The 72,089-nt window shown below is 37.8% G+C and overlaps 2 long non-coding RNA genes across 2 annotated transcripts; both read left to right on the top strand.

Annotated features, from left to right (window-relative positions):
- The first annotated feature begins 30,447 nt into the window (after window positions 1-30,447).
- Window positions 30,448-45,450, top strand: LOC119538704. Its single transcript, XR_005217627.1, has 3 exons — window positions 30,448-30,645; window positions 41,739-41,770; window positions 44,978-45,450. It is a non-coding gene; the product is annotated as an uncharacterized LOC119538704 (long non-coding RNA).
- A 394-nt stretch (window positions 45,451-45,844) lies between these two features.
- Window positions 45,845-68,601, top strand: LOC119538705. The gene is made up of 3 exons (XR_005217628.1): window positions 45,845-45,879; window positions 67,682-67,773; window positions 68,556-68,601. It is a non-coding gene; the product is annotated as an uncharacterized LOC119538705 (long non-coding RNA).
- The last annotated feature ends 3,488 nt before the right edge of the window (window positions 68,602-72,089 follow it).

The raw sequence follows: 72,089 nt of genomic DNA, 5'->3' as shown, positions 1-72,089 counted from the left end.
CCAAACCAGCACAATGCTCAATGCAGTTTATTTGCATGCTTGACCAATGTTCAATAGCGAACACATTTAAAGGTGGAGGATATCAGAGTCTCGAAAGTCCACCTGCCTGAAAGCTGAAAGAAAGCAGGCATACCTTTATCCAGGGTCTCAGAGCCAGGGCCCCTTGTGGCGTTCAGTGGGGATTCCAAAGCCAAGGGTGAGAGGTGCTGGTTTGGTAGCAGTGCATCAGTGAGAACAGCAGCAAATCTCATAGCCTAGCATGGGCATTGGAGATGGCAGACAGAGCACTGGATGTCAGCCTGCCTCCTACCTGATGCTCGCTGAAGGGGCATCTGCACTGGATTTTAGGGAAGTGCCCTCCTGGATGGCATCCAGCCAGTCCACATCACATTTTCGCCTGAATATCTGGTTATCACTTGTTACAAAAATGTGTTTTTTCTCAACTTGTTTACAATTAATTGTAGTCAACATATTTACAATGATTTTTTGGGGATTCGAGAACATTAATATCATTTTGATACAAACACCTCCCCAAGACTATGACATTCTATGCCCAGGACACATTTTATATCAGAGTCAATATAGTTTCTAGGTAATGTGTCCCAAGTCAGTCATTCTGGCTTCTGGGGTACTAAGAATTCGACAGGAATGATCTTCATATCTTGCAACAAATCTATGGAAAGTGCCACCATTATCACCATTTTACAAATGAGAAAAATGACGTTCAGAAAGCTTAAAATCTGAGTAAGTGGAGAGGGTTAGAGTCTAGATAAGGTCTATTTGATTTCAAAGCCTGTGCTATTAAATGCCATCTATACTTCTTCATTACAGCTTTCTGATGGAGACAGGATCCTTTCTTCCAAATTCCATGACCCTTTACACTCTTGACAGCCTTCCACTGCCACAGATTTCAGTCTGTTAATGAAGGTGACACTCCAAATGGATTAACTGTCTACCACATTGACAGCAACATCCACCTGGCTTTGAGTATTTCTACAGCCTAGCGGCTTTTGATTCTGAGCCCTACACCTAAGGTTGACCCTCCCTCCCAAATTTATGTAGCCTGAAATTATTATGGAAAACTCTAAACATATACAAAAGTAGGGAGAATCATATAATAAATCCCTATGTACCTATCACCCAGGTTTCACAGTCATCAACTTCTGACCAACTTTGTCCAATCAACATACACAGCATTTTCTCCCTCTCCTCCTGGAGTATTGTGATACAAATCCCAGACATCATATCATTTCATAAAGAAATGTTTCAGAATGTATACATAAAGTATAAGAACTCAAAAGGAAAACTTTAACTACAATGCCATTACATCTGTTAGTATTTTAAATTATTTCCTAATAGCAAACATCTACTACGTATTCAAATTTATTTGACTGTCCCATAGAGTAATTCTACAAATATTCATACAAATCAGTGTTCATATAAGGTCTGAATGGTTGACATGTCCCTTAAGTCACTTTTAACCTATGCTTTCCTCCTTTTTCTTTCTTTCTTTTGCTTAAAACCTAGATTGTAGATGCTAGAGAGTTGCCCATGGCATGAATGTATCCCTGTGGTATCATTTAACATGTTCCTTTGTCCTTTCTACTTTTTGCAAAATAATTCCTGGATCTAGAGTCTAAAGCAGATTCAGAGTTGACCTTTCATCAAGAATGTTTCATAGATCACGTGCACTTCCATCAACAGACACATGATATAGGTTGTTGTCCTTTGTGTAATTTTAGGACTCACTGATGATCATTATCTCTATCTATTGTTTTATCTGGGATTTAAAAATATTCTACAATTTCTTCTTCATTAATTAATTACATTGCTACAATAAATAGAAATCACTATTTACTGATTATTTGGTTACCTATAGGTATAGTTACTAAAAGAAAAGTAGAATAAATATTTGATTCTTTTCCCTAATTTACTAGTTTTAAAAATAATGACTTGGTTCCTAGAATCCTCCAAAGATGATTAATGAGTTTTTCAGTTATAGTATAATCATGATGGATTTAAATGTATCTTATTTGGGCAATCTATTTCTGTTATTCTTATTAATGCTTCAAATTGTCCAAAATCTGGGAAGTGGAAGCCTCTTCAAGTAGGCTCCTGAGTACCTTTGATACAGCTCTAGAAATCCATGATAGTTTTCTTTTTTCTGTATGAGAAGATGAATTTTATCATCTTTTGCAATTATGCTGTATATATGGCATGCTCATTTTTGAAATCTAGGAAACAAAAAAAAAAAATGGAAAAAGAAAATTAAAATGACTCCTAAGTCTATGTCTTAGAGATAAATTATGGTTATTACATTTCATTTCATTATTTTTATATGTATTCACATAATATATTATACAAAAATTTAAAAAAAAATGTTTTACCGTCTCTTACTAACAGATTTACATATGATAGTGGAAAATTGGAAACAACTTATAAGTACAATAATAGAGTATCTTATGAAAATATTTCAGTACATTTATATAAGAGAATATACTGTGGACATAAGATAGAATATTTTAGCAAATAAAATGAAATGTGAATATGCCAATGGTAGTATAGTGAAAAATAAACAGACTCTTGATTAATATTGTCAAATTATGCTCCAGGAAAATAATCAATTCTTACTCATATTTATTTCCTTGAATATGCTTTAGGAAAAAAATGTTATTATTTTTAAACTTAAGTCTGAGTGTGCCAAGGGTTTTAGTTTCCCAGCTGCTAAAACATATACCATACAACAGGTTGGCTTAACAACAGGAATCAATTGGCTCACAGTTTTGAGGTTAGAGAATTCCAAAATCAAAGTGTCAGGAAGGTGATGCTTTCTTCCAGAAGACTGTGGTGCTCTGGGCTGGCTGCTAGTGATCCTTGGCCCTTGGCTTTTTTGTCACACAGCAATGTACATGGCAGCGTCTTCTCCCTTCTCTTTTGGGTTCCATTGATTTCCAGCTTCTGGCTTCTCCCTGTGGCTTCTCCTTCCTTGCCCAATTTCCTTTGCTTATATGGACTTTGGACATATTGGATTAAGACCTACCCTCATTCAGTTTGGGCACACCTTAACTAACAACAACTTCAAAGGTCCTATTTATAAATGGGTCCACACCCACAGAACCAGGGGATGGGACCTGAGCATGCCTTTGTAGGGAACATGATTCAATCCCCAACACTGAGTTTCATTTCAAAGCACCACTTGGGCTTTTGCATATCTCTCTTTGGAAGCCAGTACTACAATCAGCTTCGGTCTTCTATTCCAGGGTATTAGGCCCTTCCTTTCTTGATCATCTAGCACAGACTATCATTTCTTATGTGACACAGTGTATCTTACAGCTCCTGGCTTCAGGTCCAGTGTTGTTTCCCCCATATTATGTGACCATCTTCAAAACCTTTCTTACCTTCACTTAATTTTTAAGCAGTAAAGATTTACCATGCCCGAGTTTCTTATACATACTTCCAGCTGGTCTTAGAAGCACATTTTGCTGCTTCACTTTTTTTTTTTATTGAGATTGTTCACATACCATACAGTTATCCGAAGATCCAAAGTGTACAATCAATTGCCTATGGTACCATCATACAGCTGTGCATCTATCACTACAATTATTTTTCTTCAATTTTTAGAACATTTTCATTACTCCAGAAAAGAAATAAAGACAAAAAAAAAACTCAAATCCTCCCATACCTCCAACCAACCCCCCTCCATTATTGATTCATAGTTTTGGTATACTACATTTGTTACTGTTGATGAAGAATGTTAAAATACTACTAACTGTAGTATACAGTTTGCAATAGGTATATATTTTTTCCTATATGCCCCTCTATTATTAACTTCTAGTTATAGTGTCATACATTTGTTCTAGTTCATGAGAGAGATTTCTAATATTTGTACAGTTAATCATGGACATTGTCCCCCACAAGATTCACTGTTTTATTCATTCCCATATTTTAACCTCCAACTTTCCTTCTGGTGAAATGCATGACTCTGAGGATACCCTTTTCATCACCTTCACACACCATTCAGCACTGTTAGTCATTCTCACAACATGCTACCATCACCCCTGTCCATTTCCAAACATTTAAATTCACCCTAGTTGAACATTCTGCTCATAATAAGCAACCGCTCCTCATTCTTCAGCCTCATTCTATATACTGATAACTTATATTTCATGTCTATGAGTATGCATATTATAATTAGTCCATATCAGTGAGGACCTGCAATATTTGTCCTTATGTGTCTGTGTTATTTCACTCAATATAGTGCCATCAAGTTTTCTTCATCAACCCGTTTTTTAAAGATGGCTTTGTTCACACATCATACATTCCATCCTAAGTAAATAATCATTGGTTCCCTGTATAGTCACATATTCATGTATTCAGCACCATTGCCACTATCTATATAAGGACATCTCCATTCCTTCCACAAAGAAGGAGAAAGAGTCAAAGAAGGTAGAGGGACAAAAGAAAAAGGAAAAAGAAAGAGAGACAGAAAAAAAATATGACAGCCAGAAAGCAACAAAAGGAAAGACAGCATTAAACTAAAGTAGAATAAAGAGACAAACAATATCACCAATGCTAGGAGTCCCATACCCTTCCCCTATGTACCCCACCCCCACCCCCTTATGTGTTTAGCTTTGGTATATTGCTTTTGTTATATTAAAGGAAGCATAATACAATGTTTCTGTTAATTATAGTCTCTAGTTTGCACTGATTGTATTTTTCCCCCAATCCCACCCTATTCTTAATACTTTGCAATGTTGACATTCATTTGTTCTACCTCATGTAAAAACATATTTGTATCTTTTATTACAATCATTGAGCACCTAGGTTTCTCTGAGTTATACAGTCCCAGTCTTTATCTTTAGTCTTTCTTTCTGGTATCCCACATGGTCCTAACCTTTCTCTTTCAATCATGCTCATGGTCATCTCTGTTCAGTATACTTACATTGCTGTGCTACTATTTCCCAAAATTGTTTTCTAAACCTCTCACTTGTGTCTTTTCCTTTCTGTCTGCAGTGCTTCCTTTACTGTTTCCTGTAGAGCAGGTATCTTAGTCACAAACTCTGTCATTGTCTGCTTGTCAGAGAATATTTTAAGCTCTCCCTCATATTTGAAGGACAGTTTTGCCAGATGTAGGATTCTTGGTGGTTTTTCTCTTTCAGTATCTGAAATATATCACACCACTTCCTTCTTGCCTCCATGGTTTCTATTGAGAAATCTGCACAAGGTCTTATGAAGCTTCCTTTGTATGTGATGGATCACTTTTCTCTTGTTGCTTTTAGGATTCTCTCTTTAGCTTTGATGTTTGATAATCTGATTATTAAGTGTCTTGGTGTAGGCCTATTCAGATCTATCCTGTTTGGGGTATGCTGTGCTTCTTGGGTCTGTAATTTTATGCCTTTCATAAGAGAAGGGAAATTTTCATTGATTATTTCCTCTATTATTGCTTCTGCCCCCCCTTTTCCCTTCTCTTCTTCTTCTGGGACATCAATGACACATACATTCCTGCATTTAATTTTTTCCTTAAGTTCCCAGAGACATTGCTCATATTTTTCCATTCTTTCCTCTATCTGTTCTTTTGTGTGTAGGCTTTCAGGTGCCTTGTTCTCCATGTCCTGAGTGTTTTCTTCTGCCTCTTGAGATCTGCTGTTGTATGTTTCCATTGTGTCTTTCATCTCTTGTGTCATGCCTTTCATTTCCATAGATTCTGTCAGTTTTTTCAAACTTTTGATTGCTACCTTATGTACACCCAGTGTTTTCATTATATGCTTCATCTCTTTTGCCATATCTTCCCTAAACTATTTGAATTGATTTAGTATTAGCTGTTTAAATTACTCTATCTCAGTTGATGTGTAAGTTTTTTCCTTTGACTGGGCCATAACTTCATTTTTCTTAGTGTAGGCTGTAGTTTTCTGTAGTCTAGGCATCTGGTTTCCTTGGTTACCCCAATCAGGTTTTTCCAGACCATAATGGGCTCAGGTCTTGGAAGGAGGGAATAGCATCCAGTTTCCCTGAGAGTGTCTTAGAAGATTGGTACACCCTGTGAGGCCTCAAGTCACTGTGCTTTTCAGCCTGGCAGATAGTGCCTGCAAGCCTGTAGCTCCAGACTGTGTAAGGAGATGTGGCATGTGGCTTATTTCCCCCAGGCTGTGGGGTCTGGTTCTGAATGGAAAGTGGGTAGTAGAGCTGGGCCTCACTCTTTCCTCTTAGGGTATATACCCCTCCCCCAGGGATTGGTTATTAGCATTTGAATAGTCTCTCTGTCTGTGCTATCTCCACCCTTGTCTTGGTCAGAGCAAACTGGGGACTGAAAATGGCTGAGGCTTTCTCCACTGAGCTGCAAATGAGACAGAAAGCCCTTTCAGGGTTGGTTCATGGCCACCCTCCAGCTCTACAAGGTCAGTCATCACCAAAATCCTCTATCTGCTTGTTGGGGATTCATAGCTTGTGGGCTGAGGTATGTTTGCTTGTTCAAAGAGTGCTGCTCACTAGCACAGTGAGGCTTTGCAGTTTGGCTGTCATTGGGGAGGGGCTCTTGGCTCGTGTCTACAGTTTTTACTTACAGATTTCATGCTGCAATCTCAGGCATTCCTCCCAATCCAGGTTGGTGTATGATGAGTGGACAGTCATGTTTGTCCCCCTGCAGTTATTCCAGATTATTTACTAGTTGTTCCCAGTTGTTTATTAGTTGTTTCAGGGGGACAAACTAGCTTCCACTCCTCTCTATGCTGCCATCTTCTTGCAGCTGCTTCACTTTGGCTCTTTTTTTTTTTAATGTTGGATGAGATGGGGAGTGGGGCCAAACAGATTCACTGCAAATAAAGACACAGCAACCTGTATCAGACTCAGAATATGTGCCAGAACAATGCTGAGTAATATTGGATATGGTTTTAGATTCTGTTTTAGTGAACAATGAATAAATACAGGCCCTTCTAGCAGTGAAGGGACTATAGGAAGATTTGAGTGATATTAAACTTCAATGCATGGGCATCTGAATCTGAGTTCTCAGGCTCTGTCCACTCTGGAACAAATTAAATGAGGATGATAAATGTAAATTTCATTTTCTACCCTTCTTCTGCTACTCCTAGAGTTCATTCATCAACCAGAAATTAAAGTCTTCAATGTAGGATTTTGTGAAAGCTGAGATGGGAATCATTCCCCCCCCCCACCCACCATGATGCATGAGGAACCAAAAGGGGAGGATGAATAATTGCCAACTGGAAGATGAAAGAGTGCTCATTCAAGAAGACAAGAAACTTATTTCCACATTTTTATATTTCCACTATAAAGATGAGGCTTAAGCACTATCTCCTCCTCTCTGATTGGTGGGTTCAAGGTGTAAGTTAGCTCAGTTGGAGAAGACAAATCATTACAATCTTCTCAGCTCTCTCCAATGAAATCAACTTTTTGAGTAATCCAAGCATGTGCTATTTTTCACAAACTGTTCATCAGGCACAAGAGAATCAAATCTCAGATGTCAGAGTGGTAAGATCACTACCTTTGGGGTCACACAGGCTCAGCTTTTTTCTTATTAGCTAGATTATCCTGGTCAAGATACCTACTATGCTTAAGTTTCATCACCTACAAATTGGAAGTAATAATAGTTCCTATCTCATAATGTTGATTATTAAATGAGGACCTATGAATCTTAGCTATAGCTATTATTGAAAAGGAAAGAGTTAAAGGTATTCAGGACTTCAGGCTGGGTTTGGAGAATTGTTTTTGCCATTATATTTTTGTTTTAAGAATGAGAATAGCCTGGTCACACACTGTTATAGGGTAAGAATGATTTATTATATCAAACCTTTACTAAAAGTTCCAGTGTGACTAAAGTTTGATTCTGTGACACAGAAGGTAGTTAAGTCCCTTGCTGCAACATTATGAAATCTAAGACATAAAGATGAGAAAACTGAGATCCAAAACATAATTGACCCTGTACTCTCAGCACTGTTCTTGCTTTCCAAAGCTCTAACACCCCTCTTCCACTCTTCCCCATGTCCCTGTGTCATGTAATCAAATTGGTACTAGGCTTTAAAAAATTTCAAGTCCTATGGAGGTAGGAATTATTTAAGATATTTGTCTATATACTTTTACAATGCATTTTTTAAGATGCTCAGGTATTGGCTCATTATTTTCCTTTTGATTTTTTCTGCCTCAAATCAATTCTGTTTACTTACTACACAGCATTTGCTCTGGGAGAAGAAAGTGACCAAACCCCAAATGTATTCTATTGATAATGGAGCCAAGATCATTAAGCAAGAAAGAAAAGACTATTGTCATCAAATTGAAGCTGAAAACCAAGGATGTGTTTTCCAATATATTTTTTCATATTGTGTGTGTGTGTGTCTATCTGTCTTACTTCTGGGAGAAAAAGAAAAGAAAAATATTGAAAGGTGAACTATAAATTCCCTACTATTTTTCCTATTAAATTTCAGGCAGATATCAACAAAATATCAGCAAACTAAATCCAACAATATATTCAAATGGTTATATAAGTTATTAAGTGGGACTTATGCCATGAATGCAAGATTGGTTCAATAACTGAAAAAATCAATTACCATAATGAACCATTTCAATAGAAAAAGGACAAAACCCACATGAACATCTCAAAAAAGGTAGTAAAAGTATTTGACAAAATCTAACACTCCTTCATGATAAAAAATACTTAAACTAGAAATAAAAGATAACTTCTATTGATAAATAAAAGACATCTGTGAAAACCCACAGCTAGCATCATATTAATGATGAAAGTGAATGTTTTCCCCTAAGATCAGGAACAAGGCAAGGATATCTATTCTCACCACTTCTATTCAACATTGTACTGGAGGTTCTAACCAGGTCAATTAGGCAAGAAAATGAAAGAAAAGGCATGTGGATTGGAAAGGAAGAAGTAAAACTATTTCTATTTGCAGATGACATGATTTATTATAGAAAATCCAAAGGAATCCACTAAAAACTATTAGAACTAATCAAATTTAGCAAGGTTTTAGGGTATGAGAACAATGCAGAAAATTTAATTGTATTTACAACACTAGCAATGAGCAATCCAAAAATGAAATTAAGAAAACAATTTAATTAACAAAAGCATCAAAAAGAATAAAATGCTTAAGACTAAATTTAAGAAAAGTGCAAAATTTAACTCTGAAAACTACAAAACATTATTGAAAGAAGATCTAAGTAAATGGAAAGACCCATCTTATTTTCATAAATCTGAAGACTTAATATTGTCAAGATGGCAGTATCCTCCAAATAGGTCTATAGATTCAATACAGTTCCTATCAAATCTCTGCTGGTTTTTTTTTTTTTTCCAGAAATTTATAAGCTGATCTTAAAATTCATATGTAATTGCAAGAGACCCAGAATAGTCAAAACAATCTTGGGGAAAAAAATACAAAATTGGGAGACCCATGCTTCCTGATTTCCAAATTTACTATGAGTCTACAGTAATCAAGGCAGTATGGTACTGGCAAATGGATAGGCATATAGATCAATTGAATAGGTCAGAGAGTCTAAAAATAAACCATTACAATTACGGTGAACTGAGTTTCTACAAGGACTCTATTGAAATTCAATGGGGAAGAAGTCTTGAAGAAATGGTTTGGGAACAAATGTATATCCACGTGATAAAGAAAAAAGTTGGACCCACCTCACACCACACATAAAAGTTAACTCAAAATGTGTCAGAGACTTCACTCGAAGAGCTAAAACTACAAACTCTTAGGTGAAAATATAAGAGTGAATCTTCATGACATTGGGTTTGGCAAAGCCTTTGTGGATATGGCACAAAAATCACAAGTGACGAAAAAAATAGGCAAATTGAATTCCATCAAAATAAGAAGCTTTTGTGTTTCAAAGGACACTATGAAAAAATGAATAAAAGTAAAAAAAAGAAAGTGAAAAGAGAGCCCACAGAACTGGAGAAAATATTTGCAAACCATGTATCTGACAATGGTCTAGAATACCTAAAGAACACTTACAACTCAATAATTAAGAAACAGTCCCAGGAATTCAACAGACATTTCTCCATTTGTATATCCAAAAAAGATATACAAATGGACAATAAACGCATGAAAAGAAGTTCAACATCATTAGCTATCAGGGAAATGCAAATAAATGCAAGTAAAACCCACAATATGATATCACGTCACACTCACTAGGATGGTTATATCAAAAAGATATATAGTAACAAGTGTTGGTGGGTATGCAGAGAAATTGGAACCCTCATACACCGGTGGTAGGAACATAAAATGGTGCAGCTGCTTTGAAAACCAGTCTGGCAATTCCTCAAAAGATAAAATATATGACCCAGCAATTCCAATGATAGTTATATACACAAGATAAATGAAACCACATATCCATATAAAAACTTGTTCAATAACAGCATTATCCACAATAGCCAAAGAGTGTAAACAACCTAATGTCCATCCATTGATGAATGTAGCAAATCTATAAAATAGTATATCTTCATCAATAAAAAGGAATGAAGTAGTGAAACATGCTACAACAAGGATGGACCTTGAAAAATATTCAAAGTGAACGAAACCAGTCACAAAAGACCACATGTTGTATAATTTGATTAATATGAAATATCCAAATCTATAGAGGCAAATATGTAAGCAAATATAGAAAGATGGAAAATAGAGTAGTGGCTGCCTAGGACTAGGGGAAAGGAGGAAATAACTGTTTATGGGTAAGGGATTCCTTTTGGGGATGATGAAAATGTTCTAAAACTTACTGAAGTGATGGTTGCATGGTTCTGTGAATATACTAAAACCCCCTGAATTGCACGCTTTAAATGAATGAACTGAATGGTATGTGAATTATAGTCCTATAAGCTGTTAAAAAAAAAAAAGAAAAGAAAAAAAAAAAACTTCAGGCTGGAGTCTGACCATGAACCTCCATGATAAGACAATCAACCATTATCTCTCTTACACATTTTACATTTTTTTCAGTCATCTGAAAACACAGGTGATATTTCCCTCTGTGGAAATCTATTCCTTTCAGACATTTTTTCATCCAATATGGAAACAACACCCCTGATAATCGTAATCTTCAGGTAGGATCAAGGCTAAAGGATATGCTGTATCAAATGCTTTGCTGCAGAAGATGGAGGAGGCAGCAAGACCACACCAGAGGTGTTTTATTCCATGGAAGATTCTTCCTGTTGTGGCCACTAAATCACAGTAAATGAGGCAGGAAATGAAAGTTCAACCTATTTTCTGACATGAAAACTCCAAGGTTACGCTTGCATATGATTACTGGAAATCATTAGACATTCTATTAAAGAAGGCCACTTTCCCCAGGAAAGAATAAAAAAGTAATAAAATAGTCACTGTGTTTATTTCAAAACTGACCCTGGAGTAAAGGGAAACTATTTATTCTATGATTGATAATTTGAGCTCAATAATGGTTTGCGCTCAGACACTTCTTGGTTAGCCTTGGTTAGCCTCAGGATTTGATAAGACTGTGAGGAGGAAAAAGAGTGAGAGGGTGAGAGGGTGCTTGAGTGAGAGACTGGGAGAAGGAGTGAAGAGAGATTTTGTTGTGGAGGTACAAAGGGTATGTGTATGGGAAGCTCAGAGAGGTTGAAGGAGGCAGGCATAAGGCAAAGTTTCCAGACCAACGCTGGAAACGTGATCTAAGGGAAAACTCATAATTATGTGTTGGCTGGTGGCCAAGAAAGGGCTCGCTGTGAGTGTCCCAGCAGCTGCTCAGTGTTCTCCCAGGCAACCAGATTGGCCTGCACCAGTGCCCAAGCATCACGTGGACAGGACCTTCCCTCTGTCCACACCAAGTCCCCACCAGCAGTCAACTATGAGCAACAGCAGGACCTGGTCCATGTCAGCAGACAGCTCTGCCACTATCTCAATGCCCCTTAAGGTTGCTTCTCTACAGTGCCCCAAGGACAAGTATACTCCAAAGAGTATTCTAGGGGAGGGGCTGTGGGGGCAAGGTGGGGATGAAGGGGAAAGCTTTAACACTCATACTTGGAAAAACTGCCATCAGCAATCTTATCTTCTAAGTGGATCCACTGTTACATTAATGAGGCAATATTACACAGACCAGGCACATAAGGTACATTCTTTTAAATGGGATGACTACTTGTAAGCCAAGTCCTTTGAAAGATGCCTTTACTTTGTAGAAACTGTTGATTATAATGTACAGTCAAATCTGGTTCTCGAGTTATGGTTAGGAATAAGTGAAAATGTTAAGGGGGAATCCTATCATTTATTAAAATGTCTCTTGAGTGCAAGGCACCATTAGCCTACATCATGGAAGTAAGTGTTGTTTCCATAAGTAAGTAAACTGTGGGTCTGAAAGAACAAACAACTGGCTCAGAGTCACATTATCTTCAGAATAAAAAAACTGGGCCTGTGGAGCACATTGTGATATTGCCCTTACCTGGTTGATACATTGCCTCTGAAGTGCGAAGAGAGCAGTAGAGACACCACCAGGAAAAAGTGCAAGGTGATGCCTTTGTATAAAACAAGACAATATTGCTCATAGAAGGGGCAAAAACCAACTGACCAAAGGAAGAGAAAGGAACACAGCGATGTTGAGAGAACTTCCAATCAGTCTGCTTGAATGTCATAAACAGAAGCCTTTTGCAGCTCCACTAACACACTGGAATCCCTACCCCCTTGCTAATAATATGATTACATTCTTCTGCTTTGGTCTAATCTCAGCAATACCCCTACAGATAACCTCATTCCAGAGAACACCCAAGGTGAGGTTCTATCACTAGTTTCACTAATAATTAAAGGCATACATCATAGCTGCAAATTGCTAGGGACCCTGGGGTAGGCTGGGAGGAGATATTTTAATGGCCTTAGGTAATTACCAAGCACAGACAGCTGCCATAATAGGAAATGTAGAAGCTGTTTCTCAGGTATAATCCAGTTAGTGAGAGGGCCAACCCTTCTTTCCTATAGACATCTCCCAGCAATTATGACGGCATCACAGGAAGCATTACAAGATCAAATCAGCTTTGTTGAAAAATTCCAAGTTGTAAGACTGAATGAAGCTGAATATGCAGAATAAACTGAAGTTTTAGATTGTCCCAGAGGAAAAATAAGTGACTATATCTTTCTCCACTCACTAATTTATTTAATAAACATATACCAAGATAATAGTTTTTAATGCTATAAGTACTAAAAGGAACTGCTTTCGGAAGACATAAGGGAGTGATCTTACGACCTTAAATGAGACTCAAAAGCATCTTATATAAGATTACACAGATAGGCAATACCTTTAAATAAAAGAATATGAATAGTTAATTTTTTAAAAACCCCTCAGTATCAGCCAAGTGGGAAGCAAGCTTATTTTTAGCTGCCATCATCTCTTCAGGATATGCTAAGAAATGAAATATGAGCACTGCCATTCTATTAGCTTCTGTTCATCAATGAGCTCCCCTGGGTAAATTTCTCATTACTTTAACCAACATGGCTGGGTACTTCTGATGCCATGTCCTATTTCTCTGTGTCCAAACATTTAGTTCAGTTTGTCCACCTGGAGTTCTACTACTGAACAGGAGTAAGCTCAAACTGATTTCCAAATCAAATCAGCTTTCTACTCATTTGGTGTCAAGATCACCAATAGCATGTTTTTCATTCCAATGGACAGCCCCGGTCCTTGAAACACATTTTTCATTTGATTTCCAGGATGGTACACCCCCTTGGTTTGCCTCCTATTTCTCCGGCTTTCAGAATTCTCTGATTCCTCCTCATCAATCTGCCCTGGAAACTTTAGAGTACTCTGGGTATCATTTCTTGAGCTTCCAATGTTTTCCGTCTGCATTCACTCCCCTGGTGATCTCATCTAACCTCATGGTTTGAAATGCCATTTATATGTTGATGACTCACAAATATATTACTCCATCCCTGATCCATTATTTCCTGAACTACATGCTCTGTTATCCTACTGCCTAATCAAGTCTTTACTTGGATGGCCAATAAGAATGTGAAATTTAACATATATGCATATTATATCTCTAGCTCTATCTATCTATTTATATAGCTAGCTATGTATCCATCTATCATCAACCTATTTAATTTGTTCCCCACTGCAGTAAATGTCAACCCCATACTTCCAATAGATCAAGGCATAAACCCTGGAGTTGAAGTTATCCTCCCTTCATCTCTTTCTCTCATACTCCAAATTCAACTCAGCAGCAAATTTTGATGGATATCCCTTTAAAGTATGTCCAGAAACCTATTGCTTTTTATCACTCCCAGCACTACCACTCTAGACTACCTGGGTCTACTGGTTTACCCGGATTAGCTTAACATATATCCTTGTTTTTTGGCTTTGCTCCCCTACATTTTATTTTCAGTAAAGATACTAGAGTAACACTTTTTAAAAGTACATCAGATTAGGTCACTCATCTATTCAAAACCTACAAATGGCCTTTTATTTCACACAAAGTAAAAATCAAAGCCCTTACAGTGGCTTAGAAAGCCTTAAATGATATGTTCCCACCCATCCTACTCTTCCTCTCTCAACTCATGCTCTGTGATTCTCTGTGTGGCTAACTCCACTCTAGCATGTTGGCTCCTCTTGGCTGTTCTTTGATATTTCAGAGCTTTATGCTTGCTATTTCCTCTGCTCAAAATATTCCTTCCCTGGATCCCTCAAATCCTTCAATTCTTTGATTAAAATGTTCCCTTCTCTGTGAGGCCTTTCCTGACCATCCTATTTTAAATTGCAACCTCACCCTCCCAGAATTACCCAACACTATTTCCTCCTTTATTTTCTCATTTTTATTACTAATACTTACAAGTATCTAACATACCATATTTTACTCATTTTGATATATATGACTCCCCACCATGTATAGAACTCTATGACGTCGAGAATTTTTATCTCTTTCATTCAAAGCTGTGCCCCAGTTCTACAGTAGTGTGTGGCAAATCCAGAATAGATCTCTAAAATACATATTTTTTGAATGAATGCATGAATGAATTACAAACATATCATTTCATATTGAGTAGCCTGAAATATTCACTTAATGGTTGAGGATCCAACAACCACAGTACTCAATGATCTTCAAGATCATCCAGTCCAAAGCTTCTCCCTCTACAGATGAGAAGGCTGAGATATAAGGCAGACTTGGGCCTCCTGTCTCTCACTCTGGGTGCTTCCCATGAAAGGGTCTATCTACATGGCCTCTGTCCAGAACTCTTTCATACTCTGCAGTTCCATCAGACCCAGCTGTAGAGACTACCCATTTTCTTCAGGAACATTTTGCTGCTATTTTGTGCCAATAATGACTATGACAGTGTTGATGATAATAGCACCAGCTAACGTTTATTGAATGTTTACTATTCATCACTCATTGTCTTATGACTTTCTCATACACAATCTCATTTGCTTCTTACAGACAGCAAGTCTAGAAGGTAACTACTGTCATTAATCCCATTTTATAGATGAAAATAAGACTTAGCAAGATTAAGCATATGAAAGAATTCATACAGCTAATTAGCAGCAGTTTAGTTATGATCTGAGGTCTACCGAACTACAGAACTCAAGATATGAGACTCTACCCTGTACTGTCTTCCTCAAGCCTCTGCATCTAAGGCAGCTGGTCCTAGCTTGAGGCAGATCCTCCCTTGGTGGCCCTGGTAATGGCCACTATGAGGAATAGGAGGCATCAATGAAGCACCCCAAATGATGAATATTTTCCTTTAGGTTATATGGGCAAGGCTCATATCCAATGACAAGAATAAAAATGACTGCAATGGCTTATTTAAAGTTATATATCAGTATCTAAACCATAACAGAATGAAATGTTTCGAAATTTTCAAAAGTAGCCTCTATTTCAGGTCCTGATACTTGTCAAGGCATTTAGAAGGAAAATTTGGATTCACTGAAACTCTTGATGCAAATGTATATTGTCCTCTGGTTCATAAACAAAACAAAACAAAAAAATAGCTACACATAATCCTTTAAAAGTGTTTGCCTGCTGGAATTGGCCAATAAAGCAATTTTTAGAAAATGCATAGTGAATTTAACCCCCCCTTCATAAAATACTTTATAAGTATATTCATGGGCAAAACATGTACTCACATCCCTTGAAGCAAACTCTAGTAGTTTTGGTTTAAATTCTATTTCCAATACTTATTATATTTAGGCATGAGGGATGAATTTTAGCCATGACAGGCCTTCATTTATCCATTTTTAAATGGGGTTAATACCACCTCTTTCATGTGTTTTGAAGACTGAATGATGTTATATGTAAAAGTGCCTTTCACAGTACCTGACATATAATAAGTTCTCAACAAAGGTTAGCTTGCAATTAGGGTCTATAAATACATACATTATTTGGCAAACTGTAATGACATGTTATCATTTATTAAAGGAGTTTCAAGGGAACTTCTGAAAGTATTTTACCAACCTTTCATTTCAGAGATAGCAAGCCTTATTAAAATGGACTCTCATAAATCTTTTGGGTTCTTTAACTGTAAAGCTTAGAATTAAGGTAGTGTAGTTCTGGGTAGTGATGTCCCCAATACATCATTATCAGAACCTAAAAATTATTCCCCATGAATGACCACTGAGCATGTGTACAGTTGCCAACCCCACATTCAGATCTTGGAGCAAATTACAAACTCAAAGAGTTTCATAAAGGAGAACAGTGTACTCAGAGAGAGAAACATCTAATTATATGATGTGGTCGCTTTGTAAAATGTTAACTTTTCTAAGCTGACGTACGTTTCCCAAGAATCCCTTTCCTATATGTTTCTGATTGGTAAGGGCACACAAAAGAGGGATTCAGATGTCATCAACACTCCCTGAAAAAACCTCCCCAGAGGTTGGGCAAATAAAAGGATAAATCCCATGGGCTTAGAACCCTAGGGCACAGCAGAGACTGGAGAAGGACTCCACAAATACTGAATCCAAGAAAAAAATGTATCAAGTAGGAAACTTCCATCCTGGGCTGCTGGTCCTTGGCCCACCCCCTCACTTGGTCCCACACAGCTTGGAAGTTGCTCAGAGGCAGGGGTCAGGATCTCTCTTACCTGGCACTGGGATCACAGACTACAGAGGCACTCACCCAGTGAGTTAGAACCCGACACATATCCAGGCACAGGGACCCAAGTCCACAGAACCCAGGGAGGAACACAAGCTGCTGAGGAGTGCTGCACACAAAAGGGACCCCGAAGGTTGGGGGGAGAGAGACCACAATAGAAATGTGCCTGGAAAGGGGTGCACTCAATCAATCAGTTTCTATTGACTGGACAACCTAAATACAAAACGGACTTTTCTGGAGTGATCCACCTTTCTTGATAGATCCCACCTGGCTCCTGGGGCAGGCTACTCTAATGGGAAAGAAATCAAAAGCAGAAAAGGCCCACAGAGAAATAAGAAAAGGGCGAGGGGTTAAACTGAGCTTCTCTAAGACAGGAGGGTTCCCAGAACTAAAAAGTATAAGGAAAAGGAGGTACTGATGAGGGAGAGAATTTAAAGAGGGAAGTTTATAGTCCTAAATGCTTACATTAAAAAAGAAGAAAACTAAAATTAAAGAACTAACTGCATACCTGGAGGAACTAGAGAAAGAACATGAAACTAATCCCAATAAAAGCAGAAGGAAAGAAGTAACAAAGATTACAGTAGAAATAAATGAAACTGAAAATTAAAAAAAAAAAACGATAGAATTAACAAAACTAAAAATTGGTTCCTTGTAAAGATGAATAAAATTAACAAACCCCTAGCTAGACTGACAAAGGAAAAAAGAGAGAAGATGCAAATAAATAAAATCAGAATTGAGAGGGAAGGGGGCATTAATAGTGACCCAACAGAAATAAAAAGGATCAGTAAGAGGATACTATAAACAACTTTATGTAAACAAATTAGACAATCTAGATGAAATGGACAAATTTCTAGAAACACACAAACAACTTTCACTGACACTAGAAGAGGTATTAAATGACAACAGAACAATTACAAGTAAAGATATTAAATCAGTCATCAAAAACCTTCCAACAAAGTAAGCCCAGGACCAGATGGTTTCACAGGTGAATTCTACCAATCATTCCAAGAAGATTCAATACCAATTCTGCTCAAACTCTTCCAAAAAATTGAAGAGGAGGGAACACTACCCAATTCACTCTATGAGGTCAACATTACCCTAATACCAAATCCAAATAATTACACTAAATGAAAAGAAAATTACAGACCAGTTTCTCTTGTGAATATAGATGCAAAAACCCTCAATAAAATACTTGCAAATCAAATCCAGCAGCACAATAAAAGGATTATATGCCATGATCAAGTGGGTTTTATCCCAGTTAAGTGAGAGTGGTTCAACAAAAGAAAATCAATTAATGTAATACACTACATAAAGAAAAAGAAGGGGAAAAACCCTCAATTGATGCAAAAAATTATTTGACAAAATCCAGCATCCTTTCTTGATAAAAACACTTAGAAAAATAGAAATAGAAGGAAACTTACTTTCTCAACATAATAAAGGGCAAAGCTAAAAGCCCACAGCTGACATTGTACTCAGTGATGGAAGACTGAAAGCTTTCCCTCTAAAATCTGTAACAAGACAAAGATACCCACTGTCACTACTGTTATTTAACATTATATTGGAAGTTCTACCCAGGGTAGTTAGGCAAGAAGAAACAAAAGGCATCGAAATTGGAAAAGAAGAAGTAAAGCTTTCACTATTTTCAGATGACATGATCCTATATAAAGTCCCAAAAAATCCACAACAAAGCTAGTAGAGTTAATAAATGAATTCATCAAAGTGGTAGGATACAAGACCAACATGGAAAAATCAGTAGTGTTTCTTTACACTAGTAATAAGCAATCTGGGGAGGAAATCAAGAAAAAAATTCCATTTACAATAGCAACTAAAAGAATCAAATATCTAGAATTAAATATCTATGATCAAATATCTAGGAATAAATTTAACCAAGAATGTAAAGGACTTGTACACAGAAAACTATAAAATGTTGCTAATAGCAAAGAAGACCTAAATAAATGGAAAACCATTCTGTGTTCATGGATTTGAGGGTAGTGAGTTAATCTGCAGAGTTGGCTTAGAGAGAGAGGCCACATCTGGGCAACAAAAGAGGTTTTCTGGGGGTGATTCTTAGGCATAGTTATAAGTAGGCTTACCTTCACCTTTGAAGAGAGAAGTGTCCCAGAAATGGAAAAGCCAATCATAAAATTTACTTGGAAGGTTAAAGGGCCCCCAATAACCAAAAACATCTTGAAAAAAAAAGAACTAAATTGCAGGACTCACACTCCTGACTTTAAAGCTTCAGTGGTCAAAACAGCACAGAACTGGCACAATGATAGATACCAACCAATGGAATTGAATTGAGAGTTCAGAAATAGACCCTCCACCTATGGCCAATTGATTTTTGTCAATGCTGCCAAGTCCACTCAATTGGGAAGGAATAGTCTCTTCAACAAATGGTGCTGGGAGAACTGGATATTCATATCCAAAAGAATGAAAGAGGACCCCTATCACACACATATACAACAATTAACTCAAAATTAATCAAAGACCTAAATATAAGAACCAGGACTATAAAACTACTAGTAGAAAATGTAGGGAAGCATCTTTAGAATTTTGTGTTAGGCAATGGTTTCTTAGACTTTATACCCAAAACATAAGCAATGAAAGGAGATAAATGATACTTCCTCAAAATTAAAAATTCTTGTGCATCAAAAGACTTTGTCAGGAATGTAAAAAGACAGAATACTCAATGGGAGAAAATATTTGGAGAAAACATATCTGACAATGTTCTAACATCCAGAATATATAAAGAAATCCTACAATTCAACAATAAAAAGACAAACAACCCAATTAAAAACTGGGCAAAAGACTTGAATAGACATTTCTCCAAGGTGGATATACAGATGGCTAAAAAGAATATGAAAATATGCTCAACATCACTAGCTATTAGGGAAATGCAAATCAAAACCACAAAGAGATAGTTTACACCCACTAGAATGACCACTATTAAAAAAAACAAAAAACTACCAGTGTCAGAGAGAATGTGGAGAAATAGGGACACTCATTCATTGCTGGTGGGAATGTAAAATGATGCAGCCACTGTGGAAGACAGTTTGGCAGTTCCTCAGGAAGCTAAGTGTAGAAGTACCATATGACCTGGCAATCCCACTATTAGGTGTACACCCAGAAGAATTGAAATCAAGGATTTGAACAACTGCCAAAAGATAGAAACAATACAAGTGTCCATCAACCAATGAATGGATAAACAAAATGTGATATATACATACAATGGAATATTATTTAGCTGTAAAAGGAATGAAGTTCTCATGCATGTGTCAGCATTGACGAACCTTGAGAACATTTTACTGATTGAAATAACCAGATACCAAAGGACAAATATTGCATGATCTCAATGATATGAACTAATCATAATAAGCAAACTCATAGAGTTAGAGGCTAGAAGATAAGTTGGTTACCTGGAGATAGATTGGTGTTAGAGAATGGGGAATGGATGCTTAATTTGTACAGAATTTCTTTTCAGGTTGATTGTAAAGGTTTGAAAATGGATGGTGGTGATGGTAGCACATTGTTGTGAGTTCACCTTCAGCACTAAGTTATACAGGTGAATGTGATTAAAAGGAGAACTTTAGGCAGATGTGTTACTAGAATACAAATAAAATGACAAAACATAGAACTGCATAACACAGTTATAGTTAATAGTACAGGTATACAAATGTTTTTTCATAAATTATAACAAATGTACAAGAATACAAGCTGCTAATAATAGGCTAGTATATGGGAAAAATACACCTAATGTAAATTACGGATGACAGTTAATAGTACTATTCTAATAGTAATTCATCAATTGTAACAAAGGTAACTACTGTTAAAAAAATAGTACAGTTACAAAAAAGTGCTATCATCAATTGTAACAATTGTTCCACACCAATGCAAGCTGTTGGTGGTGGGGAGGTTTTTGGGAATCCTGTATTTGATGAATGATTGTCCTGTAAATCTACAACTTTCCTAATTTTTTTTTTTTTAATGAGAGAGAGAGAGATTCATTTGGTGGGTGATTTGGGTGATTGAAGAGAAGCAGCAGCCATTTTGTAGCTCACACAGGATATTGCTCCTCTGCTGACTCACCCTGTTAGCAGCACCTGGACGTATAACTCCTTTACCTTCTTTCAGATCTTCCTTCAGCTTCTCTGTCTTCTGGGCCAAGTGTCTGTGTTTGGCACCATGGAGAAATCCTCTGCTTCTGCAGCACACCCATGCCACTAAGATGGGCAACAAGAATGGATTCAAGTTTCTATCTGTTTTCAAGGACTCCAGCTCAAACTTGTAGGTTCCAGCTTGTTCCCACTCTCCCCCACTTTACATCCATCTTCCCTTCTCGGAAGTCTATTCCGTAGATTTCAAAATGCAGAATCAGACACAAAGACAACAGTCATAAAAGAGGCCGTTTGACTCCCGCAATTGCAAAATCAAAGCCCTGTAAAAAGTATGTGTATATATGGTTCTGCCTGTGATTCCACATCTCTGATTGAAGCCTGACTGATATATGTTGTTGTCAACACTGAAGTTTGTCTAATGAGAAACCCCCATGAGAGCCCATTTTGCCTTTTTTCCAGAAAGCCAATTCGAAAGTCTGAGATTATCCAAGACCATAAACATTGATTTATCTGTCAATATACTATAGCTTTAAATATATCTACACACATTAAAATTCATAATGAGATTGAAATGTCATTAAAATCATATCATGATAGTGTTTCATGAGAGGAACAGGGAATGTTCAAATTCTACTCAGCCATAACTGCCTTTTCAAAGCAAGGAAAGTCATATTTAATGGATTACAAACCTTCAAATCTCTATTGAGATGACATGTAGATGAGGTATATGTGTGGTACATGGAGAGGAACAGTATAAAAGATAATTCAATCTCATTTTTCATAGTGGGATTCAAAAGACCCTGCTCAAAATTTAAAGGTTAACAAGTGCCATCATAAACACATTAATTATAAATATGGAAGTAAATACCAAAAGGAGGAGCTACCATAATAGAAAATGTTTTCCTCCAGGGAGAGAGAAATTGTGGTAATGGGGGGTTGGTGTTGCAGAGTCTTTTTTTTTAAATTAATATGCCTTGTACAAATATTTGACCCTTTAAAATATGTGTATATATAACTTTTATAAAAATTTTAAATAAATGTAAAAAGATCTATGTGCAAAGATGATCATCACAGAGGTATTTATAAAAATTAAAAATTAAAACCATCTAAATATCTGTATTCACAAAATGAATCACTAAATTACTATATACTACATAATGAAATGTACTGCCAATAAAATGATCTTTAGAAAGGGTAATTAAAACCATCTAAATATCCGTATTCACAAAATGAATCACTAAATTACTATATACTACATAATGAAATGTACTGCCAATAAAACGATCTTTAGAAAGGGTTTTAGTAGACAGAAGTTTATCATATATTAATAGCAGAGGGCTTCAAAACTGTATAATCAGCATCACTCAAATATATAGTAAGAGAGAGAAATTAACTCACTGATGGTAAGATCTAGAAATACAGATGGTGAGTTATAAATGAGTGTTTATTTCCTGCTGCTTTTCATGTGTGTATGTGTGTTTTCCAAAATTGTTTAAATGAATATTTCTGAGAGGGCAGGAAAGAAGAGCAGGAGAAGACAGAAAAGAAAGCGGAAAGAGGAGGGAAGTATGAGAAGGATGAGTGGGATGGAAGAGCAGGGGAGGAGGTGGAGCTGATGGAAAGTGCCAGGAGACCACAAGCAGAAGGGCCCTGGTTGGTCCTGGCTGTATGCCTTCTTTCTGTACCTACCTGTCAAATATACAGAAGCTTGACTGACAAACTTTATGTATTTGGAACTACTTTTAAGACTATTTCAGGCCATTCAGAAGAAACTGAATATTATTTTCTTAAGAAGGGTATGTCCTTATAATTGTATAAACACAGATATTACTTTTCAATCCCTTTTCTATCTTTTGAATTAAAGTATAATTTCAAAACAACAAAATGTACCAATGAAAGTTATCACTTGGATGAGTTTTGACAAGTGCTTATACCTTTGTAAGCATCACCCAAGTCAAGGCATCCAGCATTTCCGTCACCCCAGGAAGTCCCCTTGTGGCCCTTTTCAGCCAGTCCAGCACTGCCCTAGGAAACCATTACATCTAGCTTCTCTCATCTTAGTTCATGTATGTCCAACTTAGAACTTCATATAAATGGAAATGCCCAGTATGTACTACGGTTTTACCTGGATTCTTTTGCTCAGCATATTTTTGAGATTGGTTGCACGTGTTAATAGCTGTGTTTTCTTTTATTGCTGATTCCATGAACATATCACAATTTGTTCATCTGTTGATGGCTATTTGGGATTGTTCCAGTTTGGACTACTATGGGGGAAAAAACAACAATGAACATTTTTGTACAAGTCTTTTTGTGGGCATATGTTTTCATTCTCGTCAGGAAATATTAAGAAATGAAGTTGCTAGGTTATTGGGTATATTTAACTTTCAAGAAATTACAAGCTGTTTGCCAAAGAGGATATACTATTTCACACTTTCACCGGAAATGCATAAGAATTCCAATTGTTCCACATCCTCACCAGTACTTAGCAATAAGTATAAAAGGCAGATTATTAGATTTTCAGTATCTAATGATACTGAGCACTTTTGCCTATTGGTCATTTGTTTATCTTCAAGTTTTTTACCTATTTTATTGGCAAAAAAATTAATTTTTTTTTATCTTTTCATTGAGGAATTGTAGGTGTTTTATTTTAATGTTCTAGAAACAAACTATTTGTCAGAAAGAAATATTGGAAATATTTTCTCCCATTCAGTAACTTGCTATTTTTAATGGTCTTGTGATAAGCAGATTTTATTTTTTATGAGATCCAGTGTATATTTTTTTCGTTTTATACTTACTGCTTTTTGGTTCCTAAGAAATCCTTGTCTACACCAAGGTTGCAAAGATATGCTCCTTCTTTTTGTCTTTTCTTTTTTACCAAGAAGCTCTATAATTTTAGCTTTTATGTTTAGGAATATCATTCATCTCAAATTAATTTTTATGAATAGTGTAAGGAAAGGATTGAGTTTAATGTTTGTTTGTTTTCTATATGGATATCCAATGCTTCCAGTAGTGTTTGTCGCAAATGCTTTCCTCTCCCCACTGAATTATCTTGGTGCCTTTGTAAAAAAATGTATTTTATTATTATTGAGGTCCTGTAGACACAACCTTCTTCCAGGACATGGGTGGTTCAGAATTTTTTTGTCTACCCCTGTGCCGGTTTGAAACTGATATGGATCCCAGAATAGCCGTGATCATTTAACCCAATCTGGATGTATAGAAACTTTTGATTGTTTCCATGGAGATGTGACTCACCCAACCTTGGGTGAGACCTTGGGTGTTGCCCCACCCATTCAGGATGGGTCTTGATTGGTTCACTGGATTACTTAAGAGAACTCAAGAGCCAACACAGATGCTTCCTGATTCTTGGAGATGCTTGGAGATCCTTGGAGATGCTTGGAGATATTTGAAGATGCTACCCAGAGTTTTCTCTGAAGAAGCCAAGAGAGGACCCCTAGATGCTTAGAGAGAAATGTCCTGGGAGAACAAGCAAGAATGCACAGGAGCTGAGAGAGTGAAGCTAAGCGAGGACCCCCAGATACTTAGATGCACAGGAGCTGAAGAAGCTAAGAGAGACAAGCCTGGAGACAGTTTGGAGAAAGCCGTTTTGAAACACAACCCAGGAGCAAAGGACCAGCAGACACCAGCCATGTGCCTTCCCAGCTAACAGAGGTGTTCTGGACACCATCAGCCTTTCTTCAGTGAAGGTATCCTCTTGTTGATGCCTTCATTTGGACAGTATTATGGCCATAGAACTGTAAATTTGTAACCTAATAATTCCTATTTATAAAAGCCAATCCATTTCTGGTATTTTGCATAATGGCAGCTTCAGCAAACCGGAACAATCCCCAAACCCCATCCTGCCCCAACCCTTCAAGACAACCAGGAAAGAATAATGCCCAAATAATTTTGAAACCCTGCGTCTTTCCTGAGATGCTTTGCTCCCTGATGAATATTAAGCATTTCACCTAGTTAAGACAGGAGATGGTGTTTTAAAGAAGCAACTAGATGTTTTGTGTCTTCATTTTCTCAGGCTGTAGCCAAGTACCACAAACTGAAGAGCTTAAAACAAAACAAAATTGCTGTCTCAAAGTTCTGGAGGCTAGAAGTCTGAAATCTAAGTGTCAGCAGAGCCATGCTCCATCTGAAACTCATAGGGGAGAATCCTTCCTTGCCCCCTTGAGTTTCTGGTGTTTGCCAGCAATCCTTGGAGTTCCTTCGTTTATAAATGCATTGCTGCAATCCCCGCCTTCTCCATCTTCTCATGGTCTTCTCCCTGGTGTCTGCCTGTGTTGTCATCCAAATTTCCTCTTCTTACAAGTGCACTAATCCCACTGGATTAGGGCCCACCTTAATCCAGTTTGGTCTCATATTAATTAATCACATCTTTGAAGAATCTACTTCCAAATAAGGCCATATTCATTGGTTCAGGGCTTAGGATTTGAACAAGGTCTTTTGGAAGCAAACATTCAACCCATAACAATGTGCTACAGAAAATCAAATCTCTGCCCATGCTTAAGATCTCCTCTGGTGCAAATCTGAACGTCTCCAAAAGTTAAGCAAAGGGAATTAACGATTACTGTTTGCATTTTACAAGGCACCTCGGTAAGCGTTTTAAGAACATCATATCATTTACTGCTCTTGTGAATACTATGAAGTAGGTATTTGAATTCCACTATGTGAATGAGAAAACTAAGACTTTGCCAAAGTCAATTGGCCAGTTGGTGGTAAAAGCAACATTTAAATCCATGTCTGCCTAAATGAAAAAACAAAGTTTTTTCTTATATTCCAGGTAAACATTCACAAAAGGCATCTGGAGAACATCACAGGAGGAGCCAAGAAAATAAGTAGAAAGTAATTTCAGTTATTCGTGTCCTCCCTGGTCATTGATTCTCTTTCAGTCCCTGGATTTGTTATAATTTTCTTCATTATTTATAAGTTGACTCTCAGTTTTGCTTGAGTTAAATTTCAAATGACACAATACCTTAAAAGACACTGCATTATAAGCAGATTCTATGATTATTCCCACAGACATGTGTTGGTGAACTCAATTACAAGAGAAAAGATAGCTTTGATGTATTTTCAACAGAATTTAAAAAATAAATATTTCTACCCTAAGGCAAATTTATTGGATAACAACCTTTGAATTTGCTTATAATTACTTCCTTCCCCATTCATTTACACATACACCTTTGAAACTAATTATTACAGGATTCCCTTGAAAGCATTTTACTTTCCCATGCAGTAAATAATTATACCAGCTGTAAATAATTTTAAAAGACAACACATACCAGTTTTACCTTATGTAATAAAGTGGTTTCATGTGAAAGCTATAGGAAAGGCAGCCATTTGTCCTAACAATCACTAGGGTTCAGGGTGTGTAAGAAAAGCTTTTTTCTGTTAATTTGTCAAAATAAGTTGTCATTCCTTTGTTTACCTTTGCTATATTTTAGAGCACTGTTGAATTGTATTTGGGGGTTGCATACACAGCCAAATATGTATGTATTAGAATACATTTGTATTTTCAAGTAGGTTGAAAGCATACAGCAGGAAAAACAATTAATATATTTGTGAAATTATATCTCTTTTTTCATAATTTGAATATGTGATGATTTTTGCCTGCCCAGAATTTCTTTGGGTTTCTATCCTTTCCCCATTTTCTGTCTGCATGATTAGGAACCACACCCTCAGGCTAACCACACCCACCAGCTAACCACACCCTCAAGCTAACCACACCCAGCAGCTAATCACCCCCAGCAGCTAACCACACCCCCAGCTAACCACACCCAGCAGCTAACCACACACCCCAACTAACCACATCCTCTAGCTAACCACATCCTCTAGCTAACCACATCCCCCAGCTAACCACACCCCCCAGCTAACCACATCCTCTAGCTAACCACCCCCAGCAGCTAACCACCCCCAGCAGCTAACCACACCTCCCAGCTAACCATACCCTCCAGCTAACCACACCCTCCAGCTAACCACACCCACCAGCTAACCACACCCCCCAGCTAACCACATCCTCTAGCTAACCACACCCACCAGCTAACCACACCCTCCAGCTAACCACACCCACCAGCTAACCACACCCACCAGCTAACCAGACCCACCAGCTAACCATACCCTCTAGCTAACCACACCCAGCAGCTAACCACACCCAGCAGCTAACCACACTCACCAGCTAACCACACCCACAGCTAACCACACTCCAGGTCCAGGAGTGAATATAGAACCAATCCCGTGAATTAGTCATAGTTTCAGGATAGGACATTATCACCCTGACAGGTATTTGCCAGAAGTGAAAAGAAAGCAAACACTCTCTTGTTGAAATAATGGCACTAAAGAAAAGTAAGCATGGGGTTTTTATAAGCCCTCTTTTCTACCATGTGACAAGTTTGAAGCCAATTAAGAAAAAAACAGAACTGGGATGTAGAGAAAGAGTGAGTGCTAATATAATTTGAACCCTGGATTCATCCACACCTAAAGACCATTTTACCCCTAGGATTTTCAGATACCTGAAAAATAAAGTCCCTTTTATTTTAATTTTTTTTTTACTTATACACATTCCATATCCACTAAACATACCCCTGCCCCCCACCTACCATTCTCTCCATATTCCCCAGTAACCTCTAACCTAGTCTGTTTCAGTGGATTTTCTATTTCTAGACATCTCTTATAAGGGAAATCATACAATATTGTCCCTATGTATCTTGCTTATTTCACTGAGAATAATGTTTTCAAGGTCCCTCTATGTTGCAGCCTGTCTCAGGATTTCATTCTTATGGCCAAATAATATTCTACTGTGGATTGTGTAACACATTTTGGTTATCCATTCTTCTATTTATGGACACTTGAGTTGTTTCCACCTTTTGGCTATTGTGAATAGTACTGCTGTAAACCCTGGTATATAAGTAGCTGTTTGAGACCCTGTTTTCACTTTCTTGGGTTATATTTATATACTGCATCATGTTTAACTTTTTCAGAAACTGCCATATTGCCTTCCACAGTGGCTGCACCATTTGACATTCACCAACAATGCACTAGAGTTACATTTTTTCTGCATGCTCTCCAACACTTGCTATTTTCCTTTTTTTTTTTTTAATTACATCCATCCATCTGGCTACCTCATTGGTAGTGAAGTAGTATCTCATTGTGGTTTTGATTTGCATTTTCATAATGGCTAATCATGTTGATCATCTTTCATATGCTTATTGGCAAACTCCCTCTTTTTGCTTAAGCTAAATCAGATTAGGTTTCTGTCTCTTCCAACAAAAGATCCCTGACTAATATTCAAGATCAGTCAGCAGAACAAAATACCAATTAGGTTGTCAAGCATCAAAAATTTCAAGCAAAGTGAGCAGGTAAACAAAGGGGTCAGATCTTTTTTGGGGGTTGGATCTAATACCAAAGGGCAGATATCCCAGAGAAACAAACTCTGATTGGAAGGAGGCATCAAGTGAGAGAGGGACAGGTGCATCCTGACACACATCCGTCCCACTTACTTGACAATCATATACTTCCTGGTGACACTCTTTGTATCATGGCTTGTGTCTTTAAGTAGCTTTTCATGTCAACTTACCTTGAACCTCCTACTATATTTTAAGCTCTGGATGAAAGTACTGATAGTGTGTTTTGCTTTTAAAAATTCCTGAAAGTACCTAGCACAGTAGTGATCCTCAACAAATACTTGCATATATATATGTTGTAGATCCTTAACAAATACTTACCGAATAAATGGAGGAATGAGAAAATCAAATGAAAGAAAAAATACTATACAATTATTATTTAAGTAAGGTCATTGTATCAATAACATTTTATCAAATTCACTTGATCATCCTTTGCTTGATTATATTTTCACCTTCCTTGTCCTGATTTAAAATAGCCCTTTCACCCTTCTGTGCCTCAAAAGTAATACCCAAATAAGAAATTTGCTTTTTGTGTGAACCTGTTTAAAACTCAATCACCTTCTCTAACACCCTTCTCTTGGCTCCCATTTTTATCTTTTAAGATTCAGGTGACTTTTCTTTCTCCATAACATTTTATTTTTTTTACTTATGGAGAGCATGTGTCCATTGTTTTATAAAACAAGGCAACCAGTGGGCAAATGCAATGTCTCCAGGTAATTCTGCGATAAAAACTGCCCCATTCTAACACACAAGCAATGTTTATTGCCAAGAGGAGTGAAGTTTCCACCCACAAAGTGGATCAGTTGCGGAACTGCTATTAAAATGAACACTCCAAAGCCATTCCAGAATACTGCGTCTATTGAATAAGACCTCTGGCAGTGGATGTCAGATATTCTATTTCTTTTTTTCCTTCAATCATCTCCAGGTGAATTTTGTGGACACTAAGATTGCAGATCCCCATGAATTTCTTTGACTTGAGGGACAGAATTGAGCAAAACATCACTCTAATTTCAAAAGACTCAATATAGTAGCAGTGATAAAGCTAACTGCTAATAAGTAACAGCTTCTTACAGAAAAGGAAAATTCTGAAACATTGAAGATGGTTTTGAGCAATCAAAAGCATAGCAAAGAAACATCCTACACTAGGGCTGATGAAGTCAGATGCCTTTAGTGTTCCAACATAACAACTGGTGATCCCTTCCAGAACCATTTTCAGGGCAAAAAAGGGAATCTACTTCAATTGTAGGCTCAGAACACAGATGCCATTTTTGGACAATTCTCTTTCCTTTTTGTTTAGGACAAAGCCACCAACATGTAAATTTAAATTTAGCAACTTACTTGGAGATTGACAGAATGACCCTGCTAGAAACCCTCTAACTCTGTGTGATGGAAACACATTAGGAAAATCTCCTTTATGGAGCCTGAGATGACTGGAAGTATCAAGCAGTTATTTTTCCCTTCTCCCAAGAATAGATTTGTTGAATAACTTTAATGTTTTTCATATTACATATATTTTATTCTCTGAACCCCTTCCAAAAGACATAGGCTACATATCTGCAACATATAGGAAAACATGTGTGATCTAAAAATTTCTTCCTTTGAAGTTTGCATGTGTGTGTTAGAAATTGTAGAAAGGTGTAATATATGGATCAAACCAACATGAACCATAAGCAGATAGCTGCCCTGCACGGCAGCAGGTGCCAGCCTGTCTATAAGGGAATAAAAACCAAAGATATGTGTAACAAAGGAAGTCACTGAAGTCTAATAGAGTTTACCCAGGAGTTTCAATAATAGTTAATAGATTACCTGTGTCTCCACAGAAGGGTAGGCTCCGCCCCTGCGGATGTGCCAATGAAACTAAGGTAAGGAAGTCTTTGTGATCCTTCCAAAGAATTAGCCCTTCTTCAAGACATTCAGCAAAGCACTTCTACTCCTGGACAAATTGCCTTCAATACAGGCCCGAGTCCCAGGAAAGTTGGAGGTCTCATCCACGAGGGGATGCTCTGCCTGGGACATGTGCCAGCTGGGACTCTGATCAGCTGAAGAACCGGGACCTCCCCAGCCAGTAATATCAGATTCGGGGGCTTTCCCCGGCTTGGTGAGTTTTTCTTTTTCTTTCCTTTTTCTGCTGGACAGACCGCTTTGTATACTGGGCAGACCGCTTTACTTTCAACTATCATATCATTAATAATAAATGTTTGTAGTCTTGTAATTCAATAAATTCTCTTCTGTAAAGTTATACTATATCAGTGTGTGTCTTCCCTCCTCCCACAATTCACCTCATACAACAATGTGTTCAGAAAACGCATGTGCCTGAAACATATTTTTCTGTACAAGACTGGTATTCCAAGTAAGGTAGAGAGTGTAGTAGTTAGAATGCACTGCAGGGCCATAATTTCTGCTTCGGGTGAGGAAATAGAAAAGGGTCAGAAGCCCTCTCTACTCCATTACAGTCCCTCAGTGTTGCCCCCAGAGTATGGTGCAAAGAAGCTGGAGGCTATCATCGCCCCCATCGCCAAGAAGACGCGCTGGTTCTAGGGATCCTCCTGGCAAAGAGTAGGTAGAAAGTTAGTGATACTTGGACATCATTTGGTGCTACTTTCACTAGAGCAAAGAAGAGAGCATATTCTAGGTAATTTCCACATTGTGATTTCAGGGGGAAAAAAATCAAAATTGATTCAGAAAAGGAAAAAAGATTCTAAGTCATTCTGGTTAGGGGGCTAAAGACGATATGGATAAGATGGGGCATAATGCATTTTTGACAACTTTAAATCATGTAGGTTCATGAAATTTTAAAGCTAGAAAGGCCCTTAGAGATAATTTAATTCAATGGTTCTTCCCAAACCTGACTGACCATGCAAATCACTTGGCTGCCCCCTAGACCTACTGATTTAGAATCTTCAGGGACAAGGTTCAGGAATATGTGTTAATTTTTAAGTCCCCAAATATGTTGAGATCATCCAAATAGATGAGGAAATTGAGGGATTAAATGATTTGTTGAAAGTTTCATATCTAGTCAGCAACAAAAAGCAGTTTTGGAACTTAAATCACGAAGTCTCAGAGTTAGCATAAGCTATCTAAGAGTGGTCCTTAGTTTATATACGATTTCTTAGAGAACTCATTAAAAGTGCAGATTTCTGAGCCCCCATTTGCAGGCATTCCCAAATGCTAAGTCTGAAAAGGAGCCCAGAAATGTGTATATTTAACAAGCCCCTCAGTTGATTCTGATGAAGGTCAATTACAGGTCACAAATTAGGAACTTCTGCCTATCACTTGTTTGATTCCCTTTTACGACATTCCCTTACTTTTGTTTATACTCATCACAGTTATAAGAAGCTTAGGATACGTTATCTTGGGTATATTAGAATAGCCGTCTATATTTTTGCCAAGAAAACTACCCCCTGAAACTCTCCCCACAGGGTTTAATTATGCCTCTCTGGGGTACACAAAAGATTTACTCCCTATGCCTTTTGTGTAGTAAACAATTAACCTTACCCAAAGAGAGGTCTTTGCCTTTGCCCTCCGCTGCTTGGAGATCTAGCTTTTATTTACCTGGGGCTTTGGCCACCAGTCTAACAATGTGATTTATGATGGGGGCTTTGGGCCAGGCAACCTCAGTTTTGCCCTCTGGAGGAACTGAAGACTAAAGGTATTAGCCGGAACCTCCGGGAGGGTCTGGAGGCTGAAGTCAGCCAGGCAAGCAGTATGTGATCAAGCCCCACTAAAAACCCTGGTACCAAAGTCTCAGGTGAGCTTCCCTGGTTGTCATACTGTGTGCACACTGTCACACATGAGAACCAGGAGGAGGTAACGCAGTTCATGACAGCTCAGGGTGAAGATGACCAGTAGCTCAATGTCTGGACCCTCCCAGACTGCCCTATGTGTCTCTTCCTTTGGCTGGTTCCAATTGGAATACTTTTCCTGTAATCAGCATGACCATATGTATAATACATTTCACTGAGTTCCATGAATCTTTCTGGCAAATTATTGAACCTAAGGGCAGTCATGGGGACCCCTGAATTTGTAGCCACCTTGCCCCGTGAACCCCTGAACTTGTGGCCAGTGTCTGAAGTGATGGCAATCCGGCAGGGACTGTTGCCTCTGACTGTGAGGTTCGGCAAACTCCTTACAATAACCATTCTAAAATTTCTTTTTTTCAGGGGAGAATAGAAACTGAAAATTCTTCACATTCTATTCTCAATCTTCTCACTTTGTGACTTCTCTGACTTATGGTCAAAAAACCCTCCCTCACCAAAAAATATTAAAAGTCATCAACTGAAGCAGCTTCTTGCTGTCTGATGGCTCACAGCCATAAGCCTTATGCAAAGCAGTTGGGTTAGGTTCTGGAACCGGAAGGGCCCCACTGCATAAGAACAGAGCCAAACCTGTTTTCCAGCAACCGTCATTCTCAGGAACAAAGTCAAAGGCAGAACGGCTCCCTCCCCCCGCAGCTGCCCCCAGCCTAAAGTGTGAAAACAGCAGCTCAAGTGCAAGTGCACACCCCTGAGAAAGAGAAGTCAGAGATCAGGTCACCAGTGCCCTGTTGTTCCTGCCTCTTTCCTCTGCCTCCAGCTTAGCTGACACATCTACTCTGCCCCCTGCCTCTGCTAAGCAGCTCTCTTTGCTCTCGACTTTCCCACAGTAGCTCACTCACTCTCTCTTACTGTTTGTGGTTGTTTAGAACAAAGTGTTTTCTTCCATGAAAAGCATGGAAGCAAGCACACACTTTTCAGGGACTACAGAGAGAGAGGGAGTGGGGGTAGGGGTGGAAGACATTCAAAATTGAAGATCGTTCAAGGGCACCTGTAAAACATCCTGAAGTTGTGGAGGAAAAAACAGAACTGTGCTTAATTTTTTAAAGAGTTTGAAGTTATTTGAGGGGACTGGCTCTGGATAAAGAAAGGAATAAAGGGAGTAAAAGAAAGCAGGAGGCTCTGAAGAGTCAGAGTGAAAAAGACCCAGAAGTGGACAAGGGCTGCGGGCCACACCAGACCTGGCTGTGCAAACAGGCAGACCCTTCCTCAGAACCAACTCCTCCTTCCACCCTACTCCCACCCACTTGCCTTTCTACTAGGAGATACAATGAGTGCGGTGACGTGGCAATTCAAAGAACAGGCTCCGAAGTCAGCAGACATGGTCTCTTTGCATCTCTGCTCTGTCACTTACTAGCAATTCATTTAACATGCCCACCCCTAAGTTTCATCATCTAAAGGTGGGGAAAATAATGCATGACTAGGTTTAGCTTTGCCTGCAATTCCACAAGTACAGAGGATGGTGGTGATGGTAGCACAACATTGTGAATGTAATTCACTGAATTGCATACTTGAAATGGGTTAAAGTGGGAAATTTTAGGTTGCATATATGTTACCAGAATAAATGCTAAAAAAAAAAAAAACCATAGGATTGTACAACACAAAGAATGAACCCTAATGTAAACTATAGTTAATAATATAATAACATTATTTCACCACTTATAACAAGGTACCACACTAATGCAAAATGTTAAGAATAAGGAAAACTGGCAGGAAACCTCTGCCAGTTTTAGAGTACAGGAACTCTACTTTCTGCATGATTTTTCTGTATAGCCAGAGCCGCTCTAATAATTTTTTTAAAGTGTATTTCCCACTCAAGCTGCATACCTTTCTCCAGTCATCACGGGGTGCTACCATCCACAATCACTTCCCCTTCTGGTAGCTGGGAAGATGAGGGTTTCTGTCACTGCCACAGGGGTGCTTTGAGCCTGGAGAACTGCGCAGGGATTCACACAACCTCAGCCTAGAAGTGAAGCATAAGCCTTCTGTGCATGCGACCTGATCCTCTTTTTTATGCCTAGAAAAAGTGGGAAATAAGATGTTTACAAACCTCAGTGCCATCTACCACATAGAGGCAATAGGGCTGTTTTGAGGATTAAATGACAAAATATTGGTGACATGGTCAGTGTCACGCCTGACCAGGCACGAAGGTGGCGTTCAGCCTGCAGCAGCTGTAAGCACTCAGCACTCCCTCATCAACAGACTCCCCTTGCCTTTAGAGTGACCCAGATCATCATCCCCCAACAGACACGTAACACCTCACCCAGAAGAGCACAACATTCCAGGACCCATGTTTTTGTAGAAGAAGAAACACTGAACCAGAGGGAAAGAAACAGGAATCATAGGCTCCAGCCATCTGTAGCTCAGAGCCTTGGGACCCTAGACAAAGGGTACTTCTGCCTGAGTGGGCACGTCCAAGAACACTGGGCCTCTGTAAAAGGGGTTCCTACTTAATTGAGGGAAATGTGGTGAAATCGGGATGTAGTGATTTGAAATCCAGTTCTAACCCTGCAATTTATTTGAAGTAGAACCTTGGGTAAGTCATTTCCTCTTCTGGAATTTGGTTTCCTCATCTATAAAGGGAATGGTTTGGGATTATCTAAATCTAAGAGTGTCAATGATTATAAATAAGGCTTGCACAAGAATGTCTCTGTATTTGTTGAAAATCGCGGTTCTCAATTCCCTCCAACACGACAGCCTCAGGTCCTAGCCTCCATCCAGTGTAGCCTTCCCAGAACCATAAATAACTCAACCTCTGTCATATTGAATTGATAATAGTGAAACAGGAACAACTCCTAGTTGTTGCAGCAAACGGGAGAATGTATTAGGGTTACAGAGGAAAAGTTAGGGGTATTCTTAGTTCTCCCCAACATGGGCTCCAATTTTAGCTCACCCTTCATCAAAAAGTATCTCTTCTCCCTAATAAATGGAATATAACTTCTCTCAGTTTGTCAGAGGGCAGCAGAGAAAGAAGAGAAGGAGAAAGCCTTTGAAGCAGAGAGCAGAAATAAGCAGGTGGAAGTACCAAACAAAGGGAGCTAAAACCATCCCTACCCATGGTAGGCAGAATAATAGCCTCTAAAGATGTGCACACCCCCCACCCTTGGAAGCTGTGAATGTTATGTCACATGGCAAGAGGTAATAAAGTTTGCAGTGGAATAGAGGTTGCTAATCAGCTGACCTTAAAATAAGGACCCTTTTCTTGATTATCTGGCTAGGACTAATGTAATCACAAGAGTTCTGTAAAGATTGAAGAGGGAAGCAGAAGAAAAAGTGTCAGAGTAATGCAGTGTGAAAAAGACAGCCAGCTCTTACTGGCTTTGAAGATGGAAGGGGGCCAAGAGCCAAGGCATGTAGCAGCCTCTAGAAACTGGAAAAGGCAAGAAAATGGGCTTTCCCGTAGAGCCTCCAGAAGGGATACAGTCCTGGCAAATACCTTAATTTTTAGCCCAATGAGACCACATGGGGTTTTTAACCTCCAGAACTATCAGCTAATAAATTTGTACTGTTTAAGCCACTAAATTTCTGGTGATTTGTTATAGCAGCAATAGGAAATGCATGTACTCCATGATGAATAATTAGCAGCAGATATTTAGCAGAGGACAGAATAATTTTTTATAGAAATCAGTTGATAAAAGCAATACTGATAGGTAAACTGGAGCAAATGTATGCACCTCATTAAAAGCTTTCTATAAGCTACAGAGTACCCTAGAAAAAAAATACCAGTAATTCTGATGCAGACCATTTTAAGGTAAAAATGATAAGGACAGTTTCTCTGGAGAAGCAACTAATGGTTTAAAATAAGAATCTCATTGAATATAATTTACAGATTTTGCACAAAGTCTGGAGCAGTAAAATCTCATGGTTAAGAACATGACAGCTAAGATCAGAATATTTAACTCTGCTGCTTATTGATTCTGTTGGTTAAGTAACTTGGGCAAATTAGTTAACCACTCAAAGCCTGAGTTTCCTTATCAATAAAATGGAAGATATAGTATTTACCTTATGGAGTAATGAGAATTAAGTGGGTTAATTCAACATAAAACAGTCAGCACAATAACTGGCATATAATAAAAGTTCAATAAGTGTAATCTATTTGTGTTATATTTATCTTCTTATATCAATGGGCTCTCATTTCAAATTTTGGCAACATAAACAAATTATTTCATTGTTTTCATGAAGACCCAATTTAAACAATTGCTCCCAGAGTTGTTAGAGTATAAGGATTGGATGGACCCAAAGGAAGAAACACAGTTAGATTCTCATGCCACACAGTAGGAAAAGCCAGGTAAGCATCTCTGCTGGCAGGATTTTGTCTTAATGAGGGGTATTTCTGCCTGGGTGAGCTACCCATTATAGCAGCATCTGGAGCTAGGCTCTGCACCCAGCAGGAGTCTGCAGACACCAATGACTCCATTCCTACTGTAAGAGGGAGGAACAAAGAGTTGAGATCAACTGAAAGGGAACATATCAGAAACACCCACAGTTCTTGGCATTACTAAGCCTAAAGAATAACTAAATTGTTTCCCTATAAGGCATCACAGATACTAGTACCTTGCACCTGTACTTATGTATGAAGAAGTGAGGGATATGGCTATAAGCAAGTCACAACAATGAAATAACTAAGGGCTGCCAGAGACATGCAGGGGAGACTTAAGGACCAAATGCCCTAGCTTAGATATCTCCTTGCTGGTTCTCTGCACCAAGACCAAGGCCAATCTTCTCCTGTGTTATCCTGCATGGACAACAGCTGGCCAGTCCAGAAAAGGGAGTGATTCACTCTAACTAAAGGGAATAGGGACAGTGTCCCAGAGGAGAAAACAGATGATGTGACTCTTGAAGGATGAGTAAGAGTCTGTGAAGCCAACAACAAGGACAGAGCACTTTCTTCCCACACTGTCTAGCACAGTCATTTGCCTTCAATTGTGACTCAATATTATTGACTGATGAATAAGACTGAAATGACTAACCAGTAACTCAGCTGAAGGGAAGCAAATCCCAACTTTTGTCTATTATACCATGATTCAATTAATTTGGGGAGCTCTGCAGTTCTTCTGCTTCATAAGGACACTTTCCAAAAGGTCACATCCTTGCAAAGCATAAAAGCTGCTGCCTCTTGCATGCTTCACTTGAGTCCTAACATCTGTGGTTTTGTTTAATTCCACTGTAATCTTCCAAACTGATATTTCTTTGTAATGATCAGATAGTCTGTAACAATGCTTGAATAGACATGTTGCCTTAAGAGTAGGTTTGATTTTATTGATTCTCTTATAATGCTTGTAATTGTTCCAGTTCATTGAAGGTTTTCTCTTTCCCTTCTTTTGATTTTCCTAATTGCTTTATCTCTTGAAGAAATGATCTGTTTGTGGCTTGTTGATCTTTTCCTTCATTAAGAATGTACTTTGCAAGATTGGCTTGGAGAAAAAAGGCAAAACTCTATTACCCAAAATTTCATTATGCCCTTGATATATGTTCCTCTTTTATAAAAATGCCATAAAGTATTTTTGTCCTTCACTTCATGAATAAGTGTACTCTTTGGAGGAGAAAAAAAGAACATTATGTTCAGCACTTTCATTCAAATGTTGTATTAGTGTTTGGAAAAAACATTTTAACTTGGTTATTTGGTCCCTTTTGTCTTTCTTAGTACCCTTACATTATCATCCTCCATGTTTTAACAAATGAAATGAGACCATCCAAGGTCAATGCAAAAACCCTGGAGATGGGCATTTCTTCCTATGCATGCTTTCATTCAGCAAACTTTGTTGAACACAAACTAAATGCCAAGTACGTGGTCAATCACTGGGGATAACAAGAGAAGATCCAGGTTTCCTAATGCTAAAGCTGGGTGAAATTGCAAAAGGAAACTAACTGGACCCATTAAAACTTTTATTTGGGATGCTGTACAGCATTTAAGTTAAGATCAGGGGCTATGGAGTTACAGAAGCATGGGTTCAAGGCCCAGTTTTGCTATTAGATGAGGGATATCAGGCAATTACTTAACCTATTGTATTTTAATTCTCTTATCTATAAAATGTGGATAATAACAGTAACAGCCTCAAGATTTTTGTGAGGATTAGATGAAATACTACACACAAACTGTAATCAATGTCTGCATAAACTTAAGTGCTTAATAAATTTTAGTTGTAAATATATATTTAACCTACCTCATTTACATAAAGCTACTAGCCTGCAACATAGAAGATGCCCAATAAAAGGTTGTTGATTTGAGCCAGTTCAAATATTTCCACCCCCAGTTTAATAAGCAGATAAAGCATCAAATGCTTTTTTTAAAGTAGGGGTTCCCAATATAATCTGGGGAATTTAAGAGGGTGTTTGTGAATAGGTGGGTGAGGGATGGATACATAACTTATGCTTTGCAGTCCAAATCTCTTACATTTAGACCAGCCTCAAATAATTTCTGTTCCTATCAAGTTAAGATGGTGATGAGCAAACAGTCTGTAAATGCATTGATATTCCATGATTTCTAATTTCTAGTTAAAGAAAGTATGGCACAGATAACCAATCAGAACTAGCTCTCCACCAAAAGAATTGCATCTTTTACTGTTCAAGCCCAGCTTCAGTCCTTGCCCTTCCAGAGAAATGAGCCAAAATCCACACAGGCACTTGTCCACGAGGCATCTCCTCCACAACCCTCTAAAAAGCACAATCATGATATAAGGAAAAGTAAAAATATTTATAGTTCAGGAGAAGGGGAATCATATAAACCTACAACCAAAAGTTCACAGAAAATTGGTAACATCTTATAAATAATCATTTGAAAAAGTCAAACGTCTTGAGAGAAGAGAACAGCCAGTTCTAAAAAGCAATCGGTAACTAATTATTGGACATCTCTGATGCATTCAGCACTTGCCAAAGGTTGTCTAAGAGTAACTTGGGAAATTCTCTGTCCAGATGGATAATGACCTAAACTGGTATATCAGGTAGGGATAAAGTGAACTCTGCTAAACTAAGAAACTAAATCAAATTACCAAAAGCTGTAGCTGCAGTTATATAGCAATAAGGTTTCTACACAAGACATGGAAAAAGCATTGTGGACAAAATCTCTAGGGAAATAAATTTGTTTAAGGAGATGTTTAAGGCATGAGGCAGATCCTGTCAAAATAGCTTATAAAAAATTCAGGTACTGACTGTGGTTTATAGAATTCTCCTTTTTTGAAGAATTTATCATCCTGATAAATACCTCTTTATTGTCAATTCATTCCTTTTTGGCCCCTATCTCACACCTCCAGTATTTGTTGCATAAAGAACTATTGCTCAGACTATTCAGGGATAAATCTCCTCATTGATGGAGGGTTTTCCCGCTGCCTAATATGTGCCTATCATGTGCCTATCTAGCTTCCGCCAACAATTTATTACCAGTTGAAAAAGAGGCAATGAGCTAAAAGACTGAGTTGTTTTTATGGCCATGTCCATATTTCTTAAAGAGTAAGAAATTCATCCTGGAACCACGTGAACCACCATTCATTTGGAGTAAAGTGAACTTCTTATAAAATATTGAAAACAGAATCAAATTCTATGAGGCTGTCACTCTGTTTTACTACCAGGAGCTATTAAAATCCCCACCCTGTTGCTTTCTTCCTCTTGCCAACTAAAATTATGCTGTGAGCATATAAACATGGGTTCCTTTGAATGCCAAAAGTATTGGCTTAGAATCAATATGTAGCATGAAAATATAGGTCCCTAGCTCCACTTTCATTCAGGGAAAGTCCCCTCTACAGACTGTGATGTTTGAGTTTTTACTAACTTTGATGTATATAGCAAGGAGCAGTGGTAAGAATATTACCATAGGAGTCAGAAAAGCTCCGTTCTAGCCCCAGGTATATCACTATCATACTTTATTGCCTTGGTCAAGTCATTTGACTACTCTGGGCCTCATTATCCTAATGTATGTAATGAGGTTTATACTAGATGAGCTACAAGATCCCTCTATTATTCGGTTCTATATTTTCCAGCCCACACATACCTCTAAGAGCTACCAGCCTACCTTCTCAACACCACGTCCACTATCAAGTAACCAGTTTTAGATATCATCTGCACGTGCACTTTGCTGAGCATTCTCCAAAGCACAATATATTGATGGAGCAACATGTATTTGGGAACATAAAGTTTTAGCTGTGACAAAATGTGACTTTAAAAGCAGACATTTAAATTCAGCCAGATGAATCATTTGTCATGGGTTATTCTCCAATTGACAGATAAATAACCAGGCTTTGGCACAAATCAACAGCTTTCTTCTCCTTTCACACCCACAATAAATAATATTTAGCCACTTACCCTGCAGCTCAAAGCACAGATTCTAACATGGTCAGCACTGCCAAACCACAGGGAAACGAGTTAAGGATGAAATATATTTTAAGCCAAAAAATCAACACAAGAGACAATCTTATCACTAGGTAAATATAACTATCCTTGATTCAGAAAGAAAAGAAAAGGCAAGGAATGGCAAGGTAAGGCAAAGAAAAGAAAACCAAGAGAATGTGTCATTTTCCCCACTGTTCTAGCCAATGTAATCCCTGGACCATTTTGGTTTTCTGAGAGATTCATCAGCAGGCACTAGATGATTTGGTTCAGCACTTGAACCCTGGAGGATCCTGGTCCACTTTGACTGGGTGTCTCTGCATTAAGGCATATGTGGCCTAATGCAAGCTGTAAGGAAGAGGCAGGGCGTCCTGATAAGTGATGACCTCTTTGGGGGAAGAGACAGCTAGCATACACATATGACCATGGGGATGCCCGTTCACCTCACAGGGCCCCTTTCCGTAAGTTCAAGAACAAGGATATCATAGCAACAGTTCTTCCAGCATCCTGAGATGTGTAAGAAGGCACATGAAGGACACTGGATTTTCTGCCTCATGACAAACAAATAATTTTATCTATTTAAAAAATCAATTATATTGAAATATATTTACAAATCATAAAATTGATCTATTGTAAGTGTACAAGCACCACCACAATCAAGTATTAGGCAACTTTCATCTCCCCAACGAGTTCTCCCATGACCGTTTTCAATCTCCACCCAACCCCAAGAAACTAATCATCAATCTTCTGTCATTAGAGTTTTTCCTTTTCTAGAATTTCTTATAAATGGAATCATACAGCATTTAGTATTTTATGTCAGGCTTCTTTCATTTAGCATAATGTTTTTGAGATCAATTCACATATTATTGAGAGTATTAATATTTAGATCCCTTTTATTATTCAGTAAAATTGCATAGTGTGGCTATACCAAAATTTGTCTATGCATTTGCCAATTGACAGACATTCTGGTTTTCCAATTTGGGGCACTTATGAATAATGCTGCTATGAGTAATCTTATAAAATGTTTTGTGTGACATGTGTTTTCATTTCTCATGGGTAGGTATCAAAAAGAGGAGTGGCCGGGGTCATTTGGTAAGTATATTTAACTTTGTAACAAACTGTCAAACTGTTTTCCAAAGTGGCTATACTGTTTTTTTCATTCTTACCAGCAATATATGAAGTACTAGTTGTTCCACATCCTTGCCAATTTGTGGAAGTTTTAGTCTTCATAATATTGTCTAATGAATTTTTCCTCTGCTGATTGCTCTAGGTGTTGAGAAATAGAAGCAACTTTTAAAAATCAGGATGGTCTGAGAAGGCATTGTGTTTCACATTTCCCTAATTACCAATGATGTTGAATATCTTTTTATGTGCTACTTGCCATTTGCAGTCCTTTGTGTGTGTTTCTAAAGTGTCTGTTCAAATATTTTGCCCAATTTAAAAACAGTGTTGTATGACTTATTACTGAGCTGTAAGATTTCATTATATATTATGGATACAAATTCTTGGTCGCGTATATGTTTTGCAAATGTTTTCTTCCAATCTGTGGCTTGCCTTTTCATTCTCTGAACAATAGCTTTCATGAGAAACCTCTAGTAATGAAGTTTAGTTTATATTTTTTCTTTTCTTTTCTTTTATGGATTCTGTTTTTTTGTGGCCAAACTAAGAAAACTTTGCCTCATTCAAACTCAAGATAACAAAGATTTTATCCTATGTTTTCTTCTGGTTTTATTTCATGTTTAATCTATGATCCATTTTAATATATTTTTCTTTAAAGTGTGATAAAGTGGTCCAGATTCATTTTTTCCTTATGGATATCCAGTTACTCCAGCACTATCATTTAAAACTCTGTTCCTTTTCCCAATGAATTACCTTCATACCTATAATAAAGTATATGACTACATTTTTTTTGTTGTTGTTTAACCACTGACAGCTTTCAACCTCCACCTCCCTTTTCCCTGTCTATCCCACATCTGGGCAAATACACATGGGAAATTCAAATCTGGCAAAGCCCCAGCCAGAATGCAGGACCTTTTCCCCAGTCCCACTCTCCAGCCACTATAAAATCTCAATCCACTCTCTCTGCCTCACTCAAGTCAGTCCACACCTGCTTATGCCCAACCTGGTCTCCCTGGGAGTCCCTCATATTACTAGTACATTTTCTCTCAAATTTTCTTGGTGTGCCAGGTGTCATTATCCTCGACATCTTACCTATTAATTAGGAGGGGTCCACTCCATCTTCATAGGGTGACAAAACAACACCTTTGTCAGAAATCAATTGATCATATATGAGTCTGTTTTTGGAATCTCAATTCTGTTTCACTGATCTGTGTGTCTGTTATTGTGTCAAAAGCATATGGTCTTGATTACTATAGCTTTATAATTAGTTTTAAAATTAGATAGTGTAAGTCCTCCAACTTTGCTCTTTCTTTCAGTCTTTTGAGCATTCTAGATTTTTTTTACAATTTCATATAAATTTTAGGATCAATTTGTCAAATTCTACAAAAATTCCTTCTGGGATTTTGGTATAGATTGTACTGAATCTATAGACCAATTTTTGGGAAAACTGCTATCTTAATATTGAGTTTTTCAATCCAATAATATGATATAGCTTTCCATCTATTTAGATATTCTTTAATTTATTTCAGCAATAGCTTGCAGTTTGGAATATAAAGATCTTATAAATCAAAATTTGTCCTAATTATTCTTTTTTTAAATTTCATTTTAAAACTTTATTTGCCAGCATATAAAATGCAATTGATTTTTGCATATTTATCTTGTATATTGTGACCTTGCTAAATCCATTTACTCTAATATTTTTAGTATATTCCTCAAGGTTTTCTACCTATTTGACTCTGTCTTCTGTGAAGAGAGATGGCTTTACTTCTTCCTTTCCAATATATATGATTTCATTTTCCTTTTCTTACTTTATTGCACTGGCAAGGTTCTCCAGAACACTGTCAAATACAAGTGGTGAGAGTGAATATCCTGTCTTGCTCCTGCTATGATAAGAAGCATTCAGTCTTTCACCCTCAGCTATGGTAGATCTATTGCATTTTTGTCACAGTTCTTCATTCTTCACTCTATCTAGAGACTTTGCAATATAATCTTTGATGCCCTATCACTCAAACCTTTGGTGTCCTATCACTCAAGTGCCCTGACCATGTGACTTACTTTGGTCAATGAGGTTTAAGCAAATGTGATACAAGCAGAAATGGTAAAAAGTGCTCATGCATTTTTACTTCTTCTCTTGTCCTCTGCCATTTCTGTAAAAGCATACCTGAGCTATACTGCTAGAAAATTAAAGACATGGAGCAGAGCCGAGTTGCCCCAAACATCCTAGCCAAGTCTATCCCAGATGAACCCAACAGCCAGTGACCCCCAGACATATGAGCCAGCCCAGCCAAAAACAGCAAAACCACCCACTCAACTAGCAACTACTGCAGGTGCATGAGCAAGCCCAACTATTACCTGAGCCAGGTCAGAGCAGCTGAACCTCACAAACACATGTATTGCTCTATGCCAATGAAATTTTATGGCTGCTTGTTGTGCAGCATTATTGTGGCACTAGATAGCTGATACAGTAGATTAGAAGCAGTCTGCATAAATCCCATTTTATTCAGTCCAAGGAATACCAATTAGTCAATTGAAATTCCTCCAAACTCTGAAAACACCAAATGTGGTCCTTTTGTTTTTACAAATGTTAAGACATGAACCAGTAACATTTTGGCTTAAAGGAGATGCTCACAGGCTTCCTGCAAGAATATTTACAGTGTCCTTGAAAACAGCATTGAGAAGGATAGATATGTTTAGGAGGGGAAGAAGGGTGCAGAGGAAGAAACCAATATTTGAAACTATTAAATAAATTGGGCCTCTTGTTACCTGCCAAGAGTGCTTGTTACCTGCCATGCCTCTTTCTCCAGCTCCAAAGCCACTCCCCTTCCCTGTGCTCCATCATGACAGGAGTCTTGGCAATGGAAATGAAACATTCCTCTTACAATTCCAATTTCACAGTTGAATAAGAAACAAGAATGAGCACAGAGTAGCCCAAGGAAGGCATGAAAAACGTGGCAGATGGGGAACCCTAGTCATCTATTCTGCATCCCTCCTCCTTACCAGGCCCCTTTCACTTTGTATGACAAAAAAAAAAAAAAAAAAGAAAGAAATGAGGGTGGGCTTCAAATCCTAATGAGGTACCACATATAGCCTTTAACTTCCCCAAGACAACTAGCTGCCAATCAGGCAGAAACATGTGGATGTTGTTTCTCCATTAATCTTGGATTGTGTTTCTTCTTTAAGTTTTATTTAAAGAACAAGCTTCTCATCCAGGACCATGCAGCTGGAGGGGATAGAGAAGAGAGGACAGTGTAAAGTGACATCTGTCGGCTAGCAGTAATTAAGCAGAGATGTGTGGAGTTGCAGTGCTCTAAATGGTCCCGTTAAAGTGTTGATGAGCAGTGAAATGTCTGATTAAATTTTAAGCAGGGATAAATGAGCCAGCTCTGCCATAGGATAAGGCTAATGGAGTAGGAGACAGAGCAAATTAAACGAACAATGTGTTGCGGCTAGTGAAGGAAAAGGCTGGCTAGAGTCTAAGCACAGCTTTCTCTGGGTGATCACAAAGAATAAATCTTCTGCAAGTACCCTCCTGAACTTCAGATAGGCAAGTGTAATCTAACATACACCAATGGGAAATTAAGAGGCTGGAGTTCCAGTTCCAGCTCCGATACCATCTAAATGACTTTAAGCAAATCACGTCACTTCTTTCAGTCTGTTTCCCCATGTGCAAAATAGGGGGTTAGGTAAGGGATGGTCTTAATTCTCTAAGAAGCTAGGATTCAAATTTTAAAAACAATTTGGGTAAAGAACGAAAATTTCATATCCATGCCAAAGTCAGAAAAGATGGAAGTCATGATCCACAGCGTGTGCTGTGAGGATTGCAAAGCCTGAAGCGTCATGGAGATAGCCAGAGGGTGAAATAGAGGCCCATTCAACATGGCTCCGGGACCCTTCCCACCACTGAACCACAGCACATCTGTCACATTTAAGTGGTGAGTTCCATATACCCTTCTTTAACAGGCAAAAATGCTGGTAATAAATTAAAAATAACTAGATTAATTTATCCTGACTTTATTTTCTCTCATTTTAGGAGAACAGGGGAGTTTGCAAAGAGCATGGGGGACAGAATGGAAGAATAGATGGTGAGTGGAGCACTGATGGAAATTAGAGAGCAGCCCATTTCTTCTCTCTAATGAGTCAGGAAGACCAGGGGCAGTGTGTCTAATGGCTCCTAATGATATGACTTCAAAATCTGTGAAGGCCCATGAGATGTCATTACGGGGTACTTTTGAAGGTGCCGGCTTCTACCCACAGTGACCAGAGGAATACTTACACTTACTGTGGACCAGTAAAAATTTGCAAAATTCTAGACCTCAACAGTCCCCAAAAGATTATCAAATCCAGGTCTTGTATTTCATATTTCTGCAATAAGCTTGCTCTCTCATTATCTGCAATTATGATTTCATATCTTGTCCATTCTCTTCAAATTTTCCAATTTTCAAAATTTTCAAATTTTCTGTCATCTTTTTATGACCTTACCTCATACTTCATGGAAAAAAAAAAAAATAGGACCTATTAATCCTGAACTCCCACAGATCCTACCACCCATTCTACTATGTGCCCACACCTTCACACTTCCTCCTATCAGGAATTCTGGGTCCTTTCTCCTTTGATTCCTCAGTATCTCAGCTCAGTCCATAAGTTATTATGTTTCTTCTCTCTTAAATCCTCCTAGTGGATCATTCACATCAGAAATCAAACATGTTCTATTATTTCCTATTTTTCAAAATTGTCCCTTGGTACAGCCCCCACTACCCACTACTAGATAATGTCATTTCTTTCTGCTTAAAAGAGTTGTGCACACACACAAACATACATGCACAATACCCACTACCTCCATTCACATAAAACAGGGTAGGTGAAAGACGATAAATAGATGATAGAGAGATTAAATAGATAGATAGATGACAGGTAATATAGATACAGATGAACATACTTTTCTATTTCTCTCTTTCATTACAGCATTTCCAGCACTTTTTAAAGAGTCAGACTTTACTTTGGGAAGGATTCAGATTATTAAAGCAAGAATTCTGGAAGAAAGAAAGAGATCACTGTATCAATTCTCATAACTGACATTTTTAGAGTCAATAAACATACATTAGTTTTGGAAGGTAGAAAGAGACAAGACGGAAACTGATTTTTCAAATTCTGGAAACTACCGTTACATAAAGTAAAGCTCATGATCTGCAAGTGGAGTCTTCCTGAAACCCACAGATTACCATGGATTAGAGAGATGGAAGATACAATGTGTACAAGTTTTCATCTCTCCATCCAATATGAGGTAGAAAACAAAAGCCAGTTGCACTGGTTCTGGATGGGGAAGAGAGCGCAGTGAGGAAGCAAGAGAAGCAAAGAAACATATAACTTAGCTCAGCTTTCTGGGTCTAAGCCATGGAAAGAAAGTGCTGTTTAAAATTAAAATTTGGGCTAAGAGCAAAACAATAATGTAATTTCTTCTCTGGCTATAGATTGGGAAAATTTCAAGCTCTTTTAAAGAAGTACCATGTCCAGTAAGAGTCAAGCTGGGTGGTAGCTTAACAAATAGCTGAGGGACAATTGTAGGAGAAAGAGATAGAACCTCCCTCAGTATACATGGAGATGGATGGTAGCTAGAAGTCCCTGTATACTCAGGGGGGAAATCAGAAGGTAGCTGAGTCAACAGTCAGGGAACGTCCAAGGGGCTGGTGTAGGATGTCACAAAGTATCCCTACAGTAGAAGCTGATGGGTGTAAACGTTAGCCAGGGGCAGAGTGAAATACGTGGACAAGGTCTAGAATATCTGGGTATAGAGGGGTGGACACCAATCATGCCGAGATAAAAGACCTTCTGCTTCACTAGCAACAGGCCTCAACATCAGATGCTAGCAGGATGCCGTGATCAGATGGATCAAAAAACACCTCCATAGCAGTTAGAGAGGAACCCCAAGACAGCCAAATGATCTGCTTTCCTCACCTTCTTCCATAAGAATACATATGCTTCCCCTATGCCAAAGCAAAAGCTTTTCTAGAAGAAAACTGAGTCAGAGTTGGGGCATCGGAAATGCAATGTGACTCTCTATTTCACTGGAGTCTCAATAGCCAACTGTCAACTTGACATCTTTACTTGTATGACCTAGAATCATCTCACTCAACACATCACAGTACAAACTCTTGATCTTCCCCACCTGCTCTGCTTCTCCTTCAGATTTTGCCTTCTCATTAAATGGCACTTCAGGAACCCAACCATTCAGAAACTTAGGAGACATTCTTGAAAAGTACCTTCTCCTTTTCTTAAAAATCTCACAAGTAAATCTACTTCTCTTCATCTCTACTATCACCTTTCTGGTCCAAACCAACATTGTCTTGTGCCAGGGCTATTGTCCTCAACAGTAAACTCGGGGAGCTTGTTGTATTTAAATGTGGGCAATGGGATATCTGGAGATACATGGTGGAGTCAAAAAAAAATGGGTTTACTGCTACCCTCTCTCCAAACCCCTCATAACTGAGAGCTGAGGAATAAAAATGCATGGGCAAGAAATAACAAATTTCTAGAATACAGAACAACATTAGAAGACTTAGCAGATCAAAGAAAGCCAATTAGCCAGTTCCTGTGGAGAATACTGATGGGAAGCAAATCAATTCAGCAATTTGGACAGCAATCCCCACCCCCACCTCCACCTCCCTACCGCAGCCCCAAAAGCTCAAGAGTAGCAGGCAGCAGCATGGAGTGCTGGTAAATTTTTAACAGGTGGCTCTCCTGGAAAAATGAGTAAACAAAAACAGTGAGTTGCACGGCTTGCTGATGTCCATAATGTATTTGCAATTTCAAGTTACTAACGTAAGATCACTGAATGTAGAATTGGGAAGAAGTACACATCTGTTTCTATTGATGACAAAATTTCTAAATGATACCATGGGCCCACAAAATGTATGCTCATGCACTTATGCACTTTTTTCCCCAGGAAGACCCTTAGACATCTGCTGCACCAAGATGAGGGAGCAAATCATGAAAGAGGATCCTGAAAACAGGAGCTCTAACACTGGTGGGACGTGATGGAGAGTCCCCTGTGCAGCAGGTCTAAAGAGCAAGTTCAGAATGAAGCAGGAAGCTGGATGACTCCAAGAAGGAAACTTTGAGGGCAAAATGAAAAGGATCCAACAGATTCCTGATGTGTTTAATTAATATTGAAAGATATTGTACAGTTTAGGGGAAAAAATTGGGCTTGGAAAGTAAGAATTAGTGATAAAGACAGAAAATTAAGAACACAAATAAATGAGGGGAGTATTAACTCCAGCTAACATGAATAGCTGTACCCAAAAAAGCAAATGTAGTTAGTGAGCAATACTTATTTAAGAATAATAATGATGTAAACAATAAACATCCATTTCCACAAAAGTTGATATACCTATAAAGAGGAAAATATTGGAGGGAAGAGATGGTAGCAATCCCATCCTCCATCCTCCATAGTTGAAACACAATATATAAAAATTTTTAATATAACATAATATATGTAGCATAGTAATAAAATAAATAATACATATCTAAAATTTAAAAGTAAAGAATATTATTTAGAATAATAAGTACCAGAAGAAACAACTGAAATAATTGAAAGAGATTTCTTTTCAGGGGAGGAGAGGTAGTGGAGCAGGGAATTGCTATTTTTTCTTTCATGAAGCTTTGTATGCAGTATAATACTGTGCTGAAGACTATGGACTCTGGCATCAACCCACTTAGATTTAAGTCATCACTCTGAGCCCTAGGAGCTACATAACCTTGGTGAGATACTTAACCACCCTGAGCCTCTTTTCCTTCATTGGGGTAATGGGCATAATAAGAGTACCTGTCTGTGATGGTTAGGTTCATGTGTCAACTTGGCCAGGTGATAGTGTCCAGGTGTCTGGTCAAGCAAGCACTGACCTAACCATTACTGCAAGGACATTTGTGGCTAGTTAATAAACCAGAAGGCTAGTTTAGTAAATCATCAGTCAATTGGCTGCAGCTGTGACTGATTACATCAACAAAGGGCGTATCTTCCACAATGAGAGAATGCAATCATCTGAATTTAATCCAATCAGTTGAAGACTTTTAAGTGAGACAGGTAGAGGACCTTCGCTTCTTCTTCAGCTAGCCAGCAAAGCATTTCCTGAGGAGCTCATCAAACACCTTCATCAGAGTTGCCAGTTTGCTGCCTGGGGAGTTCATCCTTCATTGGAGTTGCCAATTTGCTGCCTACCCTATGGAATTTGGACTTTTGCATCCCCACAGTTGCATTAGATACTTTTATAAAATCTTATATTTAGATATCTCTTTCTGAATCTCTTTCCCTAGAGAACCCTAACTAATACACTGTCCCATAAGGGTGGTTGTGAGGATTAAATAAGACAACACACATAAAATGGCCAGAATGGTATTTGGCACACACAAAGTACTGGATAAATGTTAACTATGATTATTACTATTTGACTTTTTAAAATTATATATTTAAGTTTCTCTGATAAAAGTAACAATGCAACTTCAAAGAAAAAGAAATGTGATTTGTTATAAGGCTCTGAGGGAAGAAGGCTATACAGAACAAAGTTCATGGATGGTCTCATTTGAGCTAGTAGTTTGGATTTTTTTTTCTTTTGATGAGAAAAATTGTAAATATGCAGAGTTTTGTTTCTGGGGAAGAAAATGGGAAACTTTGCTAAATAAACCCAAGAGTTTTCTCAGAAGAAAAAGATGAAGAATCTTAGCCATTCTCCTCAAGATTCAAAGCTATTAAAATTACCTGGCTGGATTGGTCTGGCCATGATCTAGACCAAGGATGCAGAAGTGTAACCAGTGTCCTGATACGAAATCAGCGTGAAGGAAGATGAAGATGGTTCTACTGGGAATGTTGGTACTTATGGGGATAGGGTGGGGTGGAAATTCCATTCTGGGTCCAGGAGGACTCAGACACTAAAACCTATCTGAGGAACCCATCCTAGTGACCAGCTTGCACTCTCCAGGAATGACAATATTAGTTCATATGATCAGTTTTATCATTGAGAACCCAAGACAATTTTGGAGTGAGGCATGCTGGGCCAAGTGCATCAAGATAAGGACTTTCTCTTGTACCTTAAATTACCTATGAAGGAGTGGCAAATGAATGGAGATGGAGGCTCAGCTTCAGGTATGTTGCTTTTGATAAACCAGGTGGAAACTGTTTTTGCAGAGCCAGCAGAGACATCTCTTCCAACTGTGGGCCTCTTCTGGAAACCCAAGGCTCTGAGTTTGGCAACAGCAGTAAGAATGTGGCATCTTATTTTCAAGGTACCAGTTTTATGAAATAGTTGTAAAGTTCTGTAGTCTTAAGACTGCAACAGGGAGGGAGAAACAACAGTGGCTCTTTGCATGAGTGAGTTCCCTAAAGATTCGTTTGGTAGGAGAAAGGTCCATGGAAAGGAAATGGACTTCAACTTAATTGAGTTTGTGGGGCTCAAGTTTTGTGTTTGGGACACTATCCTGAGACAGTATTCTAATTGCAGACTACAAGATGAAACATCCTGGTTCCATGTACTTATCCCTATTATGAGTAAAGTAAATCACTTGACCCTTGAATGTACTCTAGGCACTGCCCTCCCTAATGTGAGCAGAGAACCTAGAGCTGTACGTTCACTTTTTCAGTATTTTATTCTTGGCTTGCTGCTAAATTTAGATGAGTGCATCCCACCTTGGGAATTCCATTTCCCTATTTGCAAAGGAAAGATAATTAATGGTTACCCCTTCCCATCTCATACAACATGGGAAGAGTCAAGAAGTGTGTCACACACCAAGCAGCAGGAACAACCACCATTTTCTAAGCACTTATTAGGAATTGGCACTGTGATAAATGTTGTACATATATTATCCCACCTCATTCATTCTTTACAAAAACACTTTGAAACAGGTGCTATTACCTCCAGTTCACAGAGACAAGAACTGAGGCTCAGAGACGTATATAATTTCCCCGAAGACCAAAGGGAGGATTCAAGACTATACTTCTCCAAATCCAAAGTTAAGTACCCAATCTTCTAACTAACTGGAGTTGATAGGTAAAGAAAACCACACAAACCCACCAGTTCCAATTTTTATTTTACCTTTGTCAAAATGCTGTCCTTTATCTTGTTCCACCTACAAGAAAAGTTCAACCATATTTATTTCCTTTGTGAAATGTCAATGACTGAGATAATTGGAAATTTTCTCTAAATTAATTTGAAAAGTATATATGTATAAAACATTTAAATGCTGAAAGTTTGAAAATTAGATATAAGAAAAATGTTACCTCAAAGATCACTATCCTCACACAATCACTTTTATTGACTTTTGTTCCTATTCATACAGTGATACAGTTTTAATCACTATGCACATGCTGGTAGTCTTTATTACCGTTTTGTAAAAAATGGCCCCAGAATCTTTATTTTGGTCGTTGTTTTAGTTTCTTATGCTGCTTAAAGTAGATACCATGAAATGCATTGGTTTAAACAGTTGGGAATTTGTTAGCTTAGTTTGAGGCCATGAAAATGTCCAAATCAAGGCATGATCAAGGTGATGCTTTCTTCCCAAAGACCACCTACCGGTGATCATTGGCTCCTCTGTCACATGACAAGGCACATGGCAGCTTCTGCTGGTCTCTCCCTTCTCTTGCAGTTTTCATTGATTTCAGCTTTTTGCTTCCATGGCTTTCCCTCCTTCTCTCTTTCTGTATTCATTCCTTTTATAAAGAACTCCAGTAAAAGGATTAAGATCCATCCTGAATGAAGTGGGTCACACCTTAACTGAAGTAGTCTCATCAAAAGGTCCTGCTTACAGACTCTTGGGGATTGAATCGTGTCTACCACAAAAGTCATGTTCATCCCCAACCCCTGGTCCTGTGGGTGTGAACTCATTTGTAAACAGGACCTGTGAAGATGTTATTAGTTCAGGCATGCCCAAAGTGAATGAGGGTGGGTCTTAGTCCAATATGGCTGAAGTCCTTATAAGCAAAGGACTATATCCAATAGAAAGAGAAGTCACGAGAGCCACAAGAAGCTGGAAGCCAAAGGAACCAGGTAGAGAAAGGAGAATATCCCTCCACATGCATTGCGATGTCATGGAAAAGGTAAGAATCTCCAAAGATTGCCAGGCAGCCAGAAGATACCAACCCAGAAGGAACCAAGCCTTCTAGCCTCTGAAACCCACCAAATTCCTATTATTAAGACAATCCATTGTACCGTATTTATTTTAGAAGCTGAGAAATAAAACAATAGATAATGACAAATTAACATATCAAAAGTAAGAAATCATATTATTTGTAACTATGGAGGTGACAGTGGGAGTAAAGATCCAGAAGAATGTGGTGGTGACTGGAGACTGGAATGAATGGGGTTCAGAGGATTAGGGGCAATTACTTTTATTACAATACTTTAAGCATGGTTTGCCTCCTTTAAATTAAGTACATGAATTACTTTGATTAAACTAAAACAATTTAAAGATTATGTAGATCCAATTTGGAAATCAAAATAAAGTTATAATAATGATATAAAAACATTAATAGGAACTCTATATATTATCATGTAATGCAGATGTTAAAAAATTAGACATAGCACATTTATTTCACTCTGTATCATTCTATTATACAAACTTTTTTTAGTCTTATGTAAGTCAGAGACATTTGTTATCAGAATGAAGGATAAGACAGTATTGGATGTAGAATTCTCTCACAATTTAGAGTAAAACAACATTGAGCTTTATTAACAAATTTAAAAGTAATGTTTAATTTAAGCTTAATATATATATTTCATTTTTTGGAAAATAAATTATTTGGAAATAAAAAAAAGTTTCTGCTTACAATGGGTTTATATCCACAGGAATAGATTAGATTTAAGAACATGTTTTTCTGGGGTACATACAGCTTCAAACCATGACAGAAGTTACTTATTCAACCCCATAATTTAAGGTATTTTATTTATCTCAAAGTATTTATTATTATAAATTAGTCTGTAAGAAACATCTTCTTATGTATAGATTTTAAGTATATTTTGAATCATACAATTTCTAACTCATTACAATGAATATATGTAATATATATATTTATATAATACATATTTATATATTATAATATATATTATAAATATATAGCTCACAAATACTAATTTTCTCAGCAATATTTAAAAATACTACCTCTTATTTAATGAATCAGCATTTATATATTAATAAACTTATTATCAGGTGGTCTTACACTATTTTCATTGTGTCAGGTACCATGCTAGGAACTATTGTGTATATTCCATTTGTTTATATGAATAACCCTATTTCACCAATACCCTGCAAGTAAATATCCTCTGAGTTTCTCTAATCATGAATTCCCATGAAAGTATTACAAAACAGGACATGAAATGAGAAGAATGACTTTCAAGCCTATCATCTAAGCTCCATTATCTACCTTCAGTTTAATAAGCCACTAGGCACATGAGCTAGTACTTATATCCAAGGCTACAACAAAACACCCCCAGGAACATGGAAGTCTGTGTATTAATATACCAATTTCTAGGTCCCGTGCTCACTTCTCCATTTTCAACTATTTGGTCAGGGATCCTGGGAAAGAGTTCTAGAAGCTGTGTTACCCTGTCATGTGGTGACAGGCAATGCCATGAGTAACAAATGAGCCCATTACTGTTTTACAGTAGAAGAGACAGACAGGTTAATCCTTTGTCAAATTGCTGTGCACAGTGTCCTCTTCCTTGTTCCAATTACCCAGGAACTGAAGGCACTTTCTCATCCACAGCCTTTCAGCAACTGCTGGCATACACTTAGGACATTGCTGGGTCTGTGAATCTTTACCATACTTTGCTCAGAAAGCCTCACCAGAAATAAAAGTAACTAAGACTGACATAAGAGACTGAGATCCAATATATTGACTCAGAAAACACCTATTTAAAAACCAGAGGAAAACTAAGACAGATGGAAAGAGATTATTTTGCCAAATCAAATTTTTTTTTTAAAAATCCAGAAATAATATAATTGCTAAGAGAGAACTTGCCATAGAACATAGAATATTACCATTAACCAACATCTTACTTTTACTAATGAGGAAGTTGTTTCCCTTGACAATGCAGTTACTTGCTTTACTAGTTTATGGTACAATCCCCAAGGAAGTTGTGTCCTGAAACATTATTTGCATTCTTTCATCATTAGCAATTCAGATTCCCTCATTTTTTTCAATATCTTTTTATTCATTCAACAAATAATTTTTCAGTGCCTTCCATAAAGTTACTACTTTAGGCACTAGGGATACAGCCAAGGTTGAAATGTAGTGATGCTGGGAATATAAAATCAAAAGTCACAGTCTGGCTAAGAGATAAGCTTGTAGACAAATAATTAAAATTCAGTGTTAATGAGCAGAATCAAAACAAGATGGAAACAAAAACAAATGCACTCCAAAGTCTGCCTGTGGGACTCAGGGAGAACTTCCCAGCAAGGCAAACCTTGAGCTCATTTGAAGGAGGATCAGGAAATAACAAGGGACAAAATAAAGAAGGGCATAGGAGGCAGAAGGAATAGCATATAAATGTGACGGGATAATTGAGTGGCTACATACAGTTTTCCCCATTCTTGTACTTTTCCCTCTTCCTTGTAAGTTTTTCCTCTTAGTAATATTTGATCTTGATGATATGATTCCTTATGGACATCCTCCTTACTTCTGATTTCGATGGACCCTTGTTAGTGTTCTCTTGGTGCTCCTAGACAGGCTCTCACCTCAATTCCCTGTTCTTTATATACTCTCTTTGTTTCTATTACCTTCCATTACCTTCCAAGCTCTCTCTCCTGAGCTCCAGATTGATGAATACAATGGTGCAATGCAAATATCTACTTAGATCAAATATAAGCACCTCACTAAAAGTTTGAAACTATTTTCAACAATTTCCCTTCCAAAAACCTGTTCCTGTCCCCACGTTACCTTAGTAATGGCACCATAACCAACACAGTAATCCAAGAAAGAAAGAAACCTCAGAGTCACTCCTGACTTTTTCTTCTCCTCCACTCCTCACTTTCAATCTGCACCAAGTAGGTCCAACTTCTCCCCAACACCAACACCATGTCCTGATTCAAACAGCAACATAGTTCATATGTAATACTCCAGTAGAAAAGCTAACTGGCTTCTAGTTTTGCCTCCCTACAAAATTATATTTATATACCAGCTTAATTTCTGAGATGCACATCTAATCATGTCACACACCACCAAATACTTAAAACTCTTCAGTGGATTCCCAATGGCATTTTTCCAAATTCCAAAATCTATGATCTGGCTCCTACCTCATCTCTTATAATTACCCCTTCACCTTCTGCGATCCAGGATTATTCTACCTATTTATTCTCCTTCATCCTGTCATGATCACAATATAAACTTCTCCCATTAGCACCACCTCTTTCCATTATTAACACTTTCTTTTATTTTTGGTTTCAGGGTAAATGTCATTTCCCAAAATAATCTTTTCTTGATCTGATCCTCATTTTCCTTCTCACATGTCACTCATTATACTTTGTTATGATGTTTCAAATGCCTGTAGAATGACTTCTGCCCTCAACCCAAGGCAACCACTTTTTGCTTTCTGTCACTGTAGATATATTTTCATTTCCCAGAATTATATATACATGGAATCAAACAGTAAGTACTGTATATAGTCTGGCTTCTATCACTCAGCATAATTATTCTAAGAGTCATTCATGTTTTTGCCTTCATTCACATAGACCAAGAAACAGGACCAAGAGAAAAACACAATGGAAAACACACAATAGAAACAATCCTCCAGCCAGTGAACCAAATTTTGAGTTAATCAGAAATTGACTTTAAAATAGTTTTAATTAATATATTTAAGAAAAGGAAGGATAGAAAATTTTACCAGAGACGTGTAAGCTATTTAAAAAGTATCAAATGGAACTCATAGAACTGAAATATACCATAATTGAAATTAAGAACATAAAATAATTTTGAAACAGCAGAATAGTGGATTAATGAACTAGGAGAAAGGTTAGTAGAAAATATTCAGATGGAAACACAGAAAGAAAAACCACATAAAAGGGAAAAAGACATATGGGACACAGGAAGATATTCTGACATACATATAATTTTGATAATGAGTTGAAAAGGAGTTAAAAAGTACAAGAAGCAATATTGGAGGGAAAACTGCTAAAATCTATGAAACACACCAACTCATAGATTACAGTCCCACCATGAAACTCAAGCAGGATAAATATAACAGAAACCACACCTGGATGCACAGAGTAACATTACTAAAAACCAAATCAAAAAAGAAAATCTTAAAAGTAGTTATATATAAAAGAGACATTCCATACCCAAGAACAATAAAAGAATGTCAGTCAACACCTAGACAGGAATAATGGTGTCTGGAAGATACTGGAATGACATTTTTTAAATACTGAAAATGTCAACCTAGAATCTATTTGCATTGAAAAGATTCTTCAAGAGAAAAGCAAAATAATGGCATTTCCAGAAAAACAAACTTTGAGATAATTAGTCACCAGCAGCCCCTCACTAATAGAAATACTAAGAATATAGGAATTTTTAAGAAAGAAGGAAAATGACTTTGAATGGAAGCAAGGGAATATGGGAAAGAATAAAAGTCAGCAGAAAGTGTAGATATGTGGATAACTATATGTGAACAATGAGAATACAAAATAATAATAATATCATGTGGGTTTAAAATTTATGTACCATTCAAATGAATCCAACAATAATACATAAAGCATGAGAGGATAAATGTAATTAAAGGGATGTAAGGTCAAACCATTGTCTAGGAGGTATGAAAAGTACTAATTTATTTTAGATTCTACTGAGTCAGGGATGCATGTTGTAATGTCTTCAAGGCAACTACTAAAAGAAAAAATAAAAGAATATTTAACTAAAAATAATAAAGGAAAAATTTTAAATAAAAAAAAACTCTAGATCTAATGGAAGGAAAGGGAGAGGGAAAATATCCTAAAACACACTGGACAAGTAGAAAGTAAAAGGTAAAATGATAGTTATAAATACCAATGTGTCAGATATTACATTACATATAAACAGACTAATAATTCCAAACAAAAAATAAACTGGTTTAGAACAAACAAACAAACAAAAAACTGTGAGACTGGAGTGAAAAAGAAAAGACAGCTCTATGCTGTTCACAAGAGACCCACCTTAAAAATAACTGGAAACTGGGCAGAAAGGTAATAAAATGATATGCTCCATTAGCACTAACCAAAAGAAAACAGATGTCACTCCACTAATATAAAACAAAGTAGACATGAAGGGAAAAAAGGATCAAGAGTGACATCAGGAAAATGGTGGAATAAATTGCTCCTGGAGAATATCCCATAAAACAGCCAAACAAACAAAAAAACAAACATGTAGAATCAGTCATAACCAACTTTCCCATAACTTTAGAAAAAAATCAATAAAAACAGAAGCTTATTGAATGCTAGATGAGGATAAAGAAAACCCCCAAATTGTAGGAAAGCTGGGGGATGCTTTGAAATGCCCTGGCCACTCCCTTCCCCAGGCTCAGCATGGCAGCCTATGAGTCTGACATTACTTGGTGGCCCACATTTCCAGTGTGATAGTTCACATTCCTAGTGTGGGATCCTGGTATCTGATTATTAGCAAACCTAATACACAAATTTGATATATTTGTACATCTGCCACAACCTAACCTCTGGAAGATTGACTCAAGGTGCTCATTTGGGTTGGTTAACCTAGAATTTACCTGGGACTGAGAAGCAATATGGAGAAGTGGAGCACAGCTGAGTAGACTGCAGCTGCCAGGGGCAAACGATCAAGGTTGAGGCATAGAGCACAGCGCCTGGGGTCCCCAAGAAGTTGGGAAGAGAATCTCTTCTTTTGGAGGGAAAACTAGGACATCCAGGAACATTCATGCATACTGGAGAATTTGTGAAAGCTACTGGATATGCTCAGAGTAAGATGAATGCTCAGAAAGTCCTGAGAAGAATGTAACTATTCACCATACGCTGATCTATAAGTTTGGCATGAATTGCAATAAATGTTGAAAGAAAGCCTCAAAACAGAGCCAATCTACACTAAAATCCTAGGGAAGTGGAAGAATCTGACTTTCAGAATTTCCACATAAAAATATTCAACTGTCCAAATGTCAATAAAAATCATAAGGCATACCATACTAAGAAATAGGAAATAATGGCCCATTCAAATGAACAAAATAAAGTGATAGAAAATACCCCTAAGGAAACTCAGATATTGAAATAACTAATCAAATATGCTAGGTCAACTCCCCTAAATAACTTTAATGAGCTAAAGAAAGAACAAAGAACTAAAGGAAACCAGTAAAACAATACATAAAAAAATAAAAGGAGTAATTATACATTTTAAAAAAGAATCAAATAGACATTCTAGAGATGAAAAGCACAATACATGAAATTAAAAATACACTCAGCAGATGTGGACAGTCCAAAGAAAGTATAAGTGAATTTGAAGAGAGGATATTTGAAATTATTCAGAGGAGAAGAAAGAAAAAGGAATGAAAAAGAATGGGCAGAACCTAAGAGACCTATGGGAACAATATGAAGCATACCAACATATGCATTATGGGAGTCTCAGAAGAAGAAGAAGAGAAAAAGAAACAGGCAAAAAGAATATTTGAAGCTATTATGGCCAAAAAAATTTCCAAATTTGGTGAAAGACATAAATACACACCCAAGAATCCCACCAAACTCTAAAGGGGAAAAACTCAAATAGATCCACATCAAGTCACATTACAGTCAAACTGTCAAAGGCCAAAGACAAAGAGAGAATATTTACAACAGCAGGAGAGAAGTGACTCATCACATACAAGATATCCTCAATAAGACTAAGTGCTGCTTACTCATCAGAAACCATGGAGGCAAGAAAGCAGTGGCATGAAATATTCAAAGTACTAGAAGGAAAAAATTCTATAACCAGCAAAACTGTCATTCAGAAATGAGGGCAAAATCCAGGTAATTCCAGATAAACAAAAGCTGAGGAATGTTGTTACCTCTAGACTTACCCTACAAGAAATGCTAAAGGGAGTCCTTCAGGATGAACAGAAGGGACAACAAACAGTAACTTGAGGACATATGAAGAAATAAAGATCCACAATAAAGGGATAGCATGTGTAAACACAAACAGGGAATGGAAGAGTATAAGAACAGAGATTATGTATGTTTTTGAAGTTATTATCAATTCAAACTAGATTGTTATAAATTTAGGATGTTAAATGCAAACCTCATGGTAACTAATACACATATATTAGTTTTATATATTTATATATATAAAACATATACAGTAAAGGAAAGAGAAGGGTATACAAAAGATGGAAGTACATACAAAAAAAAAGGCAGCAATAGAGCAGAAGAGGGACAAAAAAGTTACAAAATTCACAAAAAAAAAAAAAATTTTGTAATCCCTGCCTTATTAATTACTTTGAATGTCAAAGGATTAAATTCTACAGTCAAAAGGCAGAGCTTGAAAGAATGATAGAGAAATATGACCCAACAATATGTTGTTTACAAGATACTCACCTTATACCCAAAGATAAAAATAATTCAAAAGTGAAAGGGTGGAAAAATTTTTCTATGCAAATAGTAACCAAAAGAGATACAAGACGCTCATACTAATACCGGACAAAATAGACTTCAAGTCAAAATGTAATGAGTGACAAATAAATTAATAAATATATTAATAAAAGGGTCAATCTACAAAGAAGATAAAATGATTATATTTGCACCTAATAACAGAGCACCAAAACACATCAAGAAAACATTGATAGAAATGAATGGAGAAATAGGCAGTTCTACAATAACAGTTGGAGACTTCAATATGCCATTTTCAATAGTGGTTGGACATCTAGACAGACGATCAATAAGTGAAAATAGAGAACATGAACAATGTTATTAACCAACAGATCTAGCAGACATATATAGAATATTCTATTCAATAAGAACAGATACACATCTGTCTCAAGTGCCATGGATCATTCTCAAGGATAGACCTATGTTTGGTTACAGAACAAATCTCAATAAATTTTAAAAGTTTGAAATCATACAAAGCATCTTCTCCCCACAATAGAAAGGAGGTAGAAACCAATAAGAGAAGAAATCCAGAAAATTCTCAAATAAGTGAAAATTAAGCAACATTCCATTAGACAACCACTGGGCCAGAGAAAAAAAAAAATCCCAAGATAAATTATAAAAGTATTACAGATGCATGAAAATACATCATAACAAAATGTATGGGATCCATTAATGAGAGTATTCTGAGATATATTATAGCTGTGACCACCTACCATAAAAGAAGAAAAGAAGAAAGATCTCAAATCTATAACCTAATATCATATCTTGAGGAGCTAGAAAAGGAAGAGCAAACTAAACCTAAAGTTCATTGATGGAAGGACATGATAAACATTAGAATGGAGATAAATAAAATGGAGAATAAAAAAGTTGAGAGGTTCAACTACACCAAAAGTTGGTTCTTTGAAAAGATCCATAAAACTGACTAACCTTTAGCCAGACTGACAAAGAAAAAAAGAAACAACTAAAATCAGAAATGAAAGTGGAGATATCACTTCTGATCATGAAGAAATATAAAAGGATTATAAAAGAATACTATGAACAGTTGTACATCAACAAATCAGATAATCTAGATGAATGTACAAATTCTTAGAAACACACAATTTACCTAAACTGACTGAAAAAAAAAAGACCACAATAGACAAATAAAAAATTAAAAGACTGACTCAAAATCAAAAACCTCCCCAAAAAGAAAAATTCCAGGACCAGATGGCTTCACTGGTGAATTTCATCAAGCATTAATATATGAATGAACAAGAATCCTTCTCAACTCTTCCAAAAAATTGAATAGGAAGGAACTCTTCCTAACTCATTCTAAGAGGCTAGCGTTACTCTGATACCAAAGTCAGATAAAACATCACAAGAAAAGAAAACAACAGCCCAATTTCCATAATGAATATAGATGCAAAATCCTGAACAAAATACTAGAAAATCAAATCCAACAGAATAGTAAAAAATTACACACCATGACAAAGTGAGATCTATTGCAGGAATGAAAGGGTGATATGACATATGACATGCATATTAATGTAATGCACCACATTGATATAATGAAGGATAAAAAACATGTGGTCTTCTCAACTGATGCAGAAAAGTCAATTGACGAAATTCAATATGCTTTCATGATAGAAACACTCAGAAAAATATGAATAGAAAGGACTATCCTCAACTTGATAAAGGGCATTTATGAAAAACTGACAGCTAACATTACATTCAATAGTGAAAGACTGAAAGTTTCCCCTCTAAGACCAGGAGCAAGAGAAGGATCTTCCAATCTTGCTCTTTTGAGGTCCCTAACTAATCGATCAAATAATTCACCACTGCACATGATTCTGTGTAACTCAACCCGCTTCTTCGTCCACACAAAGTAGATACCTCAGCACTCCAGCTAAAGCTCTTCCACGCTTCCCATTGGGAGGGTTTCTGCTCACCACTCTTCTAGAAAGCCACTCATGAGTAGTGCTGTAGTGCTGCCACACACTATTTTGGGCTCTCTCTGACCCACATATAAACTAAGCACAGTCTTTGTTGTTGTTTCTTCCTTCATCAAATAATCATAAAGACCCCCATGAGGCCACAGGGGTGAGCTGAGGGCAGGTCATCAGTTGGATAGCAGTGAGTAACATGGGAGTCACAGCCACCTGCTCATTGGTTTACTTTTGACCGCTGGACCTGCTCAGACCTAATTTCAGAAACACTAGTACCATTTTGCAATGTACTGATGCTGGGACCACTGAACCTTATGACTTGGTGGATCTGACAGCACCTAATTCATGATGAGCCACCCTGGCTGCACACTTACCTGATGCCCCATGGTCATGTGACCAGTTTCTATCAGGGTCCAGTATCATGCCAGTAGCTACTTTTTGAGTGGTGTGTAGTTCTTTGCTGCAGACGGCCTGGCCTTGATTTGAACCTTGGGGGTCTATGCTGCAAATTTCCTACTGGGGCTTGCCAGAGACATCACCTGGTATCTTTGCTCACTACAAATACTCTAGTAACATGGGATTGGCCAAGCCATTTGGCTCAAGTGTGTCAAGGCTGTAGCCTGGACCTGCTGCAGATGCTTTTCTTCTCTGAGCCTCACTTAAAATAAGTTGCCTTCAGTATCACCCAATAAATAGGTGAGAGCATCATTCACAATTTCAGAATATGCTGCTTTCAAAACCCAAAGAAGCCTTGTCGTATGCTCAGACTGTCTTCCAGCTTCAGGAAATGATATATCTTTAAAGCTGCCAAGAATGCTCTCTAGATTCACACTTTGTTTCAAATTGGTAATTAATAGATTCGAACTTGTAATTTTCTCTTTTCAATGCATCAGTAGTGCTTTGCCACAATTCCACAATCCCTATAATTATTATTCCAATCAAATTCCAGTGAGATTTCACAAGTTAGTGTCTCCCCTTCCACTTGTATCCCAGTCCAGTTCATTACAGGTGAAAGCCTGCACAATTGCATGGCTGCCATATCAATATTCTACCCATCACCATTGATGGGTCCTCAATGCAATTCAGCCAGCAAATGGTCCAATTCCAGAATCCCATTCTTTAAAGCCAGCTTTCTAATATCGCTCCCAGTCTTATCCCAGTATCCCTAGAAGCAGAGTTTGCTGATGGGAAATTTCATGCAAGTAATTTATTGAAGGAATTTTCTCAAAAGAAATTTGTAAGAAATAAAGGAAAGCAGAATCAAGCAGGGGTAAAAGCTAAGCAAAGACATTATTTTACTGAAGTCTAGCATTAGACTCTTGGAGAGCTCTGAATATACATGGCACCACAGGGCTGGCCCATTTTTGAAGCAAGGTGCTCATGCTTGTGAATTCCCTATTTGTCAGGCATTGGCTATGGAACACCCCTGAGAGGAGGGCATAATCTCCCAGACATTTCTGAAAAAAAGAGACTCATGTCAGATAAGGGAGATTCTTAGCAGATGTGTACAGATGTGAGCTTTATCTAGTCAACATTTTCAGCACCTGAGGATAGGTGCACCAACATGGCAAAGGTTATCTGGCCACTAACAGAGTCTAGTGCAGGAAACATGAGCTCTCAGGCACCCATCACTGCACTCCACCCACCTGTCAAGTAATTAGCCACCTTGCTAGTTACCTATTATGTCAAATGTCACAATTACCATACTCCCAAACACCATCCCCTGCCTGCGTTTTTAGGTACGGCCTCGTATCAACCATCTTCAGCACCTGCCACAATCAAAGAAATGTCTCCTTACCCAGGACAGTGCACAACTGTGAGTCACAGAAGGTAATGATAAGGCAATTTTATTTTGTCGCCTCTCCCTTGTAAATGTGCTCAGTAGGGAGTGCTTTTCAACTGCTCCCAAGTGTGAACTCAGGTGGACCTTGTGATTTTTCTCACCTTTGTTAGGCAAACTAGAAATTACAGTATCCAATCTAATAGTCAAAATTACAAATTGCTGTAAAGTTCAAGATTCTCTCCTTCCTTGGCTTGGCCCGCTAAGTTTGGGGAACAGAAGCATGGTTTGTTTCTCATCCCAGGTTGGTACAGAGAGGGAAGAGGGAAGTAAGGAGTTAAGGTAGGAAAGTTCTTCCTTGGCTGGAACTGTTTGAGTTCTTTGGTACTATCTGGGCCCAGCATATGTAGGAGCTGAACAGCCCATTAACCAATGAAGTTTTCAGTGCAGCTTCCTTGGCCTTGACAAATCTCACTTTGGCTGGTCACTTACTCCTTTGTCAGTCCCTAAGCATCTGGTGAAAACATCAACTCCTGTTGGCTGAGGAATGTTCAGCCCTCTTTGTGGACCTAATGTGAAATGTGACTTGAACTCCAGCTCTCTCTCCTGCAGCTGCCCACCAGAAACAATCCCTCAGTCTTTCCTGCAATGCCTAGGATTGCTCCTTTTTTTCTACCCCAAGCAGGTGGCTGATCAGGTTCTTGCCCTTTAGATTGCTCAAGAAGTTTTTAGAAACATAACACTGTGTTTGAGGACACTTGAGAAGACACCTACTAAGTCCTTCAAATGACCCAAATGAAGTCCCTTATTAGGTTTGAGATACAGGGTTGGGAGCCTCTCCATCTCGCTTGGATAAGTGATGGGATTTCCATCACAAGTTTCCCACCACAAGCTTTCTCCAGAATTCCTCTTTACAAAACTTCTCTCCATCTTCACTCTTTCTGGCTTGTTTCATAACTTCTAATGTGGGTAAGAGGTCCAAGAGTTTTGTAATCAGCTTTTTGCTCAATATTTTTAGAGTGCATCTGTGTCTTGCACATTACTTTGAACGTGGAGTCCACTTTATCTCCATACTTCTGTGATGCTTTCACAACTTGTTGCATTCAGTTTTTAGTTCCTGGCCTGACCTCTTCAGATACCTCACAAAGCTGAGATTCAAATATCATGAACTCTCCCAGTTCTCTACAAAAGTTTTCCATCCAGTCACTTCACCTCTCTTGAGCCCCATCCTAAATAGGTTTATTAAGTAGCCAGTTATGTTCAGAAGATAATATATTTGTCCACACTTAGAGCCATAGTGATGTAAGATCAGTCCCCAGCTCTGTTATGTATTGGTTGCATGATCTTGGGTAAGTTACATAATGGCTCTGAGCCTCACCTGTAAAATACCAGTTTTGGAGAATTATTGTGATGATTAAATGAGATAATAGTTATAAAGTGTAAGGTACAGAATAGAAGCTCTACAGATATCAAGTTCTGTCATTTCTGCCCCACAATTTTCCTTCATGGTGTTAATAGAGCGCTTCACCACATAGACTCCAGCCCAAAGTCACAGCATCCTTGTCCTTGCCATCCCTTACACAGCAATTCGAGATCAACATACTATTTTCAGGGAGGGAATGGTGTCTCTAAGACTTGAAACTTCATTTTTAAAAAAAAAACAAAACTCTGAACCTAGGGTGAATGAATGATTCAGAGGCACTGAAGCAGGAATGGCTACATAATTCGCAGGGCCCAATGCAAACCGAAAATGTGAGGCCCTTTGTTCAAAAGTGATTAAGAATTTCAAGACAGAAACAGCAGAGCATTAACTGAAGCTCAGGGCCCTTAGCATGGAGCCCCATGTGGCTGGTTCTGCATAGAAGTCAGAACTCTGTGATTGCACCCCAGCCTCCCATGCCCACTCTCTGCTGTACTAGCAAAAGCTACAAACGAAATAAACTTGTTCCAGTTTCAACTTAATTGAATCTGATCAGGCAAAAAAATCTAATGAACAAGATAATGACCCTACCCTACCCTCTTTTGCAGATGGAGGGAATTTTACATGGTTACCTGTTAGGCCCTATCAAGCTGACAGGAAGTGTCAGGAGGCAAATTCTTTGCAGACATTGCTATTATTTAAATGTCTCTATAGATTATAGGCAGCTCCCAGCTGGAGCAACTTGAGGCCTCTATTGTGGAAATAAATAAATAAAGGAGCTGTGGAGAAGGAGGGTGGGAGAGGTAAGGGGAAAAGAAGGAGGAGAGAAGAAGAGACAGAGGGAAAGGAGGGACGAAAGAAAACAACATTTACGCTATTCTGTGTCAAGCTTGAAACTAATCACATTCATACACGTTGTTTCATTTAATTAGGAGTAAGCCCAGAATGTAGCATCAAAATGACCAGCACCATGTTGTATATACAGTAACTAATATTTCAGATGCTCAATTAACACACTTCCCCAGCTGTTTGATTTCTGATTTCCTACTTGAAAAGATGCCTCCTTGAGCAGGGGGCCGTTACTCCCTCAAATAGAAAAACCCACCTACTCTCAGCAGTCAAGTTTCAATGAATTCTCTTTCAAGTGCTCAGTCTGTCTGCTCAGTTTTGGGGGGCAAAACTGACCCAGATGGATAACAAAGACTCATTGTTCCACAGTCTCAGAACTAACTCTTAATGGCCTAGTGATTTTCATGTAATTCAGATCTGATGGAGGTAGAGAGAGGAGTGGAGAATGATGAAGGGGAAGCAGAGGCAGCCTTACAGATGACCTTGGAGCAGTGTGAACGATGTCTAATGTTCAGCAGTTATAGGCTATCATACACTAATATACTCTCTGGGCTGAACCGAATAGGCCCATTACTCTCAACCGCAATTCGCCATCTGTGAAGTGAGCTGGTGGCTTCAGACAAGACTACAAATTGCACCTGATACCAAAAGAGACAGGGAGGGGATTATGATGTAAAAGCAAGGGAAGAGCAAACAGAGCCCTAGACTGGCCAAAGAATATACCAGGATAAGGAGAAATAAACCTTAGCCTTCAGAACACCCCCAAAATGACTCAAACCATTCACAAGATTGAACTTATTGGTCCTAATGGACTGTACAGAGGCTCCCAGGATCAAAGGTTTGATGTCATTAGGAGAGATGTGCACAGCTGGAGCTGACAAAACCCTCCCCCTACAAGAGAGCCCCTTTCAGATCTGTTGTCACAATCCATTTTTTCCTTCTGACATTCAGTTGACATTATTTCAGGAAACGGATCTAATCACGGCCCAAAGAAAAGGCAGACCCTTTGGGGAAAATAGTGACTATAGACAGAAGGCAAGTCATCAGTCCTGAATAAAGGTGATGAGGATGATCACGACAATCCATGATGCTGGCCAATAGCATGGTTTCTTTCCCATCAAAGCAATGACATTCAGGAGGCATGATTTTTGAAATCAGACATGGAGTTGTGTTTGGATCCTAACTCTACTACACAGTAGCAATGTTTGCTTAGGCAAGATATAAATATACCTACCTTGGATAGTTTGGGATAGATTTGATTTTGATATTGATTAAATACTGAGGGCTTATCACAGTGACTCGCTCATAAGCTCTAAGCTCTTTTCCAGTGACATTCCAAGCAAATGGACTGTGTTGAAGATGCATGAGCCCTGATCTTCTGTGCAAACTGAAATCATCAGGTACCAGGAACCTGTTGAAGGTGAGCTCTCCTGAGGCACAGCAGGGGACTTTCAGTCTATTTTAAGAAGTAGGGAAAGGAATTCATTCATTGAGCACCTTCTATGTACTAGATATTATAAGAACTCCCATGATCATTGCCTTTCTTGCAGCAACCCTGTGGGGATAATTGCTATTCAGAATTTAAAGGACAGCCTAATAACATGCAACAATTAAGCAGTAGGGACAAGGACCTATATTCAGGGACTGCAGAGCCATTTAACATGAAGCCAGCCTGGCACAGCAAACCTGCCCAACTGAGGCATACACAGGGCTAGCAAGAAAAAGAGAGTGGGGATCAAATAAAGTATGATCAGTCAAGTACTGTGGAGAACTTAAAATCTTCTCTTTTATGAATACCTAATGGCATGGGGAAAGTATAAATAAGAGAAAAAGCAGCATGTACAACTTTTAAAAAGTATGATACCCCATGTATGTGTATGTATGGATACACACACACAAATATATGCATATATACATATTCATTAAATTTCTCTGACATTCATTTGACATTATTTCAGGGAAGGGAAACAGCTCATGTATGTGGGTAATTATGTACATGTTCATACTTATTAAGAAATGGAAGGAAATAAACCAACATGCTTATTTCATATGGTAATTTTGTTCCTCTTCACACTCTTAAGTGTTTTCCATAATTTTAAAATAATTATTTATCATAATTATTTAAAATAATTTTTATTAACCAAAGTTCATACTTTCTTCAGATTTCTTCAGTTTTTCCCTAATGTCTTTTTTATGTTTCAGGATCCTGTTCAGGATACCACCTCACATGTGGTCATGATGTCTGCTTAGACTCCTCTTGGCTATGACAGTTGATTTTTTTCTTTTTTTTTTTTTGAGAAGTTCTGGAACTATAAGGTGCTCCAGGTTTGTTTTGCATATTTCCTGCCCTAGCCATTTTATTCACTCTGAGGGTCTCTGTCATTTTTTTTCCTTTCCAAAATGATAGTTTTATTTTACTAGGGCATCTGTAGGTTTACAGAAACATCATTCAGAATGTAAAGAATTCCCATATACTCCTCATTATACACACAGTTTTCCCTATTATTAGCATTTTGCATTAGCATGATAACTTTATTGCAATTGATGAAACAATATCATAATTATATTATTACCTATAGTCATAGCTTATTTTAGCGTTCACTCTTTGTATTGTACAGTGCTATAGGGCTTCTTTTAAAATTTTTATTCTGGCAACATATCTAATATTTCCCATTTTAAAGCTACTTTCAGGTATACAATTCAGTGGTGTTGATTATATTCACAATGTTGCACTACTATCACCACCATCCATTTACCAAAACTGCATGTGTCCACAAGAGGAGATGCTTTCAAGAAAAAATGGAAAATTGGGTCTTTAAGAAAGAGCCTGGGAATGAAAAGAAAGGTTCTCTAAATACTTCTGAAACCAAGAGGGCCTGAGATGTCTGAGTTTTGACTGAAGTCTGGTTGGATGTGTTTACAGGGAGTTCTTGATTTCATAGGTGATTTTTTATCCTGTTGGCAGAGGGAGACAGGAGCATACATTTTCCTGGCAGATTTTGTAGGTAAACCATCTTCCTGCTTTTGTTTTGATTTGAACTATTCAGGAAAAGTTGTTTCTTGCTTGGAATTAGTTGATATTGGAGGGAAAGAGAGGAGATATTCTGAGTTTTGAGACCCTTTAGTAATAGCTCTGAGGGATACCAAGGTGCCAGAAAAAGCAAAATGATATTCCAAGCAGTGGAAATACATCTTCACAGGTTTTTGTTGGGTGTCTTATTTATTTTTTTTTTAATTTTTGTTCCTGACTACAAGCTAACAAAATGATGCAAAATCCTTTCATCTAAGTGAGTTCTGGAGTTGGCTATTGAGTTAAGCTCATTATGAAACATAAACTTTCCAAATGACCTCACATTAGTCCCCATAAAATCACATCCAAAAATCAGGACTTCAGTGAGTAAGATCTCAACTTCAAATTCCAGGCAAGAGGTTCTGCAAGAGTGGGAAAAAATGGCATATCCTTTCTCCACAAAATGTCAATTTGAATTTTTCTTGGTAGTACAAGTTTTAAAAGGGAAATAAAAAATCAGAAATAAACAAACTGTATGAGGGTACCCAGGGGCAAGTGATTGTACACTTTGGATCTTTGGATAATTGTATGGTATCTGAACAATCTCAATAAAAATGAAAAAAAAAAAAATAGAAATAAACAAACAAGATATAAAGGCCCTTTGTCATGCAACTTTACAGTTCTGCCCACTTAGAGGCAGTGAACTTCCCCATTCCCTGTCTTTGGGACTTGTCATGTGACTTGCTTCAGCCAATGGAGTGTCACCAAACATTACTCAAGCAGAAACTTGAAATGCGCTTGTGCAGCTGGGCTTTCTCTCTTGTACTTCTGTCACCACCATGAAAACAACATATCTCAGGTGGCTCACCACTCCCAGATGGATGAGTAACACTAGGAGCTTTTCTCACCTGAACCAAAGACCTGGCACAAAGTCCACCTAGGCCAAACCAAGATCAGAAGAACCACCCTGGTTGACACACAGGCACGTGAGTGAGAGTAAATTATGTTGCTGTAAGCCAATGGTTTTGGAATGATTTGTTATACAGATGTTATGGAATAGTGGAATAGTAGAGGCTTTTACACTGTAGTTGTTCAAAGAATTTTTTAATACCATGATAAAATCTATGGAACTTTCTTCCTAGTAAAAGCATATTCATAAACTTGAATTTTGCATGCAGTTTCAGAGGATTCATTAACCCCTTAAATTGGATATCTGGTAATTAAGAGTACCTGATTTATAATATGTCTAAATAAAGTGTTTTCTGAGCAAACTGGTATATCAACTTAAATTCATAGGCAGAGAATGCCTAGGGTATCTGTTTTCTTTTGCAAATGATTTTTAACAATTTATTTTAGCATGTTCTCTTTTCCCTCAGAACCCACATTGAATCCATCAGCAAGACCTATTGGTAGCATCTCTAAAGCCTATTTTGAAACTGTGTACTTTTCACTCCCTCCACTGTTACTACCCCAATACCTGCCACCATCATCACTCACCAGGATGATGGAAATAGCCCACTATATGGTCCTTTTGCCTTCCCCCATGTCCCCCTGCAATCATTCATCACACAATAGCCAAACTTCTTTGCAAACATTTCCCCTCGTGATATTTTTTATTCCAATTCAAAGGGCAGCATGTGCTGTGTCAAGAAATTACTTTATAACTTGGTTAAGAAATGAAGTTATATTCTGCCCAGCAAACAAAATGGGAGAAAGGCATAATGTTTTTCAAAAGGGTTACCCATCTATTCATTTCTGTGCCTAGCATAGTTCATATAAAATTGAATAAACTATTTAGTTAGTAAAGGATCTGTAAATTTATAGAATGTTAAGGGAAATGGCTTACGTATCCTCTTGTATGCATGCGCCAAGAAAACACTATAAAGCAAGGGGAAATTCTGAATAATTTATTAAATTTGATGTGGAATTTAATATTAATTTGGTAGAGCCTCTAATGTGTTGCTAGTTGGGCAAACTCAAACCTATAACAACACAGCACACAACTGGGGCTTTCACCAAATTGGCAAAATTTGTTTACTAGGAAAAAATTACAAAGGAAATTTTAGATCGTATTTATGAACCTTTCTGATTACTCAGTTTATTTCCTTGGGTATTGTCTTCAAATGCATAAAATACAATTCAGTGGAGAGGGACATGGAGGCCCTCCTCCCCAAGAACAAGGGGTGACATGGCCAAGTACTGATCACGGCTTTTGATCAGCGAAATTACATCACTAGGACCTGGTTCAGAACTGCCTATTAGCCTACCCTAGACAAGGACCACAGTGGCCATTGTTTCAACCCTACCCCCGGCAGGAGTGAAGGCAGCAGAGATTTAAAGATGCAGAGCCTCCTTAGGGCTGTGAGGGACAGTTGCAGAGGAGAACCATATGCTGGTCAGGCTGGAAAGTGCAGCTTCAGGACTTCAGGAAGCCATCAAAAAGGCTTTGGGGCATCTTTCCTGACCCTCTCCCCAGAACTTGAACTTGAATAATATAATAAAAGAACCAGACCTAATAGACATATACAGAACATTGCATCCCAAAACAGCAGGGTATACATTCTTCTCAGGTGATCATGGATCATTCTCCAAGACAGTGGGTCGCACTAACAAGTCTCAATAAATTGTAGAAGATTGAAATTAAACAAAGCACTTTCTCTGACCATAACAGAATGAAGCTGGAAATCAGTAATAGGCAAAGAACTGGAAAATTCACAAAATATATG

This window comes from Choloepus didactylus, chromosome 6 (assembly GCF_015220235.1).
Source record: "Choloepus didactylus isolate mChoDid1 chromosome 6, mChoDid1.pri, whole genome shotgun sequence".
Taxonomy (NCBI): Eukaryota; Metazoa; Chordata; class Mammalia; order Pilosa; family Megalonychidae; genus Choloepus; species Choloepus didactylus.
This window is presented reverse-complemented; position numbering and strand designations above follow the sequence as displayed.